This window comes from Symsagittifera roscoffensis, chromosome 7, assembly GCF_963678635.1.
Source record: "Symsagittifera roscoffensis chromosome 7, txSymRosc1.1, whole genome shotgun sequence".
NCBI classification, from domain to species: Eukaryota; Metazoa; Xenacoelomorpha; order Acoela; family Convolutidae; genus Symsagittifera; species Symsagittifera roscoffensis.
In genome coordinates this window covers 42,587,484-42,659,572 of record NC_087068.1, presented here as the reverse complement: position 1 = coordinate 42,659,572, position 72,089 = coordinate 42,587,484, and the positions used below count along the sequence as shown (strand labels likewise).

General features: G+C 39.4%; 3 protein-coding genes across 3 annotated transcripts; 1 reads left to right on the top strand and 2 right to left on the bottom strand.

The window, feature by feature from the left end:
• The first annotated feature begins 22,028 nt into the window (after nucleotides 1–22,028).
• LOC134851194 (uncharacterized) lies at nucleotides 22,029–26,264 on the top strand. Its single transcript, XM_063867164.1, has 4 exons — nucleotides 22,029–22,539; nucleotides 23,398–23,549; nucleotides 24,131–24,265; nucleotides 25,472–26,264. The coding sequence occupies exons 1-4, from the start codon at nucleotides 22,497–22,499 to the stop codon at nucleotides 26,216–26,218; spliced, it is 1,077 nt and encodes a 358-aa protein (XP_063723234.1). The 5' UTR covers nucleotides 22,029–22,496; the 3' UTR covers nucleotides 26,219–26,264.
• Nucleotides 26,265–34,426: 8,162 nt separating this feature from the next.
• On the bottom strand, nucleotides 34,427–35,749 carry LOC134851465 (dihydroorotate dehydrogenase (quinone), mitochondrial-like). Its single transcript, XM_063867566.1, has one exon. It carries the CDS (start codon nucleotides 35,712–35,714, stop codon nucleotides 34,560–34,562), a length of 1,155 nt encoding a protein of 384 aa, XP_063723636.1. The 5' UTR covers nucleotides 35,715–35,749; the 3' UTR covers nucleotides 34,427–34,559.
• A 2,968-nt stretch (nucleotides 35,750–38,717) lies between these two features.
• On the bottom strand, nucleotides 38,718–51,355 carry LOC134851469 (enhancer of mRNA-decapping protein 4-like). Its single transcript, XM_063867575.1, has 9 exons — nucleotides 51,095–51,355; nucleotides 50,752–50,998; nucleotides 50,501–50,677; nucleotides 49,355–50,361; nucleotides 48,033–48,724; nucleotides 43,404–43,583; nucleotides 42,284–42,452; nucleotides 41,665–41,829; nucleotides 38,718–39,363 (listed from the first exon to the last, which is right to left on the bottom strand). The coding sequence occupies exons 1-9, from the start codon at nucleotides 51,342–51,344 to the stop codon at nucleotides 38,912–38,914; spliced, it is 3,339 nt and encodes a 1,112-aa protein (XP_063723645.1). The 5' UTR covers nucleotides 51,345–51,355; the 3' UTR covers nucleotides 38,718–38,911.
• Nucleotides 51,356–72,089: the final 20,734 nt, after the last annotated feature.

Below are 72,089 nucleotides of genomic sequence, written 5' to 3'. Positions count from 1 at the left end.
AAGTTAATTCATGTGGAATTAAGGTAAAACTTAGCGATAGAAAAAAGCCCGTGATGCATTTCACGCCGGCTCATTTCGAATTTAAACTAGCAAGGTTTCAAAACATGGTACCAGAATTTTTGACCATTCTATATAATAACTAGCAAGAGTGGTCTCGGCGTAACATAGAAATCTAATTGTGAGCATTTGTTCATGAAAGTGAGAAATTAAATCAAGTTGTTGAAGGAAAAAATGGTTTAGCTCGTATTTTTCGGTTTGCGTGGAAAAAGGAACAGATCTGACATCACTAGTTGAATGGGAGCAAAAGCAAAGAAAACGTAACCCATCTCTCATCGCTTTAAGTTATATTAACAATTACCTATAGTTAAAGGCCTATGATACATTTCACGCTGGCACATTCTGTTTTTTTTTTTGTTCCCAAGTTTTTTTCCCTGAAACTTTTCGAGTCACTTAGTGTCCGGGTTTTTATTCAGGGTAGAATTTGTGATTGGTAATTTACCCTTCAAGAAATTTGTGTTTTTTTAAATTTTTTTTCAATTGTTTTCAAAAAAATTAGTTTGAAAAAACTTGCCAATTTCCCAATCCTATAAGCGTGCTGTCAGGGTACACTCATAGTTAAAAATCTGGTTTCCAAGTTTTATTGACCAATTGTTTTCAATCGGCGTCATGTTTTGCCTTCACTTCAGCCCGTGATAGATATCACGCTGGCACACTTTGAGTTGTATATGCAATGGTATGCGAGATTTGTTGATCAGTGTTAACGCTAAATAGCATGCGTTGTCTAAGCATGAAACAAATATTTTTATATTGTGGTCAATTGTGCAAAGAACTACTAGCAAAACCAGTTATTCACACAAAAAATATGAAATGACGTGTTTTTCTGTTTTGGCTGAAAAAGGTAGGAAAGATTTATCTAATGCCTAAAAAGATGTAAATTAAGCAATCAATGTGTTGAATGACGTAACCACTTAGCGACAGCTATAAGTCCCCGCTTGCTATGCAATTGACGCCGGCCTACTTTGATATAAAATCAAGGTTAATGCCTCGAGGTACGAGATTTTTTTTATTGTATAATTTAACAAGCAAGATGTCGGAGCGTAACAGATTTTGTTAACTGTGAACACTAGTTCAAATTGCGGAGAATTAGCATCAGGTTATAAACATCCTAATTTTGTTTGTCTTATGTGTGTTATTCTATTTTGCCATCCTTCGTTCAATGGTAGCAATAACTAAAAATCGAAGTAAATGTGTGTGGAATTAAGTTAAAACTTAGCGATAGAAAAAAGCCTGTGATGCATTTCACGCCGGCTCATTTCGAGTTTTAACTAGCAAGGTTTCTAAACATGGAACCAGAATTTTTGACCATTCTATATAATATTTAGCAAGAGTGGTAACATAGAAATCTAATTGTGAGCATTGGTTCATGAAAGTGAGAAATTAGAGAAGTTGTTTAAGGAAAAAAATGGTTTAGCTCGTGTTTTTCGGTTTGCGTTGAAAAATGAACAGATCTGACATCACTAGTTGAATGGGAGCAAAAGCAAAGAAAACGTAACCCATCTCTCGTCGCTTTAAGTTATATTAACAATTAACTATAGTTAAAGGCCTATGATACATTTCACGCTGGCGCATTCTGTTGTCTTTTTCCCATGTTTTTTTCCCTGAAACTTTTCGAGTCTCTTATTGTCCGGGTTTTTATTCAGCTTAGAATTTGTGGTTGGTAATCTACCCTTCAAGAAATGTTGTGTTTTTCAATTTATTTTCAATTGTTTTCAAAAAAATAGTTTAAGAAAACTTGCCAATTTCCCAATCCTACAAGAGTGCTGTCAGGGTACACTCATGGTTAAAAATCTGGTTTCCAAGTTTTATTGACCAATTATTTTTGGTTTCCGAGATAACGCGTCTGTGAATGATTTTTTACAGCTTATAGTAAATCTCTCGAATTTTGGAAGACACATTTTAGTCTACGTCGTAAAAATTAATTTTTGTTAAGTCGTGAAGCGTATCACGCTGGTTACATTGAGTTTGAAGCTTGCTAATTGATTCAATTTAGAATGTCTCAAACGCGATCAGGCCGAGAGGTGCGAGACCCTCGCAGCCAGCAAGAAATTGCCTTGTTCCATGAAAACATCAAGAAAGCTCTGCAAACGAAATGGGTCTTGCTGTTCTTTTACGAGGACAGAAGACCTGGGACGATGCAACTTCTTTCAGATCAAATTTTGATGTCGCTGGATCAACGTCCAGGAATTGTTGTTAGTTGAACGTTTCAAGGTTTTGCTTTTTTGTTGGTTTTTGCTTTCAATTGGTCCTTTTAAGGATGGAACGGTGCTGACTGTCAAACAAGGCCAGCAGTATTATCAGGCTAAAGTGGAGGCAATCGGCGCAAAAAACTATATCCACCGCTGTTTGTTAGATCTGTCGATTGCTTGCCATGATCTGCAACAAAATGAAGAACCGGGCATCAAGTATCCTCCATGTAATGTGAAAAGTGTTTCCATTAATCCCCCCACTCAATGCAGTTCGCCTTCAATGACAACTCTTATGCAGCCAAATGTCGTCAGCGTAGATTCACATAGTGATGAGCCCCAGATGGTATGTTCTAAGAATATCTAATTAACAGTCAAATAAGATATTTATGCTTGTATTTTTTTGTGTTGTTTTTCGTAGTATGAGCAACAAGCCCTGGATGAAATTATTCATTCAATTGTGAGCGAAGCAGAAACTGTAAACAGAGATACAGAGGATTTGCCTCTGGGTGATTTAGAGATTTTGCCTCAAGTTCAAAAGCGCGGACTTTTTCACCGCAACGATGTGAAATCCACGCCACCTACAAAAATAATGAGATGCGCTACCACACCCAATGTGTACGATTCGCCAGCAGCCTCTTCTAGTGAAGGAACTATGATTGTTGTAAGTTGCAAGGCTAAGACTGAATAATTTTGAGTGTTCGTTATTCTATGGAGCAGCCGGTTATAAACATAGGATTTTTTCAGGATCGTCAATTCATGGTTTCCATGATGAGCATGGTGGAAAAGCAAACCAGCTTGCTTGATAAGCAAAACAATGTTCTAGACAAACTTGCTAGTGTGGCCGAAAGTACCAATCAGACTCTAACTGGGTTAACAGGAATGGTCGAGAACACTAACAAGTCGATCATAGATTTCAAAAATGTCACCGGAGCGATTTTCAAAAGGCACGTTCATGAGACTGTGACGATTGATAAGTCCATGAAATCTATAGTAAGTTGTTTGAATATGAGTCATAGAAGGGATTTAACTTAAACTTATTTTTGTCGGAAAAGTTATACCTGAAACTCAGCTCAAAACCAAGTGTTTCTTTAAGGCCAAAAACCTCGAGCTTCACGCCGTTAAACCGGTCGCAGTTGAAGAAGATGGAGATTCTGTCATGTGGAAGGATGTAAACCTTCTGTCAATTAGTCAATTGACGGTTGGCAAATATGGCCGAAAAGTAGGATCATTATTGTGGTCGGAAGACGAGATTATTGGACACATGATTTCTCCGCAAAAAAACACGGGCGAACATTGCCGTCCTCCTTTCGACGATGAAAGGAAGCTTGTTTGGGAGAGTTAGTGATCCTTTAGATTTTTGCAGTCATATTTGATTTTTGTTCTCCGTGGATTTGATTTTTTTAATGGGCTGAACAAAAACTTTTAAGAGAAATATTCCAAGTGAAGCTTTGTTTAGGGGGCTGTTAAAATGAAGTACAAAAACAATCAATTGGTAGCGTATGCTGAAGCGAAAATCAGCTTCAATAAGCTGGGCCCTCAATTGACAAAAGACAGGAAGAAAGCAGAAGCACAAACAGAAGCAAACAATCATCTGTCCTTTCAGTCTTCAAAAGACGTTTTGGATAAGGAGAATTAAGTGCTTGAAAGTTAGGCCGCTGGCACATGTCAGTGTGGTCCAAAACATAGCTAGAACTTTAAAACAATCGTAGTCATCTTTCATATTCTGACAAATCCAATATATCGGCCGCTGACACATGCCAGCTTGGTCGAAGAGCTCACACGAACTTGTCCATGTTGTTTCAATGTGCCTTCACAATCTCTTCAATCGCAAGTTCAAGACTTAGTTTGTTTTTTTTTCGTATATTTTGTGCATAAAAACAGAATTCTTCGAGTAAAAGCTGAAATGTTTACAGATGTTCATCAACTTTGAGTTGATAGTTTTAAATATATGCTTGTTGTCTTTGTATGTTAAACTTTTCATAGCACGTTTTCTTTTCCCCTGCCAGTTTGTCGCCTTATGTTTATCTCTGTAGCTAAACTGCTTCAATTATCCAAAAGCTTATAAATTATAGCCTTTTGGATGATTGAAGCAAGTTAGTAACATAGATTAAACTAAATTATACAGTATTAACTAACTTATAATTATTAATGTTTTTAATAATTTGTTTCAGTTTTTAATCTTTTTTCAATTTTATTCTGTGCGTACTTTTTCAAAATATTGATCGAACGGAGTTGGAAAGAATAGCTTTGAAGGACTGCAATCATCATCTCCAAAAAGGCTACCAATAAGGTGAAAGACTTTTCTATTGATAAAAAAATGATATAATGATTCACTAAATTTAAGATATGCTTCCGAGTTGAAGGACTTGAATCGGCGTCATGTTCTGTCTTAATTTCAGCCCGTGATAGATATCACGCTGGTACACTTTGAGTATATTTTTTTTGTATTTTTTGTGCATAAAAACACAATTTTTTGAGTTAAAGCTGCGAGTTCATCAGTTTTCATTTGGTAGTTTAAATATATGCTTGTTGTCTCTATATGTTTTTTTTCACAGTAAGTTTTTTTTCTTGCGTTTGGTGTTTCGTGTGGTTGCTATAATTTGTTTCAAGTGAAAAAACGCCTGTTGATTCGAATCTCCATTTTCTAAAATCTTTGTTTTTCAAATTACTTTCGAAATAATTTATATCAATTTATAAGGCAGTTTTTTTTTCTACTAAATAATGACTTTGCTTCCATTCATTGACACAAACATAACAGCTTTTTATAATTTTTTTTCATCGCACTATATTGAAAAAAGATTGAAGCATCGGGTAGAAGTAATCCAGTGATTTAGAGAAGCAGATCAACTGAGATTCACGCTTACCTTTAGTCATCATTTGTAAGTCAAAACGAAAGTATTCTTTGCAAATCAAGGCTCTTCTTGTTTTTTTTTCTCGGAATTTTTTTGTTATGACTGCATACATCTCAAAAACATGTTTTGTTTCGATACAAATGAAACATACCAGGCTGTTCCAAAGTATAATAAAAATTCACGGTCAAATTGGCATGTGTTGTACGTTTCGCAAGTTGTGTTCCTAATTTTTCTTTAGATGGATGCCAATGTTGATTGGATGATTCTATCTCAATGCGATTGCCAAATAGTGCGAGACCTTGTTGAGTACGATAACAGAGAAGCCAAAAATGTCGGACTTAGAACCACACGAAATTTTTATAAGTGGATCCAAACAAAAAAACCATGGAAATCATGTTATGAGACTCTTTTAGCAGCCTATGATACCATTTCCAGTGATTTCAAAATTGTCCATGATGAGTATGGAGGATATAAGATGATGTACATAGGAAAAAAATGTTTAAGAGCTAAAACGGTTCTCGTTGATGGGCCAAAGGGGTTTATTAAACCTATAGTTGAAGGTACGACAGACCTCTCTGTGATTACAAAAACATCTGACTCGTCGCAAAGCTATTTAATGCTCGGACCTGTGCGGTTCGTTAATTCTGACTGTGAGCCAAATTGTGAATACGATTTTTCATGTCAGGACACAACAATTGTTAGACTGCGAACGCTGAAAACAATCCACGAAAACATGGAAATTAATGTGATGTATGGACCCGAATTTTTTGATGAAGAAGAGTGTTGCTGTCTGACCTGTCAATTTAAAAGGCCTCAAAATGACCGGTCCTTTCCTGACAACTTGACTGATAATGAAGCTGAGCTGAACTCCGAGGAAAAACACGAAAACTGTCTAGAAACTTCTTCGGCTGATGGAACAGAAGCTGGCGTCAATTCTTGTAATACCGCCAATATACAATGTAAAAATTTAAGCATGGACAATGAAATCAGCTCAGTAAACAAGAAGCGGAAGCGTCTCAGTGGTTTGCAGAAATTTAGGGAGTACAACAATGCTATGAATGCAATTCAGCTTGAAGTTGATGCACCTGAGAGTTTCCCTGCTGCAAACGTCGATCAATCATTTGAGAATTCCGGTTTACTAGATTTGTCAGTAGAATTGTGCGCTCACATTGAAAGTTATGAAAACTATCAGCTGGACAATTTTCAAATCTCTGATCCTATTGCAGAGTCATTAAATGTAAAGAGATCGTGGATCTCATCTCCACTTCCGGTTTTTGAGTTACCCTGCTTAGATATATCTTGCCTTGAAAACTCCTTTGTTACCCCGAACATAGAGTCATCTGTTAAGTTTTTTCAGCAACCTTTGTACCAAAACGCTCGCTTAAGCAAAAATAACGCATGTATTCTCATACGTGCTTATTCTTCAAAAAATCACCTTTCGGATGCAGCTCAAGCAAATTTGATTAAAATGCTGTCTGCTTTCATCCCTTCTCCAAATGTTTTGCCCTCTATGTATAGCTTAGTACGGGCCGCGAAAAAAAGTTTGGATGAGATGACCTTAGCGCCTATAAAGACATCAAATGGGCGATTATGCCTGATCAAAGTATCGGAGCTACTGAAAGAAATTGTGCAACGAAATCTATCGAGCATAATTAATTATAATATCCACAGGTCACAGTCTAATCACGAAGACTGCCCCATCGACCAGTTATCCATAGCAGAAGCTGCGAACGAGCTTCCCATAGATCTAGCCCTGTCCACCGATGGTGCTAATTTTATTAGCACCAGCATGAAACACAACATGTATCCTGTCTGGCTTAGTATCTTACAACTTCCGCCTATTCTTCGTGTTTCGAAAAAAAACATCGCTCTTGGTGCCTTGTGGGTTGGTGAAGGAAAACCAGATTGGAAACTTGTAACAACGCATCTGGAACAAGAACTGAAACGAATCGTAGCTGTGAATTTTCCATCCAAAAAAACAGTTTTCTTAAAGTTCACTGTTTCGTTCATTGTTTGCGACTTGATTGCTAAACCGAGTGTCTTAAACATGTTCCAACATAACGGTTTCTATGGTTGTAATTTCTGCGATCATCCAGGAGTAACTATTGATGGTTCCCATGCCTACTATCCTCAGAAAATTACACACAAAAATAAGAGGTATCAAGTTCCATGGGAAATTCGTGATTCGAATTTACACGAATCTTATGTGGAAAAGGCGGAAAACTTGAAACGGGAAGGACGAACCGGCATAAATGTGGTAGGAGTGAAAGGACGAAGTGAATTTTCTCGCTTAGTAAAAGGTACGTATCAAACCTAAAAAAATGTATGTAAGAGTTTTATTCATCAAAATCTTTAGAGAAGTTCTAAAAAATTTTCTGTTTAGGCATTCCACTTTCGGCTCCTATCGACTATATGCATTGCGTTTTACTTGGAGTCTATGCATCTTTGTTTAATCGTCACTTACAATTACTGACTTCCTCGGATAAACAGGAGCTTGAGAATCTAGTCCAAGAAATTTCAGCTCCAATTGAATTGGTCTCTCATGGGCGTCAGCCTCGCAGACCGTCTGAAAAAGCTCAGTTTAGGGCTAATGAATACTTGAATTAATTAATGTTTTTTTCGCCGATTCTTTTCAAGAAATTTTTACAGAATAATCAGGTTCATTATTCAAACCTTCTCCGTCTTTCCTTTTCAACCAGACTTCTGCTGACAACGTCAAATCCGACCTCCGTTGATTATGCGGAACAATTTTTGAACGATTTCTGTGAGAATGCCACTGCAGTTTTTGGCAACGAGAAATGTCATACTATTAATTTGCATTCTTTACGCCACTTGACTCATCAAGTTAGGATTTTTGGACCGCTTTTTGTTACATCAGCGATGTCTTTTGAAAGTGCTCATTGTTTTTTGGGAAAATTTGCCACTGGGTCACATGACTTTTGTGAGATCATTTGTCGCAGATATCTAGAGAGCCAGTCCCTGATTAATGAAGACGTAGAAGACGATGATTTTGTTGAATTGGTGGAAGATTGGGCCGGAAAAAATCTCACTGCTGAAGCTAGAACAAGGCAGTTTTTTTTTTGACTCGGTGTGCTATGAGAGAAACGAAAAAGCGCCGAATGGATTTGTTTGGTTTCAAAAGAATTCTGAGGTTTTCTACGGGCATGTTCAGTATTTCATAACTTTTCCAGGAAGCACTGAAGTCTTCGCTTATTTGAAATTGTTGAAACTATTAAGCTCATTTTTATCTGAAATTCCCACCCTCAAGTTACCTTTCTTCCTTCAAGTCGAATCAACCCAACAAAAGGAGTTCGTGTTGGCCAACTCTTTGAAAAAAATGGCTTGTATTGAGACTAAAAATGAAATTTGGCTGACCTCAGTGCCAAAATTTTTAGATCATAAATAGTTAATGACTGCATGATGAACCCATAAATCGTACCCTAAATGAAGAAGTGATTTTGTTCAAGTAGTTCCTTCCAGACTTAGGTAAAGTTTAAAGTTGACAATACTCAAGTTTTTAATTCAAGTTTTACAGAAACCTTTCTAATGTCGACAAAAATAGTTGCGACAAGTGTTCTAGTGGTGCTTTTTTCACGAAACTGTTTTAAAGTGCTCAATCAAGGCAAACCTTACATAGCACAAAGAAATTTTAATGATCTTTTTTATTTCAATAAGCTTTATTCGCTAAAACTAAACGCTTCAAATAAAATGCCGCGAAATTACATAATGAATGATATTCTAATGCGAGGGTGAATTACTGTTTTAGAATTTTTCAGTTGGTCCTGAAGCTCTAGAGACTCCTATACCTTTTTTCTCTTGATTTTGTCTTTTTCATTCAGTGCTTATTATTTCTCTTCCTACTTCTAGTGTTTATTTTTCTGAGTTAAGTGACATATTCGAGTTACAATTTTTCTGACTTGTTATTGGATGATTTTTATTAGAGTTCGTTTTTTATCGAGCACTCCCGACCTCCATTTTTTGATAGGTATATGTGTTTTTCCTATTTTTCTGCGATTCGATCAGTTCAAAATTTCTTGACAGTTTATTCATTGTCAACAACTGTGCTAGTGTTTTAAGTAAAAAAGCTTATCATCCAGCAAATAACTTTCATTAAAAGCAAGAAAAGACGAAATAAAACAAGAATGAAGTAGTCCTAGAACGTAAAACTCATTTTTCTTTTGAAATTTTAAATATTTATTTTTAAAATAATTGGATCTGTCGTTAGATGTCGAATCTCCTTGTAATCGGTGATTCGAACCTTCGGCGCTCACTGCCCACAATCTACAAAAATGCTTTGCTCAAGCAATACCGGTATGTTAGTTCTGACTGCAATGTATCTGGACCAATCAGTAGTTCTGCTTTTTTTTTGTTTGACTGAAAAACTATTTAGAGTTGCATATGATGCTGTTGGCGGAAGGCGAACGGGGCATTTAGCAGGTTTGAGCCAAAAAGCGAACAACTACAACGAAGTGTTAATTATAGTAGGAAATAATGATCTCAACAGTCTTGGAGTGGAAGCAATTATAGATAACCTTAGGAGTTTCTTGAATTCTCTGAGATCAAACATTAAAGTGCGCATCTGCGCATTTCTCCCTCGGAGGGATCACCACATCCTATATGATCGCCGAACTCAGATGTGGTGCAATCCTGTAACGGAAATAAATAAGCGGCTCCAAAGGGAGTTCGGTTATGCCATCGCGTCTGCCCGGTTCTTCAAATTAGATGATTTCGGAACTAGAAACAAGAGGGGGCAGCTGCGCGACCTGGCTCATTTAAATGAAAGAGGCTATCTACACATGTCAATATTTATTGCCTCGGAGTGCCGAAAATTTCTTTAATATTATGAACCGTCTTAGTTAATATTTTTTTCTAATTGATGGCTAGCAAATCGAATTATTTTCAATTAAGTTTAATACATCTGAGCAGCAAACGTAATGAAAAAAACAGATAGGTTTTTGCAGTCAGTTATTCAACATCATGAGCAAAAACTCTTTTCATATTGGAACATTACCAAATATAACATAAATCTAATACCCCGAAATCAATCAATAAGAAAATAACAAGGACGGCGGTCAGCAATTGCAATAAGCAAATGCTAGATTGCAAGTGCTCTCCGTGCGCACTACTGCGCCCTGATCTTTCATTCTGTTCCACTTACTCAAACTCTGATGTTGATTGAGCGTGAGTTTTCGGCAATATGAATAGCTTTCAGCTTCCGAGATAACCATGTTGAGCTACAGTGTCAATGAGGGTGACAGATTTGGCTCTCATTTTTTAAACGAGATCTCAAGACTTTAATCGGAAAATAGCCGACCTCGTGTTCCAGTGGCACTTTCTTTCAGCTACTTTACAATTTTCAAAATTTGATAGAGCAAAGTGTGCTAAGATTTTAGAGGCTGTTAGCTCAACACGGAAATTTCAAAAGATGGAAGCTACTCAACGCTCCCTCTATCAACATCAGCACTGAGTTAAGATGGAAATAAATGAATTTTTGCATGCATCAGTAGGCTGGGAAAATAAGTGTCCACTAGTCTTGGTTCTGTGCAATTAATAATTGCCGTCATTGTTACTTTTCTCAAGATTATAATTTGAAAATCTTCGCGTCTTCAAAATTAAGTTGTTGCGAAATTGATTCAACTGGTGTTGAAGCTTTGCAAAATTGAAGAAATTGATTTATATGGTTTTGCTAATTTCGTAATGTTCGAAATCGAATGCTCTCTGCTTTACTTCTGTCGTGTAAAATTTACGTCTCTTGTTAGCTTCCAGGCTAAAACATTTTTGACTTTTAATTTTGTGGGTGAGTTTTTAAGAATAATGGTCATTGGTCGCTGGTGTTTGACTGGTTCTCTGCCTGTGTTGCCTGGTGCAGCAGTTGTCTTCCTGGACCGTCTCTTCAACCTCAGGTATGTGTGTTCTCCCCTCCCCTAGTGCTAGCTTAGGTTCTTTTTTTTGCGTTGCCTGCTCAGCCCAAGTGGCTTTTTGCTTAGTCTAGTGTCTAAGTTTAAGGTTGCTTGTTCGCGGCGCTCTTGAGGCTTTCAGTTTAGCTGAGGGGGTAGGCAAACTGTGCATTTGCTCGCGCACTGTTTGCCTTGTGTTGTGTTGTGTGATGTATTTTGATATATATCAAATTTTACTATGCTGTTTAGGCCTCAGGCGCAGTTGGCTTCGTCGCTTGTGCTTGGCTGGTTCTCTGCCTTTGTTGCCTGGTGCAGCAGTTGTCTTCCTGGACCGTCTCTTCAACCTCAGGTATGTGTGTTCTCCTCTCCCCTAGTGCTAGCTTAGGTTCTTTTTTTGCGTTGCCTGCTCAGCCCAAGTGGCTTTTTGCTTAGTCTAGTGTCTAAGTTTAAGGTTGCTTGTTCGCGGCGCTCTTGAGGCTTTCAGTTTAGCTGAGGGGGTAGGCAAACTGTGCATTTGCTCGCGCACTGTTTGCCTTGTGTTGTGTTGTGTGATGTATTTTGATATATATCAATATTTACTATGCTGTTTAGGCCTCAGGCGCAGTTGGCTTCGTCGCTTGAGCTTGGCTGGTTCTCTGCCTGTGTTGCCTGGTGCAGCAGTTGTCTTCCTGGACCGTCTCTTCAACCTCAGGTATGTGTGTTCTCCTCTCCCCTAGTGCTAGCTTAGGTTCTTTTTTTTGCGTTGCCTGCTCAACCCAAGTGGCTTCTTGCTTAGTCTAGTGTCTAGGTTTAAGGTTGCTTGTTCGCGGCGCTCTTGAGGCTTTCAGTTTAGCTGAGGGGGTAGGCAAACTGTGCATTTGCTCGCGCACTGTTTGCCTTGTGTTGTGTTGTGTGATGTATTTTGATATATATCAAATTTTACTATGCTGTTTAGGCCTCAGGCGCAGTTGGCTTCGTCGCTTGAGCTTGGCTGGTTCTCTGCCTGTGTTGCCTGGTGCAGCAGTTGTCTTCCTGGACCGTCTCTTCAACCTCAGGTATGTGTGTTCTCCTCTCCCCTAGTGCTAGCTTAGGTTTTTGTTTTGCGTTGCCTGCTCAGCCCAAGTGGCTTTTTGCTTAGTCTAGTGTCTAAGTTTAAGGTTGCTTGTTCGCGGCGCTCTTGAGGCTTTCAGTTTAGCTGAGGGGGTAGGCAAACTGCATTTGCTCGCGCACTGTTTGCCTTGTGTTGTGTTGTGTGATGTATTTTGATATATATCAATATTTACTATGCTGTTTAGGCCTCAGGCGCAGTTGGCTTCGTCGCTTGAGCTTGGCTGGTTCTCTGCCTGTGTTGCCTGGTGCAGCAGTTGTCTTCCTGGACCGTCTCTTCAACCTCAGGTCTGTGTGTTCTCCTCTCCCCTAGTGCTAGCTTAGGTTCTTTTTTTGCGTTGCCTGCTCAGCCCAAGTGGCTTTTTGCTTAGTCTAGTGTCTAAGTTTAAGGTTGCTTGTTCGCGGCGCTCTTGAGGCTTTCAGTTTAGCTGAGGGGGTAGGCAAATTGTGCATTTGCTCGCGCACTGTTTGCCTTGTGTTGTGTGATGTATTTTGATATATATCAAATTTTACTATGCTGTTTAGGCCTCAGGCGCAGTTGGCTTCGTCGCTTGTGCTTGGCTGGTTCTCTGCCTGTGTTGCCTGGTGCAGCAGTTGTCTTCCTGGTTCGTCTCTTCAACCTCAGGTATGTGTGTTCTCCCCTCCCCTAGTGCTAGCTTAGGTTCTTTTTTTGCGTTGCCTGCTCAGCCCAAGTGGCTTTTTGCTTAGTCTAGTGTCTAAGTTTAAGGTTGCTTGTTCGCGGCGTTCTTGAGGCTTTCAGTTTAGCTGAGGGGGTAGGCAAACTGTGCATTTGCTCGCGCACTGTTTGCCTTGTGTTGTGTTGTGTGATGTATTTTGATATATATCAAATTTTACTATGCTGTTTAGGCCTCAGGCGCAGTTGGCTTCGTCGCTTGTGCTTGGCTGGTTCTCTGCCTGTGTTGCCTGGTGCAGCAGTTGTCTTCCTGGACCGTCTCTTCAACCTCAGGTATGTGTGTTCTCCCCTCCCCTAGTGCTAGCTTAGGTTCTTTTTTTGCGTTGCCTGCTCAGCCCAAGTGGCTTTTTGCTTAGTCTAGTGTCTAAGTTTAAGGTTGCTTGTTCGCGGCGCTCTTGAGGCTTTCAGTTTAGCTGAGGGGGTAGGCAAACTGTGCATTTGCTCGCGCACTGTTTGCCTTGTGTTGTGTTGTGTGATGTTTTTTGATATATATCAAATTTTACTATGCTGTTTAGGCCTCAGGCGCAGTTGGCTTCGTCGCTTGTGCTTGGCTGGTTCTCTGCCTGTGTTGCCTGGTACAGCAGTTGTCTTCCTGGACCGTCTCTTCAACCTCAGGTATGTGTGTTCTCCCCTCCCCTATTGCTAGCTTAGGTTCTTTTTTTGCGTTGCCTGCTCAGCCCAAGTGGCTTTTTGCTTAGTCTAGTGTCTAAGTTTAAGGTTGCTTGTTCGCGGCGCTCTTGAGGCTTTCAGTTTAGCTGAGGGGGTAGGCAAACTGTGCATTTGCTCGCGCACTGTTTGCCTTGTGTTGTGTTGTGTGATGTATTTTGATATATATCGAATTTTACTATGCTGTTTAGGCCACAGGCGCAGTTGGCTTCGTCGCTTGTGCTTGGCTGGTTCTCTGCCTTTGTTGCCTGGTGCAGCAGTTGTCTTCCTGGACCGTCTCTTCAACCTCAGGTATGTGTGTTCTCCTCTCCCCTAGTGCTAGCTTAGGTTCTTTTTTTGCGTTGCCTGCTCAGCCCAAGTGGCTTTTTGCTTAGTCTAGTGTCTAAGTTTAAGGTTGCTTGTTCGCGGCGCTCTTGAGGCTTTCAGTTTAGCTGAGGGGGTAGGCAAACTGTGCATTTGCTCGCGCACTGTTTGCCTTGTGTTGTGTTGTGTGATGTATTTTGATATATATCAAATTTTACTATGCTGTTTAGGCCTCAGGCGCAGTTGGCTTCGTCGCTTGAGCTTGGCTGGTTCTCTGCCTGTGTTGCCTGGTGCAGCAGTTGTCTTCCTGGACCGTCTCTTCAACCTCAGGTATGTGTGTTCTTCCCTCCCCTAGTGCTAGCTTAGGTTCTTTTTTTTGCGTTGCCTGCTCAGCCCAAGTAGCTTTTTGCTTAGTCTAGTGTCTAAGTTTAAGGTTGCTTGTTCGCGGCGCTCTTGAGGCTTTCAGTTTAGCTGAGGGGGTAGGCAAACTGTGCATTTGCTCGCGCACTGTTTGCCTTGTGTTGTGTTGTGTGATGTATTTTGATATATATCAAATTTTACTATGTTGCTTAGGCCTCAGGCGCAGTTGGCTTCGTCGCTTGAGCTTGGCTGGTTCTCTGCCTGTGTTGCCTGGTGCAGCAGTTGTTTTCCTGGACCGTCTCTTCAACCTCAGGTATGTGTGTTCTCCCCTCCCCTAGTGCTAGCTTAGGTTCTTTTTTTGCGTTGCCTGCTCAGCCCAAGTGGCTTTTTGCTTAGTCTAGTGTCCATGTTTAAGGTTGCTCGTTCGCGGCGCTCTTGAGGCTTTCAGTTTAGCTGAGGGGGTAGGCAAACTGTGCTTTTGCTCGCGCACTGTTTGCCTTGTGTTGTGTTGTGTGATGTATTTTGATATATATCAAATTTTACTATGCTGTTTAGGCCTCAGGCGCAGTTGGCTTCGTCGCTTGTTGTTGGCTGGTTCTCTGCCTGTGTTGCCTGGTGCAGCAGTTGTCTTCCTGGACCGTCTCTTCAACCTCAGGTATGTGTGTTCTCCCCTCCCCTAGTGCTAGCTTAGGTTCTTTTTTGCGTTGCCTGCTCAGCCCAAGTGGCTTTTTGCTTAGTCTAGTGTCTAAGTTTAAGGTTGATTGTTCGCGGCGCTCTTGAGGCTTTCAGTTTAGCTGAGGGGGTAGGCAAACTGTGCATTTGCTCGCGCACTGTTTGCCTTGTGTTGTGTTGTGTGATGTATTTTGATATATATCAAATTTTACTATGCTGTTTAGGCCTCAAGCGCAGTTGGCTTCGTCGCTTGTGCTTGGCTGGTTCTCTGCCTGTGTTGCCTGGTGCAGCAGTTGTCTTCCTGGACCGTCTCTTCAACCTCAGGTATGTGTGTTCTCCCCTCCCCTAGTGCTAGCTTAGGTTCTTTTTTTGCGTTGCCTGCTCAGCCCAAGTGGCTTTTTGCTTAGTCTAGTGTCTAAGTTTAAGGTTGCTTGTTCGCGGCCCTCTTGAGGCTTTTAGTTTAGCTGAGGGGGTAGGCAAACTGTGCATTTGCTCGCGCACTGTTTGCCTTGTGTTGTGTGATGTATTTTGATATATATCAAATTTTACTATGCTGCTTAGGCCTCAGGCGCAGTTGGCTTCGTCGCTTGAGCTTGGCTGGTTCTCTGCCTGTGTTGCCTGGTGCAGCAGTTGTCTTCCTGGACCGTCTCTTCAACCTCAGGTATGTGTGTTCTCCCCTCCCCTAGTGCTAGCTTAGGTTCTTTTTTTGCGTTGCCTGCTCAGCCCAAGTGGCTTTTTGCTTAGTCTAGTGTCTAAGTTTAAGGTTGCTTGTTCGCGGCGCTCTTGAGGCTTTCAGTTTAGCTGAGGGGGTAGGCAAACTGTGCATTTGCTCGCGCACTGTTTGCCTTGTGTTGTGTTGTGTGATGTATTTTGATATATATCAAATTTTACTATGTTGCTTAGGCCTCAGGCGCAGTTGGCTTCGTCGCTTGAGCTTGGCTGGTTCTCTGCCTGTGTTGCCTGGTGCAGCAGTTGTTTTCCTGGACCGTCTCTTCAACCTCAGGTATGTGTGTTCTCCCCTCCCCTAGTGCTAGCTTAGGTTCTTTTTTTGCGTTGCCTGCTCAGCCCAAGTGGCTTTTTGCTTAGTCTAGTGTCCAAGTTTAAGGTTGCTCGTTCGCGGCGCTCTTGAGGCTTTCAGTTTAGCTGAGGGGGTAGGCAAACTGTGCATTTGCTCGCGCACTGTTTGCCTTGTGTTGTGTTGTGTGATGTATTTTGATATATATCAAATTTTACTATGCTGTTTAGGCCTCTGGCGCAGTTGGCTTCGTCGATTGTGCTTGGCTGGTTCTCTGCCTGTGCTGTCTTAGGCAACAAATGAATGTCAATGCAACAAATGAACTCACATTCAAAAGAAAAAAAGCAAAACAATCTTAAGAATGGATTATTTTTTGAACTCAAAACCTGATTTACAATGATGATTTTCAATGATTTCATTGCATAATTTTGAGCTCAAAATCTGGTTTATTTTGACAATTTTCTTGATTTGTTACATATGTTAATGCACAACATCTGATTTACAATGATGATTTTCTATGATTTCATTGCAAAATTTTGAGCTCAAAATCTGGTTTATTTTGACAATTTTCTTGATTTGTTACATATGTTAATGAACAAAACCTGATTTACAATGATGATTTTCTATGATTTAATTGCATAATTTTGAGCTCAAAATCTGGTTTATTGTGACAATTTTCTTGATTTGTTACATTTGTTAATGAACAAAACCTGATTTACAATGATGATTTTCTATGATTTAATTGCATAATTTTGAGCTCAAAATCTGGTTTATTTTGACAATTTTCTTGATTTGTTACATATGTTAATGCACAACATCTGATTTACAATGATGATTTTCTATGATTTCATTGCAAAATTTTGAGCTCAAAATCTGGTTTATTTTGACAATTTTCTTGATTTGTTACATATGTTAATGAACAAAACCTGATTTACAATGATGATTTTCTATGATTTAATTGCATAATTTTGAGCTCAAAATCTGGTTTATTGTGACAATTTTCTTGATTTGTTACATTTGTTAATGAACAAAACCTGATTTACAATGATGATTTTCTATGATTTAATTGCATAATTTTAAGCTCAAAATCTGGTTTATTTTGACAATTTTCTTGATTTGTTACATATGTTAATGCACAACATCTGATTTACAATGATGATTTTCTATGATTTCATTGCATAATTTTGAGCTCAAAATCTGGTTTATTTTGACAATTTTTTGATTTGTTACATATGTTAATGCACAACATCTGATTTACAATGATGATTTTCTATGATTTCATTGCATAATTTTGAAATATCTGGTACGTGTGTTTTTATTTAAAAAATCAAGAATTTTAATTAGTTTTCTAAGTTGCATGTTTTTTTTGCCTTGTTAGCAAAAAAAAATCGATTTTAGTGTGTCGTGAAATCCATCGAAATCGATTTGAATCGATTTTTTAGACACTTAAATCGATTTAAAATTTTCAAAAAGATCGATTTAAATCGATTTAAAATGGATTTAAGTGAGATTCTGATGGATTTAAGTGAGATTCCGATGGATTTTAGTGAGTCGGAAAATCCATCGAAATCGATTTAAATCGATTTTTTAGACACTTAAATCGATTTAAAATTTTCAAAAAAATCGATTTAAATCGATTTAAAATCCATTTGAGTTCGTAAAATGGTCATGGTTAATCGATTTAAATCGATTTAAAATTGATTTAAAATCGATTTAAATCGACCGGAAACCATTTCTGTCAGTGCGGGTCGTAATGTTCTTGTGCGTTAACTACTGAAAAATTGCATGGCAAAAATATCCGTCGACTGTCGAAGTTTCACGTTTGATTAAATTTTAATTCATCAATTGATTTTCAGTACGCATTGTTTTCCTTAGTTAAGCAAGTATACCATGCTGATTAACGTTTGTCAACAAAAAACTCTGCCACATTTCATCATCTGCTTAAGAAAGCAAAGACAGAGATCACTTTTTCACAATTTTTTTCTCATCAATTAGTTTTTGGCATGTTTGATCAGCTTAACTTTCCGATTTTTAACTCATAAATCAATCTCAGGTCTATGCCGAAGACAGCATATTTTTTTGATAATTACGCATCAATAGCAAATATGTGCTCTACTATTGAACTTTAGAGGTAGAGCAAATTGAGCAGAGTGAGAAGATGCAGTGCGATGAGGCGAGGAGCTGACTGAAGACGAAGACGGCGAGCAAGCATTTTCTAAGTTAAGGGGGTGGTCTGAAAGATCAAACCTCCATGATTAGACCATAAACCATTTTTTGAACAGCACATTCTCGGTTTGACGTCGCAAGAGATATTTATTGCTCTTTCATGTCCTGATCAGTGGCCATTTATACATGATCAGGAGTGAAGCATTGATATATTTTGGAATTAGCGCTGAAATATCTCGTAATCAGCTCTACAAATCACAGCTCCGAATCAGCGCTAAGGCACCTCTGAAACAGCAAGGAATTTCAGAACATTAGGGAAATTCAGCGCAAAATTATTTCTGAATCGACGCTGATTTTTGGAATTATCATTATCAAACTGAATTTCAACCTATAAGGATAGTTGTGTTCTAATATTGCGCTGTCGAGGAGGCCGAAAAAAGTGAGCAGAGTGAGAAGATACAGTGGGAACAGCTGGATGACGACGAAGACAAAGAGCAAGAATTTTTTTTAAATTTAAAAGGGATGGTGTGAAAGATTAAACCTCTATAATCAGACTTAACAAGAATTTCAAAGAACTTTATAAGAACCCTTAGGTTCAAACATTCCATATTGACAGTTTTTATTCGTACTTCATACAGTTTTATCATTTAAAAAACATTTTTTCAACATCAACATTTCCAACGATCAACTAGAGAAAAATCAATTATTCAAAAACCACAATAAAAAAGCGAATGTTTGTGGTCATCAAAAACAGCCTCATTGTTATATTTGAAATACAATTATAATTTAATTGTTTTTTTTTCAATAAAATTTTTTTTGAGTCTCTTGAATTGTTTAGGTACTGTATATATTTGCTCAATATCTCTCCTCGTTTAAACAAATTAGATGCTTTGCCATTCGATGACTTCGACGAGAACCTTGATGAATATATTAAGCTTCCCAAGCTGTGGGTGTCGGCACAAGCAAATGATGGTACGTGGAGCTACACTGTGTTAGATGGAGTAAACCAGCTTCATCAATTTCTACTGCAGGGAAGGAAACAGACTTCACACAGTTTTATCATTTAAAAAGCATTTTTTCAACATCAGATGGAGTAAACCATCTTCGTCGATTTCTACTGCAGGGAAGGAAACAGACACTAGACCTGGTGGATGCCAATGAAGTTTTCAGGGGCTCACTGTACAATCCAGAAGATGAAGAGGCTACATAATAGGAAACACGAAAATAGTTTGAAGTAACGAAACTTGTTTGAAACTTTCAAAAGTTGTCATTAATTGTTTTTGGGTCGCACCGTCTCCGCTGCGGATGGCAAAAGTCGTACTATCTCCATTTTAGTAGCAAAAGTTGCGCCGTCTCCACAACAATCGCAAAAACCTCCACCTCGGTCGCTTAAGTCTTGAAATGTCTGAGTTCGGTCGCGCCGTTTCCTGATTCGCACTGTCTTCAACTTAGTCGCGCAAATCGCGGCCGAATTTTGCGGTCGCGAAAATCTGGAAATGGCAAATTAAGATCGTAAACTTTTGTTTGCACCATCTTCTTCTGGGCTGCGCCGGACCATACTGGTCGCGACAGTTTGGACATGCCTCAATTCGGTCGAGAAAGTCCGCACGTTTCAAAAATTTTTGCGAAAGTCTGGACAGAGTCGCAGATTTTTCTTCTCTTTCTTCTATTTTCAGCACTTCAGCAACCCAGACAATTTCTTTCACTACATGACAGAGGCAACTTTTGATCAAATCATTTCGTCCCATATCAAATCATTCGCCTATCACAAGAAGGTAAATAGGTCGAGAAAAAAATGTTTCATCAAAAACGTTTCGTTAGAATTGATGAGGCAAAGCATGCATGATCCGCACTATTATAGCCAGGTCGCTTTAACAGCCGCTTTTTTCACTGCCAGAAACAAAAGTAGATTTTATGCGCTAGCCATTGTTCAGAAAAATTGTTTATAAGACCAAATTAGTTCTTAGTGTAGTTATAACTCGGTAATGCTTCCAAAAGGCAATTGACTATGTCTTAATGCATATGCGGCCACCACAGGTAGTTCGAAACGTTGATCGTAGCTTTATGTCCTGGGCGCAACTTGTGGGTGCGTTTCATTACCGCGGGTCTCAATGCGACTGGCAAGCAAGTCTGTTATCGACTAGGATACAATCGTCAACAACGGACATTTGATTCCATAGCGGGTTGGAGTATGGCCCCATCAACTCGAAGCCTTGTCTGTCTCCTATTTCGATAACCCGTCTCATGCTGTCCATTCTTTTTTTAGCTCAACCAATATGATTTTGCGAACACTATTAAACCCCTATTTTGACCGCAGGCAAATTTTTGAAAACAAAACAGGCCAATAAAGCTGTTTTTGGGAATTTTTTGAAAAATTTTGACCAGAAAAATGTTTTTTTTTTCGGCGCGCACTTCCCCCTAAAATTAGTGTATATTGGCGCCGAAGGATGCTTAAAGAAAAATTAGGATTGATCAGTACCCAGTTTCGGCGGAATCCCTCATAAGCAAAAAAAAACAGAGAAAAAATCAGCCAATCAGACTTCAGTATTTCAAAATTTGAAAAGAAAGCGAGATAATCTCAAAGATTTTATAAATTTCTCGCGGATTAATATTAATATTGGACGAGATAAAAACGGCAGAAATATGCAAAACTTTCAAATTGTCACTGACCGCCGGCGAATTGTAACAAAATTTATATATCAAGGGTTTTGTTATAAAAGAAGCAGAAAAAAAAATTATTTGACACTTGTCTTAATCGCAGTTGTTGAAATTTTCAAAACTTTGATTTTGGATACTTCTCAGTTTCTTTTTTTCCACCGCTTTTTAGATAAGCGGCAACGTTTTTTCAGATATAATTCAAATGTTTTACACACAGCCGAAGAATTCGGATTCAAATCTGCGACCTAGCAAATTTCAGTCTCACGCACTAACCACGGATGCTTAAAACCCCCAAAAACTAGCCGCCAATAACGCTAGCCACCAATAACGCAGCTGCTAATAAACTGCCAATTCGATGCAGCAAAAGTAGCACCAAAATTAAAAAAACTGATTTTGCATGTAATAAATTGGATAGCATACAGCCAAATTATGTATAAATTATGCATTGCGAGATACATTGAGTTGCGAAATTCTTGAAATCGAGCTTTTTTTTTATTAAACTGCTGTTCGAAACAAATATGGTTTTCGGTTTATTCGATGAATCAAAAATGCATCATTGTGTTATTTTTTTTACTAATTAAATGTCAGATCACATTTAATACTATACCGCTACCGCAGCTTACCGATTCAAAAGTGCAACCAAAAATAGCATTTTATGTGTCACTTCGGTTGGAAAAAAAACTTTTTTACTAATACACTTTGCGTCGTTAGAGTAAATATGAAATATCATTCTAGCCAATTCAATAATTGTTTGCGGTACCTGATTTTAAGTGGAAAAAAAAAACATTTCAAATTCGTGAAAAAAGTTTAAAAAATAAACTAAAACACACAATTAAAGCTTCTTCCCATTTTTGGTGGTCGGAACAACAACGCAATGACCCAAAAGACGCTGCCAAAATAAAGGAAGATTCATTTTCGCTATCTTAGATAGAATGTCCTTCACCAGAACTAGCTTGGGCAACTAGATAAAAAGCGGCTAAATCTACAGGGCAATTAGTAGTTTTTTACATTTTAATTTAGAAAACTGCAGCCTAATTTATTGATTTAAGCAGCCAGAAATCTATGTCTACGCGACTCAATGGATCGAAGTTATGTATTTCACAATTGGCAATCATACCTTAGTGCTTATTATAAGTCAAGAATTGATTTCTTTTACAACTTCATATTCGGAAACAGTTCATGAGCGAAAGAGCACATTCATGTATTACTGGTAGGGCTGAGGGGATCTCAATTAAATCTATTTTTTTTTTAACCAAGAAACGGCATAGTTTATCTCTTAGCAAGAAAATCAACATTAGATTCCATTTCGGAAAAAAAGGATTTATTTGTTTGCATTTTGTTGATTATTTTGTATCTCAAAAATTGTTGCAAAAATATTTATTCCTTCAAAGTGCAAGAAAAAGTCCCATGTGATCATCATTAATCATTTTACAGGTATAACGCACAGATTTGGCGAAAAGCAATTAGAGTTCTCTGTCTACAGTACAAAATATACCAACAATACAGCCTTCAAGCTCTAATTCTACCAGATGAGCTCCAATTTTATGCTTCAGAGCGAACAATTCTGAGCTAGCAGCAAACAAACAAAAATAAACAACTGAAGAGTTTTCATCTACATTTTCATCAAATTGTGTACATTTTTTCTTTTCAAGTTGTATGTGCACACGTACGTGTGATTTGGCTGGTTGGTTGGTGATGTTAATAAAAGTGAGCAGCAATTTAATCAGTCTTTTGCATTTTTATGAACAAGTATTGATCAGCTTAATCTCTTTATCTCTCTCTGCACGCACCTTCTTCCACTAGATAGAAACACTTCATAAGCACCGTTACGACACAAGTAGAGAACAGAATAAGAGATAGGACCAAAAAAGACTATCTACGATGTTGTCAGCTGTACAGGTTGAGACGTTTGCGTTTGACACAGGTAAGAATACATTTGACAGCTTAATTTTTGATGTTCTGGCCGACCACTCACGAGTTTGGAAGAACTGCATGGTGTAGAAGGATTGATTTGCTTTGCGTCACTTAAGATACCTCAACTAAAACAGAAAGAGGGTCAAGTGTGATACAATATTAAAGCTGTCATGATTTGGGTGGGTTTCAAAAAGATATTTCGAAAAAATTTTCAATGGTCTGAGTTTTTGGCAATTCAGACTCAAATATAGCGAAGATCTTTGTTTCAAACTGTAAAATATATATGTTTAATTAATATTATGTAATATTACTTTAGTCTGAGTCTTTTCCCCATAATTTTGATTTTACCTCCAATTCTTATGCTTGGAGTGTCAATCACACAATAGTTATAATTTTTGTGACTAAAGAAAACAAAATAAAACTCGTTATTTTGATCGAGCGCCAACAATTGTAAATTAAATTATGCCTGATGTTTCTGGATGAAGTTTGAATGAAATTTTATTGCTGGTTTTTTCTTCTCGACCCATGATTTATGAATCTAAGTATGAATTAGAGAACCGCCTCATTCAGAATTGAATGATGTTTGAATAAAACAAACCCATCAATCATACACCTGTACAAGAGAAACTTCCCATCGTGTTGTTCTTGGCGTGTTTCAGTCCTGTAAACTTTCTAGAACAGAGCAGAAATGATTCAATTGACTGTTGCACGTCTTACCTTCCCCTCACAATTCACCCCTCTTAATTTAAGCTTTAAGCGTTACATTTTGCCCCCCCCCCCACACACACATTTCGACCCAAATTCACAACAAGAGTTTGTGTATGAGATATTAGGGGCGAATTGTGTGTGGACCATTTCTTCTTTTCAGGTCTGCTGCAGTCGTCTGTTGAGGAGTTGCCTGCAGTCGGGTGGGATGGGGGTGCGACCAACTGTTTATCTAACAACTCATCCCCCTCAGCAATCAACAGACCCTCATTCTCGTCTTCATTCCTGTGCTACAATGAAAATGCCAATTGCACGGTGACAATCTCTCTCCTACTGTTTTTTTTTTCAGAAATAGGATTTTTCATCTGAATAAGAAAAAAGTGAAATATATATTTTTTCAGTCTTATACTTAATGACACGGTTGTAATATTGTGCAGGTGGGGGGGGGGGCTGATTTCTATTTTTAACTGCACTCGTAAAATGATTTATTCGATTCCAATTAAATTAATGAAACAATCGTCTCTTAACTTTGAATTCCCGGGATGACCAAAACAAGTTCTTGAGATAAGCTATCTGCTCACATAATACAATGGTTACCTAACTATTAGCTCTATTACTATTAGAAAAAGCTTTATCCATCCATCACTGCAAAGTTGTTGAAATTTTTAATGAAATTGGCAAATGAAAACTTTCAATTAAAATAGTCGCGCTGTCGCCAGGACTCGCTTCAATTCAACAATTTTTCACATTTCTGCGAACTTCGCAACATTCGACACAGAGACAAAACGGAGCTTCGCACACCACAAAAATAGAACGGAAGCTAGCAGACAGAAAAACTCGAATATAGTCTTTAATCGATATATTTCTTCATGAACTTCTTTTTTTGTGCCCTGTAGGATTTCTCACCTGACCAGTTTGAGATGGTGGAGAAGTCTCTAGGTGATGGGTGGACTGTGTTCTGCTTCATCTACCACTGTGTGCTAAATGACACTGCCCAAATAGACTGCACTGGAGAGAAGACCTACTTCACGGTATGGATCAACAAAATAGTTCTTGTTAACTACAAGACCCCCAAGCGATTGCTAAATGGATGAGTTTGCTACAAGATACGATAATCACACATGTATAATCATTCAGCTAGTCCTTTATAAGGGAAATTCTTTACCGGGGACCTTAGTAGACGAATAGGTTATAAGATCTAGCAAAAGAAAAATCAACCATTTCCAGAGATAGACTGTTCACACTGAAATTTTGAAATTTGGCAACATAAAAACACGAAGATATGAGCCGACTGGTAATCATTTTTACAAACTTTAGTGTCACAGGTATCAAACATTTTGTTCTTTTTTTGAATAATTTTGGTCAGAAGCCGCATTCCTTACCCGCATTCTTTTTCCCAAACTGAGTAAATAGGCAATTTATGAGTCAAGTCTATAAAATTATTACTTAAGAAAATTGTACACCACACTATGACTCTTAGAGACCAGTTTGATCCGAGCCTTGATGGCTAGGAAAAATGAGCTAGTTACCACAGAGCTCATTAATCAGATACAAATTTTGATTCGAAAAAGTTAACAGTCTAAAGACCCAAAAAAGAACAAGAAAACAAGTTCGTGCCCTCTTAGCTGATACATAGCCAACAGACAGATGCAAAAGAGCCAATGAACGCAAGTAACTTTATACTGACTTTTTTTATTCTAAAAAATCTAAACTTCAAAGAAAGAAAAAATCGATTTTCAAAGAAAAAAAATATAGTTAAAGCACTTTGCACTTCTAGAACAATTAAGGATTGGCTATTTTTTTGCGAAATCTGAAAATTAAATTACACTTTCGAAACTAGAAGTCGATCTCGTTTTGCGTGACCCGTACACTTTTTCTGTTCGATAGTGGAGCTTGCCTTCTTTAAACAAAGGAAATGAACTGAGCTTAAAAAGAAATCAAAAATCAAACCGCGCGTAAAAGTAAATTTGAACCCCGAACAAAATTTTAAAATTTCCTGAAAAAATCATCGCGACCTATATAAGAATCTGAACTACGTCAAATCGTAATTACGCACGTAAATGGCCTCATAATTGCTTTCCGGAAAGTTCCCTTCAAAGTTTACAAGAAAAGCTTCAAACTTGAAAAAAGGCACCACCTTTCAAAACAACCAAAAAAAAGGAATTTAAAAAAATTACGATTACTTCCTTTTAAGGAATAATTTAAATATTAAACTGAACTGAATAGACTTTTTTAAGCTAGCGCCAAGTACAACATGTGACATATTCCTGGACAGGGACATCGCTCTCATCGCTACTTCGGCCGCAGCTGTAGCTGCAATCATAATCGCACTCTGCACGTTCTTCGCTGGCTTCAAACTCGGATTCGCCAATCATGCGAAACGACTTCGAAAAGAGTTCGCAAAACTCCGGTCAATGTCAAAACATTTAGAGCTAGGAGCGCACGTGAATCAAGCGTACAACGGACTGCCTTCTCAATTTGAGCCGGAGACTGCTGTCACTACTCTTCGTTCCAGGGTTCACCGGAGAAAATCGCTTCCAGAATCGAGTTCCAGAACTGGTTCTGTGCCCCAGATGAACAACCAAGTCTCTAAGAGCCCTGGCTACTTTTCAAACGATGTGAGCGCCGGTCGCAACAGCGAGGTCGGTTCCTACTACCAACAGAATTTTCCGACTCTCTATGATTTGGCGGGAGGATTTTCGACCATGACGACTTTTCTGGACTCAACATTTGATTTCACGACAACTCAGACACTGACAATCAACGAGAGAAGCAAAGAAAACATATACACAGACACCGCATCTGCACCGACAATGGACGATCTGAGAGGCACTGGATACATACCAGAAGATGAAAACTCTGGAATATCCGGTGGCCAAGAAACGTATCCACAGAACGCACCTCAAAACTCGACATTTTCAAATAGCCTCCAAGTTAATACAATGACGCCGGAGCTGAGCAAAGAGGACATCTTTTTTATATGATTGAATTCTACGTTCTGTTTAAATTAATGAAAAAATACGAATTTAATTTTTTTTCATGACAGAAGCAGTATTTCATCGATTTAGGCAAAATCATTTTTTTTCAAATGAGAGACCTGAGCTTACAAAATAGCTTAAAATGCGCACAAAATTAGATTTTCTAGGATAATCTAGATTGTGCTAGATTTAGTAGACTAGGATTTTTAGATAGCGAAAAAAATTCTGGATCAGCCAAAAAGAACATTACAACATTTGGGCTGAATTGTAATCTCGTATGAAGACTCGAAGTGCAAAAAAAGCCAGAAAGGTGAAAATTTAAGTTTACTTACTACACCACATTCAAAACTTCGCTTTGACGAAAAAGATACCAAAAAATTGAGCATGATATCAAAGCTCTTAAAATTTCATGAGCATCGCATTTTTCATACCATTTGGATATGCACAACCCAAACTAAGGAAACAACCTTCAGATTTAAAAAAAAATGCTGTGTTTGTTTTTCGTTGTCTTAAATCTACGCTATAAGTGTTTTGCTGAACGGTTGCTGTACAAGTAGCAGAGAAAATTCCGACCACGTTAATAAAAACAATGCCGTTTTCTGTGCATGGCTTGATGAAAGGAACTAGACGAAAGCTTAGAACATTTGTTAATCGATCACACTCTACTTCAGTTACATTCCTAAATTGAAGAAAAAAACGAAAAAATAAAAAAATTCCAGCCGGTTTTACTCGACCAAATTAAACCTCGTCCGAATACGTGAGGGTTTTTCTATTATACATCACTCGACCTCGACATAATGTGAAGATTAATTGTCGCAGGGACGTATCTAGGATTTTCCAGAAACGAGCAGATTTACAAAAAAAAATATTGAAAGTTTTGTCGACTTTTTAGTTCGACCAAATCGATTTTCCGAACTGTCCCATCCCAAAACACTACGAGAACACTACTTACACAAATTTCCAAAAACAAACATAGCTAACAGGCATTTGGAAAAGAGTCAATAAACGAAAGTTAACAGAAAAAAAAGACCTAGTTATAGACATAACAAAAAGACAACAAAAAGACATAACAAAAAGACATAACAAATTGTACGAACAGTTTTAAAAATATTAAGTATTTTGCGTTTGTATGAATTGCATTTTATACACAATCAGTAGCGGATTTAGAGTGGGGCCGACACCCCCCTCTCAGTGATTCGACTTCCTGCCGACCCAAAGGGTCCCCCTTTGTACTATTTTGAGATATACATTTTGGCTGACGAACTATAAAATTTTTCAAAGACGCCTTCGGAGCCAAAATATACTAATTTTGAGGGGGGAGCGCGCGCCGAAAAAGCGCAATTTTTTGGTCAACTTTTTCCATAAGGTGCCTAAAAATGTTTTTTTTTTGGCCTGTTTTTTTTAAATGTTGCCTGGGGCGCAGAAAATTTGACCAAAACGGTTTTTTTAAGGCTCTGGGAGAGCTCGAAAGATCAATTTAATCGACATAAAAAAAGGTCGACAATATTTTTGAAAAATTTTTGAGAATCGCCCCCTGGAGAAAATCCTAGATCCGCCCGTTATATACTGCATTGAAATATGTCAGCGTGAACAATTTTTTACATTGTTTTAATGCAAAACGCGAGTGAACAATTTTTGAACAGCTTACTTTTGTTATTTTTTGAGGGGGTGGGAAACTGGAAAAAGAACCAAAATTAGTATATATTGTCTCCGAAGTGTGTACAGGTAATGTAGGTTTAAAGAATACTAGCGTGTAACGCACCTCCGGTGCTTCAAACTTTCAGCAACTGAAAAACTATTTTTCAGGTGTAATTTGACAGCACCCATTTACAGGGTTCGTAATTACAAATTTGGCAAAGTTTTTTTATTCAGGTTATTTATACAAATTTTGAAGAACCAGAAAATTTTGTGAAATTTTACATAAGTTCCTCGAAAAATTTTAAATGAAATAAGAAACGTCACATCTGGGAAACTGGAAGCAATTGAGCAGCCGCATTTGGACACAAGATTTGCAACTTCTGAGAGTACTCTTACAGTACCCAACTACAACGTTGGGAAATTCAAATTTTGAGAAACTTCACCTGAAGTTTTCTTGAAAAAGGTATTCACATCTCAAAAACTACGAAAATTGAATCCGTCTTTTGATGGCAATTTTCGCAATCTTTGAATGTACACAACTACAGGGTTGGGAATTTCACTTTAACGAATCATTTTGTAATTTGATTTTTCTGAAAATTTCCAAAAAGTCACAAAACTCGTCGTATATCTTAAACAAAAATGTTTAGGGCATTCCTAATTGCAGGCCACATATGCAACCCCTGATATTACTCTGACAGCCCCCCATCCCCCAACTACAGATTAGGAAATTCACTTTGAAAAAAAAATTAATTTAATTTTCATGAAAACTTTTTTGAAAAAATCACAAACGTCATATCTCAAAAACTACAAGGATTTGGGAAGTGAGAATCAGAGGCAAGATTCGTAACTCTGGAGAGTACCCTCACAATGTCCAAAGATAGGATTGAGATCTTCAAAGTTTTGGAGATTTTTTAAATCTAAGTTTTTGAAAACTTTTTGAAAAAATTATAAAAAACGTCATATCTCGAAAACTACAAGGATTTGAGAAGTGAGAATTGGAGGCATGATTCGCAACCCCTGAGAGTACCCTGACAACGCCCAACTACAGGGTGAGAACTTCAAAAATTGAGAAATTCTTCAAAATTACATTTTCTAGAAATTTTTGAAAAATCTCGAAAATTGCCTATCTCGTAAACTAAAAGGATTTGGTTATTCATACATGGAGGCCAGAATCGCAAAACCTGGGAAAACTCTGACAATATCCTACTTATGGGTTGCTTATTTTAAACTTGATGAAATAAACACTGAATTTAAACTGGAAAATCGAAAAAAAGCTTAACATTGCAATATACGATATACTTTAAACGTGAAAAAAGTCTTTTGTTAAACATGCAAAAATAATACGTTGAAAAAGCTTGAACATGGCGAGATAGTGCAGCCCGCATTTAAATATTTAATAGAAAGATAATAGATGAAACTTAAAAAATTAGACGACGGGTAGACAAACATAATCAAATTAATTAAAAAACAGCATTCTTAAGCATTGCAATATATGATATAGCTTAAACATAAAAAAAATTCTTTCGTTAAACATGCAAAATTATTATGTTTAAACATGGGAGATAGCTGTCACTCGCATTTAAATATAGTATAGATACAAGTTCAAGAGCCGTGATTCGAAACGAATAAATACTCTGAGGCGCTGTATTGTGGCTTGGCCAATATGGCTCTTTTCCAGTTCCCCCTTTCAAAATACCGAGTTTTATGTTTCTTTTACGTATTATTACGGCTAATATTACGCTGTAAAGTATGAAGAACAAATCGGTCGATTTGTTCACCGCGCCAAATTTCATTGCATTATGATAACGTTAAAAAAGCTTGTCAAAATTGAATTTGAAAGGGGGAACTGGAAAAGAGCCGCCAATATTTACCTCTCATAAATAGCGAATGCTTGAAGGCAAATCGTTCTTTGGATTGCATTTGATTTCCATGTGCACTTGATACACAAACACAGATGTTTATTTGATTTCCAGATACTTGAGAGCACGCACAGAAATTGCACGTGCACATTGGCGCGTGATTTGTAGATACACATTCTGTACTTTTAGAAGCAAGAACTTTGGGCTCTTTTTCCTCCCCCCCCCACCTCACACGAGCTTCAATATAGTAGTGTAACGAGTGGTTTTACGAGGTTGATTATGAAGACCAAATATGTTTGTCGAGGCCTTATAAGTCCGTATGTAAATTTCCGTAACAATCGGACAATGTGGTCAACAAATTTACATGTAAAAATTTGCAGGTGGGGGGAAAAGGAAAAAGAGCCGTCGAATTTCTCATTACACCACGTTCAAAAAATGGCACAAGCTTGAAAAAAAAAATTGGCTCTTTTCCAGTCCCCCCCCCCCCCCCTTTCAAATTTAATTTTAGAAAGCTTATTTAACGTTGTCATAATGCAATGAAATTTGGCGTGGTGAACAAATCGACAACTGTGAACAGATTTGTTCTTCATACTTTACAGCGTAACATCACGCATTTAGCCGTAATAACACGTAAATCAAACATAAACTCGATATTTTGAAAGGGGGGAAAACTGGAAAAGAGCCAAAAAATTGTGAATGTGGTCGGATCTTTCTGTGCAGCTTGCACAGCAACCGGTTACTATTGCATAAATTGTATTCAGTTTGTTTTCCGTTTTGCATTTTTGTCCGAAGCAAAGGACGGCTCTTTTTGCTTTCCCCCCCCGCACCTGCAAATTTTTCACGTAAATTTGTTGACCACATTGTCCGATTGTTACGGAAATTTACATACGGACTAATAAGGCCTCGACAAACATATTTGGTCTTCATAATCAACCTCGTAAAACTACTCGTTACACTACTATATTGAAGCTAGTGTGAGGTGGGGGAAAGGAAAAAGAGCCAATTCGACGAAAGCTTAGAACTTTAGTCAATCAATCATAATGGACTACAGTGCTGATTTAAATTATCCGGACTAAACGAACAAAACTTGAATTTTCAAACGCGTTTTTCTCAATTTGGGTTAAGATTATACAAAAAGTGATGAGAACAAAAGTTGCTTAGAATTTCACCAGAATTAATATGATGCCATTTTTTCTCCGAAATTCTCAACCAAAATTTTACCCCAACAATGGGTCATTTTGGCTTTTTTCAATTAATCAAGAATTACGCTGAACTATTTTGTTAATTGATGAGGAAAAGGTACCACAAGAAGCCTCTTACACAGCCCAACAAAGTTTTAGCAGGGTTGAATCTGCAAAACCTTGTTTAAGAGAAAATATTTTTGCTTGATAGTCAAGAAACGTGATTTTTACTATATAAAACCCAAAATTTTTGATTAAAAACAAATTTCAAACAGTTACTCAACTTTTTGGAGAGTTAACCCTTCTAGAATTTTGTTGGGCTGTGTAAGAGGCTTCTTGTGATACATATTCCTCATCAATTAGCAAAATAGATTCAGCGTAATTCTTGATTAATTGAAAAAAGCCAAAAAGAACCATTTTTGGGGAAAACTTTGGTTGAGAATTTCGGAGAAAAAATTGCATCATAATAATCCTGATGAAATTCTGAGCAACATTTGTTCTCTTTCTTTTTTTTGTCTAAGCTTAACCCAATTTGAGAAAAACGTGTTTGAAATTCAAGTTTTGATTGTTTCGATCATTTAAATCAGCGCTGTATTTTTTGAGTTTTTATGCAATAAATTGAGGTAAAACAGAGTTTAAAAAGTCAAAGCTACCATTAATTTCACGCTCCTAGGCAGTCTGTAAGAATATTATATCCCAGGAAGCCTCTTACGCAGCTCAACAAAGTTTCAGAAGGGTTAAATCTCCAAAAACCAGTATAAGAGAAAAAGTTTTCACTTGATAGTCAATAAATGTGATTTTTACTGTATAAAACCCAGAATCTCTGTCTAAAAATAAATTTTAAACAATTTGCGCAAATTTTTGGAGATTTAACCCTTCTGAAACTTTGTTGAGCTGCGTAAGAGGCTTCCTGTGATATAATATTCTTATCAATTAACAAAGTAGTTTCAGCGTAATTCTTGATTAATTGAAAAAAGCCAAAATGACCCATTGTTGGGGTAAAATTTTGGTTGAGAATTTCGGAGAAAAAATGGCATCATATTAATTCTGGTGAAATTCTAAGCAACTTTTGTTCTCTTCACTTTTTGTCTAATCTTAACCCAATTTGAGAAAAACGCGTTTGAAAATTCAAGTTTTGTTCGTTTTGTCCGGATAATTTAAATCAGCACTGTAGTTATCTTCAAAAATGAATGGCAAAATAACAAAAAACGAAAGAAAAAATCAGTTACTTTTCACTTGCTCGCTTTACCCGCTCGGAATTCAGCAAAAAAACTTCAAACCTGTTTTTTTCTCAATATTGAGCCAACTGTTTGAACCATTTCACCATTCTTTTGATTATTTTTGATACCTGATTTTGCTTGTAAAAAGGAAAAAAAAACAAACAACCGAAGACGAAGTTCATACCCACTTTAAGCGATTGCAACAATAATAAATTTACAGGTGGGTGAAATAAATTTTGAAGCGTTGCATTTAATTGGTCTTGAAAAAAAGCTTATAAAAAGACATGGCATGCAGGGGTTGTAGAAAATGAATTGGTTACAATGAAAGTTCAATCAATGGCAACTAAAATGATGGATTGCAAAAGTTTCGTCGTAGCAACTATTTATTGCTAATTTTTGTTAATTGAATTTTAAATGGAAAGAGAAGGCAGTCTGTAAAATCTTCTTCAGAAAAAGAGGATTGCTTTAAAATTGGATATTGTCTAAAGCAGCTCATCTGGAACATATATACGGAAATATTCGAAAGCCATAAGAAATTGAACAGGATGTTTTTTATGAGAAAAAAAAATCGGATAAATAGATTCCGTGAACTCTTTCAAATGATTAGTAACACATTTTGCTCGTCAATCAAACTAAACTTCAGCTAAATTTTATATATTCAAATTTCTGCTAAATTTTCTTTGTCTTTTTTGAGAGGTGAAGAGGGAGTGGCGCTAAAGAAGGAAAAGGATAAACTGAAAGTTGCTGAACGAACTTAGCTACCAAAAGCTTAATCAACGTACAGACATAATAATTCCGTCGCAATACTTAGTGTCTAATGACCTTGACCTCTTAATGCCCGAAATTATGTTAAGCTTCAAAAGCAAAAATGTTAAGTTTTTTTTCTCAAATCCAAGAAAAATCTGGCAGTATTTTTCACTTCAGCCCAAATCAGGATTGAAAATGATTCAATATTACATCAATCGAGCTCCTAAATTTGGCTTTGTAGCGCCCATTCCGAAAACGCTCCCGAATGCGTAGTTTTTCACACTTTCATTTAAGTGAACGAACAAGAATACTGCTCGCTTTGAACAATTATCTATGTACCTATTCAACATATTTATCTCCATTAATTGCACAGCTTGCAAAACAAATCGGAGTTGATAAATCTAAAATTACAGATAAAAATCAAATCAAACATGCTCAAATTCTGTATATTGTTGAGCATGTCTCTTTAGCTGGGAATAAGCTACTGGGTTCAGCTGCGAGGAGACAAAACCTAACAAGACTGCTCGTATCAGGGCGAAGCCCTGAATATTCCGACCGCCTTTTAAGGTGTATGGAGCAGTAATAACATGAAACAATTAAATGTAACAAAATGAAAAAAAAAGAGAGATTTTTTGTGAAAATTATCCCTCCACACGCCATACAAAGTACAAAATGATAAATTTCGCTCCTATAACAAATCAATTATGACAAATAAGCTTCCTTCAACCAATTTGGAACGATTTCTAAGACGGATTAAATCTCAGCTTGCACGTTAATAGCGCGAAAAATATCGCGCGTTAATTGTCCCATATTGGCAATCTTTAAACCCCCATAACTCTACGAAAAATGATCACAGGTGAAACATTTTTCAAATTTAGGCTCGAGACAACAATACCTTTTGAATGATAATTTAAAAATTCCAACAAAAATGGCTAGTTAAAAAGACGAAATTTGTCTGAAGAAAAAAACACCCCGACATTCAAATTTGGCAATAAAATTGATTGCAAGTGTGAGTATTTTTAATTCACGATTTTTAAACGATTCAATACTCCAAATATAGCCAACAGTCAATTGGTAAAAAGTTATGAACGCAGAGAAACTGAAAAAGATACTTAAATTTTTCAAAGAACTTTTCATGGTTGACACTTTTTGATAAAAGAACCCAATTTGAGAAAACTTAATCATTTCGTAGTTTTTAAACTCCGCTGGGAAACTGTAAATTTAAAATCCATTGTCGAAATTAGGAGTTGATCACGCTTTTCGTAACCTTTACAATTTTGCTGTTCGCAAGTTGAAATTGCCTTCCTTTTAACTAAAGAATTGAACTGAACTTACAAAAATCAAAACTAAAACTCAAACTATGAAACTCGATCGTGAACAAATTACAATATTTTTTTACAGAAAAAAAACGAAAATCATCACTACCTGTATAAGTGTCTTCTATACAATCAGTAACCTTTTAAAAAACAATGCGAGGTGACAGATGAAAAACAGCCAGAAATAAGTTTGTCATGAGGATTGATTTCTCGGCCAATATTTGGTTTGTTTTTACTCATGAAAACGTCAAAATAACAGCACAATAATAAATTCACAAGATATCAAATCAATTTTTATCAATATTTCATCATTCATGAACCATTAGATGATCTGTTTTTATTTATTGAAAACATTAATTATTACAGATAGAAGTTTTTTTTAGTTCTCATTTCAATTTGGCGTATTGTCCCACAACTTCATTAATATTCGTTACATTTTCAGCTTCCAGCTCCTGGCTAATTTCTTTGTTTATTTCATTGACGCAAGTTGATCCCTGGTAAACGAACCCAGTGTACATCTGCACCAGACTTGCACCGTGTTTCATTTTCTCCACGACATCTTGACCAGAAAATATACCACCAACTCCTATTATTGGAACAGTTCCTCTTGTAAAATTATAAGCTGATTTAATCATCTCGTTCGAAGTTTCAAATAACGGAGCACCACTTAAGCCTCCAACCTCTTCGCGCAAATTTTCAGGTGAATTCAAATTTTTTCTCGACACTGTTGTGTTACAAACTATCAAGCCGTCTATTTTGTTCAAAATCACAGATTGGCAAATTTCTTTCAGCTCGTCAATAGTCAAATCAGGCGCAATTTTGACTAATAAAGGCGGTTTGCTTTTTAACTTGTTGCGTTCTGACATAACAGATTTCAATAGTGTGTCAAAATGCTTCTTAGTTTGAAGGGATCTCAAACCAGGTGTATTTGGACTGGACACATTAACGACAAGGTAATCGGCATAGGGTCCCAGCTCAGATATCCCAATTTGGTAATCTTCCAACGCATTTGAACTATTTTTGTTCACGCCTAAATTCACGCCGACAATATTTTCAGCCCATTTCCTTTTTGCTAGTTTAGCCTTCACATAATCAACTCCAGAGCTATTGAACCCGAAACGATTGATGATGGCTTTGTCTTCAATTAAACGAAAAAGCCGAGGTTTCGGGTTTCCAAACTGTGGTTTAGGTGTAACTGTTCCAATTTCCACAAACCCGAACCCTAGGGTTTTCAGCGAATCAAAACACTCAGCATCTTTGTCAAAACCAGCGGCTAAGCCAAGCGGGGAATCAAACTTCAGACCTAAAAGGTCACACTTCAAAGCTTCGTCTTTGTGTAATTTCACACGCGGTAAGATCCCATAGGAGGCAAGTTTGATAGCCAAATTGTGACTCATCTCTGCGTCGAGAAGGCGCGCGGTTGGCATAACAACTTCTGAGTAAAATCTATGGTTGCCATTGAACAGGCAGATACCGGAGAACACAGCAGTACCTCCCAGTAACAGCTTGAGCATTACCACTCCCCGTTTCTCTTTCATCATAACCTCGAAAGGAAAAATGTGAAAATTTCAAGATCGCCGGCATGTTGATGCTTCCAAACGGGGAAAATAATTACAGAGAAAACTAATTTTATAGAGGACAATACATTTCTTCAAATAAATTTCTCCAAAAAAAATACTTTTTAAATTTTAAACGTTGTTCAAATGAGTTCACCCGTTTTACGTAAACAATTTTAGCATTGTTAAAAAACGTATGTTTCTTTTTGTTCTGATATTTCAAATAAGAATTCTAATTGAGTTGCCAAGCAAGATACTTTGCTCCCTCATTTTTAAATCTTAAGCAAATAAATATTTGCATCTTAAAAAGCTTCACATCTGTATAAGCAACAGATTTGATGAAAGCATTGTTCCTTAGGATGAAATACAGGCACGTTTTTAACAAAACGAAAAAATAACTTACACAGAGGCAAATATAGTTTCGCACCCCTTGCGATACCACAAAAATAGCTTTGCAAGCTAACAGACAGGAAACAAAAGCCACTAAGTCTAAAAATATGAAAAAAAAACGAACAAGAAAACTTCAGTTGTTAACTGTCATGATGTTATTAGAGGAACACACAACCAGACACACAATCGACAGCGTTGAGAGAAAACTCAAAAACAATTACTAATCGGCCACCGAGCCGACAAAATTTGCGTAAATTCTAGTAGAGCCATAAACAAGTGTTGTAATAAACAAACTTTGAACTATAAATTCTATTCCGATAATTTTAGCATCCGAAGGGGAGCATACAAACTGTCTTTCTCTTGAAACGACCCGAAATTAGGTCACTAAGCTGATGAAATACAGACCGAAATAAATTAGGCCGAAAAAATTTTTTTAACACAACAAAAAAAAAGCAAACACGAAGTCAAGGTGAAAAAATACCAAAACGAACGAGTGAATCATAACATTAACTGCAACTTAAGAAAATTGCGTAGACAAAAAACGGTTCTAAGATGTGGCAACTAAGTCGACAAAAAAAGCGGACAAATAAAAGGCTGACAATTTTATTTAAACAGAAAATGTTCCGTTTGATTAAAAAAAACAGGTCCTGGTCAGATTCGAACCCAGGGCCTTCATCATCCCAGGCGTAATAAAATTACCTCCAGGCTATGCGTGCCAAAGAAGCTAAGTGTGCCAAAGACGCTATTTGATTTCATTATGTACCAAAGTCCTGTGAACAAAATTTTTCATGAATAAAAAGTCTAGTGTCCGATTGCAATACCATTGTTAATCGCAAGAGTAAATAATAACACAACCTAAATAAGTGTTCTTATTTCATTTATTGTCACCTTAATTTTGCTTTCTTTGAAAGCGTGATTTGTCTTCATTACATAAATGAATTTTAAGCGAGTGCTTAAATAATTCAAAAGTTGAAACATTAAGTGAGAGTTACTTCATTACTTCGTTAATTAACGATTAATAATTGGACTGAAATTCCAAACTAGCTTTTTTCCAATTTTGGTCAACGAATTGTCAAATATCTTTCCAAGGTCATGAAAATCATTGACAACCACATTTTAGCAATGTGCGTGATAAGAAATTTTTTCTCTGTTCCACTTGAGTGCTAAAAAAAAGAGTTCGGAGGGAGAAGAATCGTACTATTCTGATGACCAAGTCTCGCCAAAAATTTCCCCGTTGGTATCGTTTCTGATTTGATCACCAAAGGCGTAAAGTAACCTTGTCACATGATATTTTTTTCCTTCGAAAATCTGGTGTCAAAAATCAACAGCATATATTGTGCAGTGATATTTCATAACGAAGACCAACTATTCCTCATTCGTACACGCAACAAAAATCCATTTTAATTTCAACTCTTATTCAGAGCAACGAGTCTCTCTTTCATTGCTGTATAATAATAAAATCACCAAATGTCTTCTTAGAGGGAATTATCATGAAGCTTAAATAAACGCTTAACAAAAATCTTCACGAAAAAAATTTTGTTTTTTAAGACGATTTATCCACAAGGGAAAGGACAGCTGTCGCGCCCCTGCTTAAGAATTGCGTGCAACATATTTTTTTGTAGGGCTGGGTAATGTCGCCTCACCCTCAAACAACGAGCACGGATCATGGTGGGCCTCGAACATCCGACCTATCGATTGAGAGGCGGAGACAATTTTGAGAAAAAACTGGCTCTGATACTTACTATCCATTTTCGAAACAAAAGGACATTCACGTTTTTTTTCGCGCCATTCAATCATCTCTTAAACGAGAGCGTAATCTGAGTTCCTTTTAGCAACTGAAATTGAATTGAACACGTCTAGCCGCGAAATCCGAATTACAGTATTAACAACTTCCGACTTTTCCCGAAAAAAACACGACCTAGATAAGTGTCTTCAATTCGTTCATTGACACTTGATCACTTTTTTCAACCAAACTATTGATTAAAGTTACCATTAATTTCAATGGAATAATTCTTGAATGTTTTATGATTGACTTCTTATACAACTATCCCAATTTGAGAAAGTCGGTTCTGATAATTATTTTTGATTTTCGGAAATGGAAGTCATTTACGTTTTTCGCGTCATTTGATCATCTGTTATCAATGAGCTTTCAATTTCATTTTATCGAATGAGTTTGAATTGCTATGAAACAAATAAAACCGCCGCAAAAAATCAACTCAACCCCCCCCCTCTCATGAAACAAATAAAACCTCCCCCCCCCCATAATTGTTTCATAATAAAAAAGTTTTTATTATGAAACAAATAAAACCGCCCCCCCCCCCCCTCAGGGACTCGACCCTCTGCCGACCCAAATGGTCCCACCTTTGTACTATTTTGACTGACCCTAAAATTTTTCTAAAGGCGCCGAAATAGCTGTTGGAATATCGTTAATTGCATCCCTGAAGCAGCAACATATAATAGGTTTCAAGAATATTCTATTTCAGATAAGCATCCGAATCAGCACACTTAGCGGGGTATACATTAATTTCTTAGCAAAACCTCTTAATCATATAGATTTATGGAATCTTTTCGCTGTCAAAATTCTATTATGAACAAAACTAAAATTGATCATTATATTCCTTCCATAAAACGCTCACAACAAAAACATCAATGAAAAAAGTCATTACATTAAAATCATCAGTTCAAACTACACAAAATGCTGTTCACATTGTCAAAAGAGATCCTAACTCACTCTACTCTTTCCGTTTCTAGCTAGTAATCAACTTGAATCTTCTTCCTTTTCCAATAACTTGTTATGCGACCAAGCCTTTCGTTTCCGCCGTCATATCACGGACAGCCGATGCCAGCATCTTAACTTTTCCAAAGAACGGATCAGTTCGTCCCTTCGTTTGATGATACTTCGTCAGCTCTCGTTCCAAAGCCGAGAGAGACCTGTCAAACTTCGGGTACTTGCAAAGCTCCATTGGGTCCAATTTCATCAAAGACGCTTCCAAAACATGAAGTCTCAGTTCGACACGATTGCACGATTGTAGGTTGCAACTTAATTGTTGCAGGAGTGCAAGCACGTTTGGAATGCTCAATTTGAAGTTGGGTTTCTCGATGTTTGAGCCCAGTGTTTCGCATACGTGCAACACTAGTGTAACATCTGCAGCCGTCAGTGCGATTTCAAACGCCTTGTCGTAATTTTGCTTCTTGATCTCCTCCTCGACCAGAGGACGCACATCGATGTGATTTTGCTGCGATCCTAACAATCCAAAATTTAAAATTGAGGCTAGGGTCCACGTCGCAAACACAAACAAAGAAAAAAGGCAAAGGGGACCCCAAAATTTTCAACCTAGCCAAAACACAGTTGGAAAAAGTCAATGAGCTCACGGAATGATGAATATGAAAACGTTTTAATTTTTGATTTGCAAATTTTGATCGATTTTCAAACAATTCATTTTTTTGACTTGTAAAGAAAAAATCAACTTGAAGCAGTTGGAGATTCACTACGGTCACTGCCACTTAATTGCAAATTCATCAAAGAATAGATGCTAATATTATTTTTAACAGAGAGGCGAAGCAAAAACAAGCGCTTCGCAAACACAAGCGAGGAAAATGCAGAAAAGAGCTCCTAACAGGCAAAAACAAGTGAAAGAAGGAAAGATTAAAAACACACCTTGAAAAAACTTGTTGATATTAGAAGTATCATGTTCTCACATCTGCTTTACGACCGCTTTTAATTTTCCTATCACTATCCACCAATAAAGCAGCACAGTTTCTATCGAATTGCCAATGTTATGCAACAAAAGTTCGACCAAAAAAAAACTAATTAAGTGTTCCGGATTTGAATATCCGACCTATTGATTAGGAGTCTCACGTACTTGCATCTGCACCACGATCGCTTGGAAGAAACTAGTGGCCAGCTAATGTTGGATCTACCTGTTCTAATATTTTGAATCTTATATTGTACTGATAGGGAAATGCATAATTTTCAAATTTTCGAAAAATGGACTTTACGCTAAACCCTAGGGTTCCTTTGCTTAAGTAGGGACTACCCGCTTATTTAAAGGAAAAAAACTACCTTCCATTGTCAATTGAAGTCTTCATCTCATGTTTGACTGGGTAGTTTTCGAAAAAAAGTGAAAAAGATCACAAAAACCGATCGAAAATTTCACTTTTCACATCCATAAATTTTTTCTTTTAGAGCATGAAAATAGCCTCTGCTTTCCACGCCCTGATTTTTAGATGAAATCATTCCGCACCCTGATTTTTTTAGATTGAACCCTTAATATCAGATTTCGTAGTTTTGAAGAGTAGTGAGGAAGTTTCTTCAAAAAAACGGTAAAAATTTTAAAAGGAATTTTTCCGAAGCCCATATCAGCTTTTCTACAAACAAGGGTAGAAGATTACGCAGGGAAAATCTAAGCACCATTTAATGAACCATCAACCTCAGAATCAGCAGATAAATTTTTGAAACAAAAAAGAACTTTCGCAAAAAAAGGGGCAACATTTCGAAAATTGGACTTATTTCTAAAGCCATATTGGCAGCGTAGTTTTTGAGAATTAACCAAAATGTCAAAATGCCTTTTTTTGAAGCCATATCTGTTTTCTACCGATTTTAGGCACTAGCCACTTGAGAAGGGGAGATCCCCATAGTTTGTTCTTTCGATTGAAGCCTTCAACTCAGATTTGGGCATTTAATATTTGAGAAAATGAAAAAATTCAAACCAAATAGGCCAAAAATCTCCTTACTGAAACTTTCGTAAATGAAAAGCGACTATCAAAATATGCAGGCACATTGAAGAGCACCCGGTTTTTCCATTGGTACCATTTATTTTTGAAAATCGGCACAGTAGTTTTTTGAGAAAAATTGATATTTCTGCGAAAAGTACAAAAGTTTTCAAAAACGTCGCAAAAAAACGGAAAACAACAAATCCCATACATTTCATAATACACGTTTTTTTTTTTCGAAATGAGCAATTTTATTTGCGAATTAGGTTGGAAAAGAAATTCTTCGTAAAATACACTACGCTTCGCTTGTGTAAACAAAATTGCAAAGAAAACAAATTAACGCCAGCGTAAGTTCGGATTCAAACCCACGATGTACTGTGCACCAGTCCATTTTTACCACTTGCTCCTGAAAGGCCTATGATTCGCTGTAATATAATACATTGGGCAGATCAAAATCATAACTTCCACCTCTGCAATTCAATGAAGCAATGCAACTCGCACGTACGTAAATCACGATACTCAAATCTACTTATCTAAATCTTTCGACACCGTATCTCGCCCGTGAAGATGCTTAGTTATATAACACAAAGCTAGACAAACACATTCTTTGAGTAAAAACAGCAGCTAGTAAAGCTGCCTTAGTGAGCAGTTCTCTTCGCTTATGTTTGCAATTAAATCTACTATACTATACCCTCACTGGCATATTTCCTGTCATAAGATGTTTTCTGGAGTTATTAGTTTGACCGGAGTTATTGGTTATTACAAGGCTAATCTTTCTCAGATGGATGCTTGAATCAGATGTGTTTGAGAATTACTAAGACATTTCATCTACCTTCAGGGACTGGAGTGGCGGCTGTGACTTGTCTCTGTATGTGTCTCAACTGTGTTTGGAGAGTGGTCTGCAGCTGTCTGTTCTGCTCCCCCATCGCACTCTGCCACTCCCCACTCAGACTCTTCTGCAGTCCCAACAGACTCTGCTGCATCTCACCACGCATACCTAATTCGACACAATAACATACACAAAGTAGTCAAAAACCATCACTAAACTATTTTTCTCAAATTAAAAAAAAATATATATTTTTTGGTTTATAAGTTAACCTCATCCCACTTGAAATCAAATGCACAAATGTCATCAATTAAAACCAAACTCAGCAGAAACATACAAAAATTAGTCAAAAAATATCGCAAAATATTCGTTTAAATTCCGGGCGTGTGAAAGTGAGAGTAGCGGTGATCGTGTAAAAACGCTTTTCCTATTCAAAACATAGCTTTTTATGTTTTCATACTACAGTTTTTGTCAGTCTTATTGAGCATGTTTTTTTTTTCAAAGCACAAAAAATATGTTCAGTTCAAAAACATTCTAAAACATCTCCTCTTTTAGAGAGTAGAGGTGCTATTTAAGAAGCCAAAATTCAATTATGTGAATCACTAATCACTGCCCAGATACTAACTGTGCAACTCGGCCTTGACAGTCTCTCTGACCACTTTCTGGATGTCCGCCTGACTGGTTCCCAGTTGTTTCTGCACTGCACCCACATGTGCCTCCAGGTACTTCTGGCTCTGATCACTCTGTAGCTTCCCGTGTGCTTCCAGTGCCCTCATGTACTCACTAGTGCCACTCTAAAAACACCACAAGTTCATTCACACTTTTTTACGCATTCTTCAATGCTCACTTTCTTAACCATTCACACTTGTTCATGTATGTTTAAATGCTTAATTCTTTACACTTTCATACTTTTTCATATTACCTTAAAAGCTTATATTCTTAAACACTCAAACTTGTTCACGTATTTTTGAATGCTCACTTCCAAAAAATGTCTGATGAAGACAACCATATAAATTTGCATCAATATTAATAAACTTGCTGATATTTAATTATAAGTATGAGTCGAGAAGACTTGCCGCAAGGCTGTAAAACTTGATAGAGCAGTCTTTCGTTTTTTTTTCAGTAGAAAGTCATTTTCCTGATGTAATAAAATATTTGTCTGGAATTTGAACAGTGGAAAAGATGAACGCAAGGAAGCTGAAAACAAACTGACTTGTTTTTTCAAGAGCCTTCAACTTTTCAATTTCAAAGACAAAAAATAGATGGTCTTAAAGCTCTTTGAATTTGTAGAACAATTTGTGATGGACACTTTATTGTTAAAATTAACCCAATTTGAGAAAACTGTAAAACTTCTCAAATCAATACCTAAAACTTTTATTTCGCTGGGAAATCTGATAATTAATTTCCATTTTCAAAATCAGAAGTCGATCACGATTTTTGATGTTCGATAGTGGAGTTTGCCTTCCTTTTAACAATGGAAATGCACTGACCTTACAAAGAAATCATAAGTCAAATTGCGAAAAATCAGCGAAAAACTAAGCGTGATTAAATTTTGACTTTTTCCTGAGAAGAAAAATAAGCAAGACCTATATAAGAGTACTCACTACGTTCATTACTCTTAAAAAGAAATTCTGTGGTTATATACACAGACTAGTTTTTTAAAAAATATTGGCTCAACGAGAACAGCCACGCTGTTAAAACTTGTCACTGCTCTGATTTTTCTCATTATTGCTTAAGCACTTTACCTGGAATACATGTGCTACTTGTTTCGTAGACTCTTCCATTGCTCTCGCAAACTGGGGTGCCAACTTCTGTTCGAATAGCTCACGGCATTTCTGGTTGATAACTGTTTCCACAGAGGCTGCAGCTTGTTTCCCAATAGTTTCTGAGAGCTGTTTGCTCGACAGTATTTTCTTAACTTGCTCCTGAAACACAAAAATTTTGGTAGCTTTCGATCACATCAGAATTTGCAGTTCAAGCTTGCAAACATACTTGCTCAAGCTATTTCGTCAACTACTTCCCCTGACGAATTCTGGAAAAATAGCTCTGGGTCCCTTCAATTCTAGTTCACATATATTAAACCTTTATAAGCTCAAATATCATTTTTTTACCATTTTAATTTTCACTTTCGAATTTATATAGCGTAATTTGCCTTCCTTTTAGCAAGTGAATTTGATTTGAACTTATGAATCAAACAACAAAAAAAAAGAAATTTGAGCGCGAACCTTTAAAATTTTCCCTAAGAAACAATGGAAACTACAGAACATACAAAAAACCTTCACTTCGCTCTTTAACCAATTAGACAGAATTATTTAATATTGAGCGCGAACAATTGTTCATTTTAACCTTGTTCAAAAAGTTAAACTTCTTCAAAAAAGTTAAACCACACGATCTAAATATTCTGAAACTCATTAAGTTCACGTTCACTAACACTTGAAAAAATGAACAAGTTAAATTTTTTTTAGGTACTTAGGCTTTAGAACAAATTACATCGAATGAAAGCACAATAAATGTATTGAAACATTTTGATATTTTTTAATGATTTGCACAATTATAAGCGAAAGCAAAAATAATAAGTAAACTCGCCTTCGGCCTAAGTACTTCCACACAAATTATAATCGCAAATGTCGAGCGAAGAATAGAATCCTTATTCGGCCAGAATGTTCAAAAGTATTATTTCTACACTGATCTCAGCAACGCTAAAACCAATTCGCATCAGGAAGTGTTTTGCTTTAGTAACTCAAATTCAAACAGGAAAAAAAATCCCAGGCAAAGCTCACTTTAACTTGTTTTTGAAAACAATTTGACACACAAAAAGCAAAGTTTCAGCAAAAAAAAAACGCAGAATTATTTCGAGTGACACAAAGGCAAAGCTGCTCTTCGCAAACACTAGCGAGAACACGACAAAAAAGCAACTTTATAGAGTGAAAAAAAAAAGAAAAAATAGAAATAAGCCTCTACATATCGAACCTCGAGATTTGGAGTCTCACAACCTGTCCAAAGTATTTAGCTAAATTATCTATAAATTAAGCATTTCAAAAATATTGCGAGATATATTGAGCTTGAAATTTTCTGAAATCGAGTTTTTATTATTGTACTGATATTTGAAGCAAATAGCTTTTTTCGGTTCATTTGAGCAATAAGAAATGCATCAACTGCGTTAAATTATTACTAACCAAATATCAAGCACTAATATCTGCGACTGAGGTTAGAATAGTCGTACCATTACACTATGCTCACTGAAGTTCGCAATAGTAAATAAGGGTTATGAGTTATCAGCAAATAAATATCGCCCAGTGCCTTAAAAAATTTCAATTAAAAAGGTATATTAAAAAATTTCAATTAAACTCGATATTTTTGCGCCCTCTTTCATTTCTCCCTCAAACAAAATAGTCATCGAACAAAATAGTCATATTACTTTCTAGCGAAGCCAGAATAAGAGAGTAATAAAATCTATTGCGAGAAAAAACAGCAACATACTTCAAATATATTTTTTGAAAACTTCAAAACATTAAAAGAGTAAGTGCAATCTAGCCATTATCTTACTCTTTTGACTCATAAAAGCTAACTTCAAAATCAAACTACGTGAGCTGGAGGAAAAAATATTGGCGTTCATACATTTTTCACCTGGAGGAAAAAATATTGACGTTCATAAAATTTTCAACTGATAGTAATCAAAAATCATGATTTCAAAAATTCAAGACAAGCCGACAATCATTACATGCTTCGGAACAGAGAAGAATGGAATGCACAGAAAATATCAAGAAAAAGTTTTTAAAAACTTTAAAAATCGTAATCAAAAAAATCAGCAAATTTTGTTGGAACTTAATTACATGCACTATAACCCAAATAGATTGAAAGAGTTTTGAGTTATCATGTAAGCCCCTTAAACTATAAGCAAAATTTGATCTGTGGCAAATAGGTAGAAAAATAAGCCATAGTCATACAAATAGTCGGCAAAAAACGGTCCTGACCAGATTCGAACGCAGACCTTTCTCGTCTTAAGCATGAACTTCACCTCCATGCTGAACGTTCCCAATTGATAAAATGAATTTGATTTAACAACTTGAAAAAATCGTGTAATCCAGAAGAAAATCCCATAACTCGGAAAAAATGCTAAAATAAATAATCAGAGGAACGATAATGAGAGAACTAAATTATCAAAAAAAAACAGTACGAATCGCAATCAAGACCTTTCTCGTCCTTAGTATGGACGTACTTTTACGCTAAATGGGCAACTTGTTGGACTAAAATGAGACTTGATAGATATACTATTTAATAAGCCGAGTCCAACGGTAGAGTTCAGTAAAAAACGTTTTCAATTTGATAGGATAGTTTCTAAGAAAAACAAAAAGTTCCTAAAAACGGTCAAAAGTTCAAAAACTTGAATTTCCGAAACCTATCACTTTTTTTTCTGCAATGAGAAGGTCGTTACCGCTTAAGTATAAACTATTACCATAACCGGACTTCTCGATTGAACTTGAAAACTTAACCTAAAAATTTACAGGGTAGTTATCGAAAAAAAATCAAAAGTTTCAAAAAAAATGGTCAAAAACTCAAAAATTTGACTGTTTAGCGAATCCTAATTATACATTTTTGTGTAAAAATATTCGGGGGTAGCCGCTTGAGCAGAAAAAAATCACACAATATGATGTTTCGATTGAACGAAAAAAAATTAGGCCTAGCCGCAACTTCGAAAGCGTCGCAAAAAAATAGAAATTAAAAAAATTATAAAATTAAAAAACCCAACCGCATACATTTTATGATTTTACTCCATGTAATACCTGATTTTGTCGAATAAGAAATTTGCCGTCGGAATTACAAAATATCAAATGACTTAACCAATGCAACATCAGCCGAAACCATTTAAACGAAAAAAAAAACTTAAAAAAACTAAGTTATTCAAAATCAGACACTTCGCATGCACAAGCAAAAATATGACCGATAACGCTTTTGTGAAAAACTGAATGAGTAAAATTTTTAGTCTAAAAAATTCTTAAGTGACGCACACCAATTATGACGCATTAGCAGTACCATTCAATTTGAAAAAGAAAGAAAGTTACCAATTAACATGCCTCAATTTATAGAGCAGTCTGTGGAGCATTAATAACATGAAGAAATTAAATGTAACAAAATAAAATTCAGTTTTTTTAATTGGAGATTTTTGTGAAAATCATCACCCCACGCGCCGTATTAAAAACAAAGTGATAAAGTTCGCTCCTAGTAACAAATCAATTATGGAAAATAATATTCCTTCAACCAATTTGGAACGATTTCTATGACGGATTAAATCTCCGCGTTAATAGTCCCAAATTGGCCAAAATCGCAATTTTATACCACCATAACTTTCCAAAAAATGATCACAGGTGAAATATCTTTCTAAATTTAAGCTCAGGATAACAATATTCTTTGAATGATATAAAAAACAATCCCGTCAAAAATGGCTAGTTAAAAAGTCGAAATTTGTCTGAAGAAAAAAAACACCCCGAGCACAAATATTCCGTTACTTTCGTTACCATAGTCGGAACAATAATAGTCTGTGTTAAAATCCTTAGCATTGGCTGTATTTAATAGCTGGCTATTGATCAAAAAGAACACTTTCAAAATGAACACATTTCATCGCAACAATATTTGCGCCGCAACAATATTTGCTACTTAGGTTGGAAAAAAATATAGTTCATACTATAACACAAGCCTTGCTTGTGTAATAAAATGACAAATTATGGAACTTTCAATTATAGTAAAAAAAAATTACCACCAAAACAAAATCCATGCTTTACAAATTAGGCTGATAAAAATTAGTACCAGATAATAAATCATATTTAAGAAATAGAAAATGAACCGATGGAAACTAGGTCGAAAACCGCGAAGCCGAAAAAATCAACATTTTTCAATAAAGTTATTTGAAAACATAATTACTGCCCCAAACGTACCCCTTATTAACTCAACTACCTAGATGAGGTACTTTACTTGAAATTTCAAAAAAATTTAGCATGTCTTGAAATGAACCATTCCTAATTTGACCATTCTGTGACCTAAGTTATTTACTGGAAAAAAACTCTAGGACCCGGTTGTAATACCCTTTCTTGTCGCAAGGGCAAACATGAAAAACGAACCGGAAAGTTTTCCGTTTGCGAAAAAGCTCCTGGCCGAATTCGAACTTTGGCCCTCTGTTAACATACGCACGGACGTTACCTCTAGGTCATATGCGCAACATCAAACGCTGAATTTCGTTAAATATACATCAAGCTATCAAATGATTCTGTTTGACAAGTTGATTCCTCAAAAACGACCATGGTCCCATTAGATGACGCTTACTAATCGCAAGCAGAAAATTAGACGTTATCGCTGAAAATTTAAAAAAGATTACTCACTTTCATAACAGCATCAGTAGATGTCAATTTCTGAGACACCAACGTGCTTACATTGTCTCCAATAGGCTGCATATATTTGTTTACAGTAGGGACAACTTGCAGCTTCATCTCATTCTTGACTTGACTTCCAATTGTATCCTTTAGAACAGTTTTGGATTCTTTCTGATTCGCTACTATCGACGCTGACAACTTGTCCAATCTCTTTTCAAGCATTGTTTGATTATCCTGAATGGTCTTCAAAGCAGATAGAATTTCACTCATGTCAACCTGAGTTGTAACTGCAGGTGATGCACTAGGCGCTAAGCTAATCAATGGTTGCGCGGAATCCCCAGCAGGGTGTGCCTGTATGTGATTTTGGTTATTAGATTTATGTTTGTTCTTTTTCTCTTCAGATGTTGTTCCTCCGATTCCAATAAGTGCCTTCAATGCATCCGCGTCAGATTCATTTTTCTTCTGTCGATCGGGTCCTTGGGGCGTCTGGAAAAACTTCATTACATTGTCATTTATTTCTGAGTTCTCCCGACTAAGTTTTGGCGTGTTGGGTTTCTTCGTGGGTCCACTGAATCCTGGCATCAGTGTCGGACTTTGCGTGACATTCGTGAGTTGTGAATTATTCGGGTCATCGTCCCAGGAGTCGAAGCCTCCGAAATTGCTACTGTTCTTTGCGTCTTGCCCGTTCGTAGCTTGTACTTCTGAAAAACGATAGCAGCACTCATGATTTTTACACAGAGGCTCAGCTGTGCTTCGCAAACACGACCAAAATGCAGCTCTATCAAGTGAAATAAGAAAAAGTAGAAACATGCCTAGAATTAGCAAAAACTCGGCTACGTTTGCATGTAATAAATCGCAAAAAATAAAGCCACATTTGGTATAAATTATGCAGTTCAAAAAATTGCGAGATATCTTGAGTTAGATCAATAAATTAGGTAAATTTTTGAAATCGAGTTTTTTTATCATTGGTATGTTGTTTGACACAAATAGCTTTTTTCGGTTCATTTGATGAATTTAAAGTACATCAACCGTGTTAATGTATAACTAATCGAATGTCCAAGCACATGCTATCAATAGTACATGTGCCCCAAAAGTGGCCCCAATATTTGCGATTTAGGTTGAAAAAAAAGGTTCGTACTAAAACACTCGCTTCGCAAGTGTAATCAGGAACCAATATCTGCTATAAGGATGAATTAGTGAAAAATCACCACCTGAAAAAAAGCAAAATCAATGCATTTTAGTTTAGACAACTAAGCCGCGAGCCAAACATACGATTAAAAACCATAATAATCGTTCCTATTCAGCTATAATGACTTTATTTGAAACCTTACTGGTTTTTGAAGCAGCAGACTTCTCCCCAAATGAGTTCGGACCCAAAAGCTCGTTAGAGTCATCATTGTCATCATCTAGAGTTTCGATCTCTTCACATTCTATCTCTATGTCCAACGATTCCTCTTCTGTTGCTCTGCTTTTCAAATTGGCCATTTTAACAGGCTCAATTTCTTCGTTGATTGAATCAACGTCCGTGAATTCTTCGTCTTGGCTTCCATCTTGATTATCAAACTCCTCCTGATCATTGTTGTTATTCTCACCACCTGGCTTTGGAACAGGCAACACCTGAGGCTTGATTGGAACAGCAGCAGCTAAACCTTTCGGAATCAAGTGAGTGCCTGGGTTGAACAAGTCAGACGTCACTCTGACTTCGAGTTCCTGCATAGTTTTCGTGTTAATTGAAGTCATTTTTATGACGACCTCGTTTGACCCTCTGTCATGTTCATCGTCATCGTCTTCTTCCGTCTGAATTTGCCAGATTGAGAATGAAAGTACAGGAGAGGATAATTTATACTCAGTGCATACAAAGAAAGCAGCGTATCCAGATTTATCTTTGTTCTGGTGTTTTTTCAGAGTTAAAATGTACATGATTTCTCTCATTACATCAGTAAGAACTACATAGCGACCCGTAGGATCCATCGCTGCTTTCATCATGGGCTGCGGATCTCGCTCGAATGTTATAGTCTGAAGCAGCTTCCACGTCGAAGCGCACCACAGTTTGATTTCTCGGTTGAAATCAGCTCCTGTAACAAAGAACCGCCAAAAAGATTCTGTAACATGTGGATCCCTGTGGTTATCACAGAAAAGCAGAGATGACAATTTGCTGCTTTTGCTATGCGGCTGAAAGTTTTGCAGACATCTTGAGGACGGCGGGGTTTTGTCGAATAAGAGTTGGAAACATTTCATGCATCCATCTTGTGAGACTGTTGCAAGGATTTGAGCATCGGGCGAAACATCACAGTCCGTAACAACTCCTCCGTTGTCTTTGATGCAAATGTACGAGTCACTAAAAAATTGCGATCACAGTTGCAAAATTTTCTATCGATTCAGTCGCAAACTCACATATTCTGTGGTCAATCAGTATACAAAAACGAAAGCATTTCGACGAAATAGAATAATTCAAGGATAAGTGAACAAATTCTCACCTTATGTCTTTTAAGTTGAGATCACGCTGATCTTCATATTTCATTGCCAACGTATCGAGATCAAACACATTCACCGTTTTGTCAGTTGTGACCACAAAAAGGGGCGGCGGCTCCACTAGTTGGCTATCTGAGTCACCTTCGCAAACTGGCGGGCCCATCATTGGTTGCCATTTCAACCTGGATCATTTAGATTTGCCGCCAAAATAATTTTCTTAAACTACATGAAGCCACACTTTGATTTCAAAAATTACCTGTGGTTATCAGACGAAACTGCATCTGAGGTTTTGACAGACCAAAGAACAGTGAAATCAAGAGTCGAACCCCCTTTATTTTTCAGTTCCCAAATACTGAAGTTTCCCATAACATCCACAGCTCCAAGAATAACATTTGAATGCGAGGCAAAAGCAAGATCGCAGATATTGTGTACAAAGTTCTTGATGAGCGTCTTGCTACCGGTTTGTCGATGCATAATTCGAATGCAAAAGTTTGTCTGCAAACCTAAAACAAAATCATTTTGTCTTCACTGACGCAAAAAAATCAGATGAACCTTGAACTCTTTATTAGATTAATTACAACTAATATCGATAATCTTACCTCGTAAAGCATAGGCAAAATATTCAGAATTTGAAGTAACCAAATTTCCTGTGTGATATTTTTGTTCCCAGTCATATCTAGTTAGGTCTCTTGCAAATATTTTTCTTGAAGCCTGAGAACTCGACTCTGTGCTAGAATACACTGTGACATTTTCGGCTAACACGCTTTCATTTACTGCATCATGTGATGCTGAAAAACTGACCTTCAGGTCTTTCGCAGGAATGCAGTGGGTCAAAAGTTTTACATCCATTCTGAAAAAATGCAACTTTACTAGAATCATTAGGAGGAAAACTATCAAGCTAACACAGGTTGTCGTCATCAATCGTCATTCATATTGTCCAGAAAAAAAATATTTTTGTTAATTACCAAGAACTTGTTATCTAGGGCCAACTTAATGTGGGAAGTGTTCATTAATATATAAGCAAACAGAGCAAAATGATGCAAAATTCATAGCTGTTGTCTCAAAACAGATTTCATACAAAACAGTTAGGCGTTCTTGAAGATAATCAGAACGTCAAAAGTATCATAAAAAAGAGTCCCTTCATCACATATTCCAGTCAAAACCCTAGGAATTTTCTAGATATGGATAAGAAAAGTATAACGTGAGAAAGAAATAAAGAGAACCAGCTGGTTTGGAGTCACGCCAACCAGATTGAGAAAACTAACACCTGCACAGAATAAACCGGATTTGAAAGAAACTCAAAAAGTTTGAACTGATATGAGGCTACAGTTCTATCATATACTAATAGAAAGCTGCGCTTTTTTGTTTCATTGGCTCTGTAAATGAAAAATTTCTCCTAAAATAGTTTAATTGTTAACGGTGCCGTGCCGAGTACACAATCATCGTTCGCAACCAGTACTGCGAGGGAGATTCTCCGCTTAAAGAAACTCTACTAGAGGACAAAATTTTACGCAAACTAGATTTTCTTCAGCTGTTTATGATCATCGACGGAAATATTAATTTCGTTGCATGTTTTTTGAACTGTGACATTCGACCAGAATTGACGAAAATGCAGATTCGGCAATTTCGAGTTATTAGCAGCTAACCTTCCGAATTAGCAGTTTTGAAGGATTAGCAGTGTTATTGGAACGATTAGTCAAACTGTGAAGGCTGGAATATTCTGGTATTTCAAATTTTTAAAATTTCGAAGTATGACGTCATATTTCTGAGAAACGTCAGAATCGGCCATTTTGGAAGAAAACCAGAGAAAATCAGAACAATAGTTGCGATAGCGATAACTACGAGAATTGTGATAGAAAAACCTCAACGAATTGCAGAGTCAGCAGAGACCGTTCCGAGTTGCAACGATTGTGCCGCTACAATCGTTGCAAGGCCGTTCACAACAACGGTGAAGGGTGGAAAAGCAGCCTTCCGGAAAGAAGACAAGGTTGTTATTTACCCGGATTCAAAAATCCGGAGGGGTCTCGGGACTTGGACTCATATCATTTTATACAAACTCTTAGCTTCCTGGTTATGTCTTGAATTGAATTTATTTAACATCTGAATTCATTTTACGACGATGAGAAGCTAGGAGTTGGAGAAAAGGGTTGATCCATCTTCGATGGAGATGATGATTGTTATCTACTGAACAAAAACTATAGTAACACAGTAAGTAGTTGTAGTCCTGTTTTTAGGAGTGACCTCGTGGTCTGGTGATACTGAGACGCAGCCATGAGCTCACCATTTTGCATGTAATTAGGTTAATTTGAGCGTTCTGGTCGAAGCCGGAGAACAGTAACGTTTTTGTCGACCCGATGTTGAAAAGACCACCAAAAGAACTGGCTTTGGTAGAGACGGTGAAAAGCATGTAGAGCCCTTTTTAGACGTTGGCCAGTCGTCTTAGAACCTAGCTTTATTTTTCGTCGATATGTACTTCCGGGCGAATGTTACACTGATGTTTTTATGGCGCTCCTGGTTGTTATTCTTTTAAACATCATGACCGCCAGAACTGTTAACGAGCACTCCGCGCCGAGCGGATGCTCATAATAACGCCCTTAAAAGGCCCTAACCGCCGGGGCGGAGGGGTAGTTCGGAACGCGGAAGCCTTCCGTATTCCCGTGAATAGCTTTTTAACCTAGTTAAGACCGAAAATTCACGAACGAGGAAGGGTGGGGGGATTAGCGGTCCCGTCATCTCTTGAGTGATCCGTGACCAAAAACACTTAAAGATATATATAAACCAAACAAAAAGTAGTATAGTACCCAAGAAAAACTAAAAACATAAAAAATAACCGAAATAAACCAAAAACAGTTTAAGAAAAAAGTAAAAAATCAAAAGAAATCATCCCTCCAGACAAGATGTGATCCGACCCTCCCGTTTGTTGTTGATAGATATATTGTTGTTACAGGCATTTATATCAATCAGGATTGTTACGATCATTTTTGTAGCCCTTTTGTACTTTTTGTACTGTAGGGTTGTTTGAGTATTTAAGCACGTTAATGCTAATTTGCGCTCAATCCGGAAGGGTCTGCTGATTTGCGCTCAATCCGGAGGGGTCTTGGGAGAAGACTGATCCGGCAAGCAGTACAAGGAGCAACAAGGAGGGGCTCAACGACAACGACAGTCGACTGTTGGGTATCGTTAACAAGTTTTGTATCCCTTTTGGTACAAAAAATAAGGTAGTAATCTGTGGGGGGCTCGACAGTGCTGCACTGTAGTGACCCTTCACCGAACTGCGAAAATCCGAGTTAAGCACCTTAATTCGGATATTGAACAAACCCGCAGGGGTATAGTGTTACTAATATCATTACTTATAAAGACTATATTAATACTCCTATATCGTTTTTCAGTAAAAAACACAGTAGGCGGACCGATTTTTAGGGTCAAAATAGCGATAATTTGATCCCCCCACAAACCGCGATTTTTGAAATATCGATCTTTTTGAATTGGAAAAAAAGCTAAATTAGTGAGTTATCTTGTAACTGTGCTAGTATAATAGGTAGAACCGGTTGAGTTTAGTTCAGAAGTGGTTGGAACTATTTTGGTACCAAAAACCAAATTTTCGCGATTTTTGAGAAAACGGAACACTATAAAATCAAAAAAAATTTTGAGATTTTTGAGTTAGGACAGAAAAATAGTTGCTCGGACAACGTAGACTAGTGAATATACAGGTTTTAAGACCCGTTTACCGAAAGCCTTCCGGATTACAGAGAAATCGAACTTAACGTGTTTGGTTCAGTGGATTCATCAATCCGGAGGGGTCCAGGTAGCATAATTTTTCGAAAATTTTTTCAACTAAAGCGTTTTAGATCGGTTATTCTTGCATTGAACTAGACAAGTATAGGCCTTGTGAGCTCGGATCAATAAATTTTAGGTCGAACAGAACAGAATTGCGGAAAAAGTTAGGCGGAACCTATAGGAGAGAAATTTCTTGACTTTAGAAAAAAGATGTTTTGGTTATTAACTTTGGAACTACTGGACAAATCTAGTTAATCTTGGTACCATTAGATCAGAAATTAGCTGAGCTTACTAATAAGAATCAAAGTTGTTCGAAAAAGTAAGCGTGAAAATTTTTTGAGATTGTTTTTAGCAAATTCACCAATTCGGGAGGGTAGACCCTCACGTTTTAAAAAATTTTTTTTTGGAAAGCCCTTACATCCCGTACCAAAGGGTAGAAACGGTTGAATAAGGCAATTTTACGCTGTTCTAGAAGATTAGGGAAGGCTAAAGGCACCAGAAAACCTTGATAGAGCCGAAATTAGGCTAGCGATAAGACCCTTCACCGTTAGCGTGAATTGTCAAATAAGAGGCTTAACTTCAATCCGGAAGGGTCTAGGGAAGGACCACATACCCTTCCTAGTTGATACAAACAGCATAATAGCGTCGGAGAGCTTATCCGGAGGGGTATATGTTGAAAATCAAGGAAATCTCAGAAAAGCTAATTTTACAAAACCGGAGGGGTCCCAATCAGGAGGGGTCCAAATTTTTCCTGATTCGGAGGGGTCCCAATCCGGAGGGGTCTTGTTTTCACAAAACTGGAGGGGTCTCAATCCGGAGGGGTCTCAATTTTGCCAATCCGAAGGGGCCTTTTTTTTGCCAATCCTGAGGGGTACTGTTTTTTGTCAACCCGGAGGGGTATTATTTTTGTTTAAGGACTTAAGTAAACAGAAGAAAAGATAATAGTGAGGGGTGTTAGGTTATTAAGAGACAGGCTAGGAACCAGTGACTGCACTGGTAACTTGCCTTTCAAAAAAGACCAGACCAAAACAAAACAGGTCCAAACTCGGATATTCGCGACAATAAGTCTATAAAAAAAAGGAGTTTGTAACTCATTGGTGTGGATTGAAATCCAAAACTTTTTTGAGAAAAGTGACTGCCCTGAGGATTTCAGTAGGTCTAGCTCGGGCAGTCCGAAGGCAGATAGGTAACACAGGACTCAGTGGGTGCAATAGACGCCCACTTGAGAAAATTACTGCCTTTAAGTTTTGTCTGTTTGGTGCAGCACCAAGCAGGGAAAGCTCTTTCTTTATAAAACAAGTTCGACTGCTGTACTGCGACCGACTAAAAGTACAATACACATACGTTTTTCATAGAAATATTTTTATTTTGTTATATCTGGTTTTAAATCAACAGTTTGTGCTTGATTGGGTAGGGAATACACTATCTTTTTAATTGACTGATATCATCATACTGTGCTAGTTCTCAAATCTTCGGCCTAATAATCGATTATTAAGAATAAGTTGTAAATACGCTGTGCTGTGGTAACATACAAGGATTCTTGGTCACTATTTAGTAGAAACTTTTGGAATTTATTGTGTTGTGTTATTATTATCAGTAGTCAGATCAAAAGGACACTAACAATCGAACTGAGTGGATAGATATAAGAAGTGATATAGTGAAAATGAGTCTAGACAAGTCAAGAATACCTAAACGAGGTGATAGCTCTAGGAAATTTATACCTGAAAAGCAAAGAAAAGCAATGACCGACCCTTTTGTGGAACGGATCACACGAACCCGGACCGACAAAGGGGAGACGGTTTCAGGCAGAATGGTTGAAAACAGGAGTCAGAAGTCCTCAGAAGAGCGAAAAGCTATGCTAGAAGTGGAGGTCCATTCGGACCAGGCCATGAATGAGAACCAGGAAATACATGGACCGGAGGGGAGAGACAGAAGGCTGGCGAGTGAATCTACTCCGGTAGAACAAGGCCAGGATTTTGCCACTTTCACCGGGAACTAGAAGATCTCCCACAGACAACACCATGATGGCAGGCGTGACGGAGAAACAGACAACGTCCTCATCGTTCTCAGAAAGAATGAAGAACATTTTCGGAAACATCTTTCCATTCACCATGGGAGTGGGTACAGGAAATGAAGGTGAATCCCAGGAGGAAGAAGAGGAAGATGAGGAGCAAGTGGACTTTGGATCTCAAGTCAGCCTCAATAGTTCGACCCAGGAGAATGAGGCATACACCGACAGAGAGACTGGAACCATGGACAAATTTGGTGTGGTGAGAACGATAAGCAAAGACATAAACACATCAGGCCAGTCAAGATACTTTGTGAGTATGACAAATTCGGAGACGCGAACTGGGGAGAATAGAAAACTAGGGCTAGGCAACGCATCGGTGGATCCGGAGGTGGATAATGAAAAGACGTCGAGGCAGAGAATCAAAGCCCGAATCTCGACCAGCACAAAGCTACCTGGGATCGACAGGGTGACACCGCCACTAGTGACGCCACTAGTAGAAAATTAGAAGAAGCCTTGAACAACATAGTATAGGAGAACAGTATAGCAGTATAGGAGAACAAAATGAAGAGATGTCCATAAGAATGAGTGAACTAGAAAGAGCAGTCCACGTTGAAAGAGAAAGTCTGCGGGAAGAAATAAACCGCAATAGACAAGAAGATGGTAGGAGCGAGAAACGCTTGAAGGAAAGAACGGACAAACACATAGCGAAAAACTTGTCGCGAATGACAAGAAAAGCGGAACAGAGAGAGTTACGCTTAAAAGACGATATGGAGAAGTTAAGAATTCAGCAAGAGCAGTCTCTTGGGACTCTTGACACAAAGATAGAAGCGATGATGGAGAGGCGAACTCAGGCTATCATGGATAGGTTGGACGGGCTACTAGGCAGCAAGAGTGGAACAAAAGAAGGGGAACCGAACTCGAGAGGTCCCAGCAGGGAGCCGAAGGTGAACTTCAATAACCATCAAAGGAGGAGGACATATGGATTCACTAGAGGTAGGGGCAGTTCATCAGGCTATGTCACAAGGGATAATAGAACATGGGGCCCAAACAGTAGAGCAAGTTCAACTGGGAACAGACAGACCTCAAACGATCGAGCGACGCAAGGCACACATGCGACTGGGAGAGGTGATTCCGGTAACAGGAGACATGTGAGCCCAGGGAGGAGTCATGTGGGCCAAGGGGGAAACAGTCACGGCGATTCGGATTGCAGGGATGCAGCGAATACAGAGCCCTTAACAAGGTGCGATGATACTCAGGCGGGGCACTCAAAAGATGCTACGGCAATGGCCACAGCCTTTGAACCCCTGAACAGGTCTTTGGAGACATTCCTGACGAGGTTATCCAGAACTAATGAACGCAGTGAAAAGTCTAGAGGAGTCTTTAAGAAACCAAGATGCTATAAAGACGAATCTGACGGCTACATTGACACCTGGATAGAGGTGATGAAACTGCATTTTGAGGAAGAAGACCTGTCAGAAAGGCAAGAGTGCAGTGCGCTCACCAGTAACTTGGAAGGGACAGCCCTAAACTGTGTGATGGCCAAAAAGCAATATCAGCGGGATACTGCTGAGAAAATCTTCGAAATCTTGTTGAATCGTTTTGGCTCAGAGTTGCAAGGACACCAAGCAATGATGCGCTTCGAGAAAAGGAGGCAACAAGAAGATGAGACGATAGACAAGTTTCTAGACGATTTGGAGATGCTTAGAAGGCGTAGCCAACCAGACGAGTCGAACAGAAGGATGAACCTGGCGGTAGCCTCAAAATTCATCGATGGTGTGAAGAATGATGAACTTCGAACAATGCTAGCAACGCATTACACACCACTATCAACCAATGCGCCAAACCAGAGGAGTTGAGGCTCAAGTCTAAAGAGTATCTTTTGTTGAAACCTCCTTCGAGATCTGGATATTATAAGAACAATTATGGAAATTTTAACAACGAACCATCAAACCAAGGGAACAACTGGTACAAACATAGGGATGATATGGACATAGACTCTCTTGTGCCAATTGCAGTTCAACGGACCATCATGTGTCAGCATGTCCAAGTTATAAACAGGGGGGCATGAAAGCAATAGGCTTTAGCCTCGAGGAAGAAGATGCGTCAGAAGTCAATCATGAAGACTTCATGAGAGGAGTAATTGCAAAATTCGGCCCGAGGTGTTTCTTTTGCAACTTGGAAGATCATTTTAAATCGGATTGTCCGCAATTCTGGGATGCTGTAGCGAGGAAACTTTATCAGGAAGTGAAAGCCAGCAAGGAAGCTTTATCAGGAGTGAAAGCCAGCAAGGCTCGCCCATTGAGTGAAGCGGAGGCGCGCAGAAAAGACAATCCGCAAGAGATGGCGACGAAGAAAATGCAAGCGGTAACTGAAGAGACATGCGAACCGGAACCAGTGATTGCGGCCGATAACTTCAAGGTTGATTATAGGGCAGCCGCGAGGGATGCTCTAAATAGAGTGCAGCAGGAACTGGTGACAAAAGAGATCGAACAAAAAGTGAAACTCGAACTGGAAAATGAGAATCTACAGGAGAACCTGAATACCTTCGAGGCAACAGAAGTCGAAGAGACGAAGGCACCAAGTAGTTTGAGCATGAAACTTAATGTGATCTCCGGGCAGAGGTGCCACAAGGAAGCAAAATACAGTCAATAATCTCGGTAGCGGGACACCAGGTAATCAGAAATCTGAGCGAACCGTCAGAGTTCACTTTGATGCTTTCTGATACATATGCAGATTATCTGAGACAGGTGGAGCCACGCACTGAATCGAGAGCGGTGCAAGCACTACTAACAACGGGTAGCCCTCGCACGAAGCTTCATGGTCTCTACGTGGAAGTCTATGGACCGTATCAGTTGATGCTGAACGTAGATGGAATCAGTATCTACACTAGGACATATGTGACAACAGACTGTGACCAGATAGGGCAGATCTATCTGAGTGAAGAAGAACTCAAAGAACGCATGATGGAGCAAGACGCAGTACACATTGGGTACGAAGCAGATGTGACTGCACATCTGCTCGACACCAATGGCAAGAAAATCGGAGTCATAGGGCTTCTGGACACAGGAGCGGTAGTGAGTGTGATGCCGATAAAAACTTGGGAAAAAATATGCTTCACGAGGGAAGATCTAATTCCAACGAATCTCCGACTGGCCGCCGCTAATCGAGGAGTGATTTACGTAGCCGGAAGAACACCAATAACGGTTCTCCACATGGGAGGACGGGATCTTTGGATAAGCTTCCTGGTGGTAGAGAATTTGGACGACGCCGACCAATTCATCTTGGGCAGAGATTTCGTCAGGAATTTCGACGTGATGATCGACTTGAACAACGGTCTAATAAGGATTAGGAACCCGGATCGGATGTATGTTAAAAAACCAATTAATAGGATAATAACAGACGAAAACAAGGTACCAATTTTTTTAGACAGAAAAGTAAAACTAGAGCCGGGACAAGCAATAGTAGCAATTTTAAGAATGAGAAATTTAAATTCGTTAAGTGATAGTAAACAGGTTTGTTTGGTACCGAATCCAAATGGTCAAAGCTCAGTGATTTTAGACCGGAGCCTCTCGGTAACGCGAAACGGACTGTGTGTCATTGTGTTATTGAACACACTGGACACCATGGTTTCAATCCAGTTTGGAAAGAAGCTTGGTTACGCTTTGCCGATGAGGACCGACTATGAAGAGACACAAAACTTGAAGAAATATAGTGTGAAAGAATGTCCTTATCATGCCAATAAAGATAAAAATTTTAAAAGAATTAATGAATTAAAATCTATTCATAAATTGTTTTCAATGAAGTCCGACGCGGACGACGGCTTATCGAGCTGCTCGAATTTTCCGGAACGCCCCTCGTCATATGAACTAGAGTCTGACAAACCGGTTTCGCCAGAGATAGAACACTTAAAAGGAAAAATAGGCGAGGGAGATTTCGAGCTACTACGGGAGGTTTTAAATCGGAACGCGGATGTCTTCTCAATACATAAGGCGGACATCGGTTGCTGTAATTTCGTCGAACACGAAATCGAACTTGAGGAAGGCGCCGTTCCCCATAGGGAAGGCGCAAGACGAATGACGCCACGAAAATCGGAAGCGTGCCGAGCGGAAATAGAAATGTTGCTCGAATACGACATGATAGAACCCTCGAAATCGCCATGGGCTTGCGGGGTAGTAATGGCGAAAAAGAAAGGGGGTAGCATAGGTTTTGTTGCGACTTTCGCTACTTGAACGCGGTAACGATAAAAGATGCGAACCCAATACCGCGAATAGACGAGAGCCTCTCTAAACTTGGTGATGCCAAGTTCTTCACCACATTGGACTTGGGTTCTGCCTTCTGGCAGGTCCCTCTGCGGAAGAAGGATAGAGAAAAGACCGGATTCGCGTGTGAGTTGGGGTTGTACCAGTAGAAGAGGATGCCCTTCGGCTTGTGCAACGCAACAGCCACTTTTAAAAGACTGATGGCTCAGGCTTTGACCAGAGTGACGAAGAAGTACGGGAACCTTGTGATGTGTTACGTAGATGACGTAGTCATAGCAACACCCACCTTGGAAGACCACATTGATTGGCTCGATGAGGTCTTTGGCTGCTTGAAAAGAGCAGGCTTGAAATGCAAACCATCGAAATGTGAAATCCTTAGGGATTCGATCAAGTACCTAGGAAGAATGGAGGACAGGCATGGTGTGAGGCCGGACCCGGAAGCAGTAGAAGTTGTGTTGACATGGAAGGTTCCCAGAACGGACACGCAGCTCATGAGCTTCCTAGGGTTTGCCAACTATTACCATGAGTTGATGAAAGGATATGCAGACAAGGTGTATCCGATGCAGAAGCTGATGCGCAACCAAGGGGAAAAGTTCGAATGGAGCGATGAAGCTCAAACGGCCTTTGAGAACATAGGCCGCGAGGCGCCAGTGCTAGGCATGCCTGCTGAAAAGGGCATGTATGTTCTTGACACGGACGCATCAATAGTAGCCATCTCGCGAATACTGCATCAGGAGCAGGAATGGAAGGAGAACCGTTCTCCGTCCAATTGAATATGACAGTAAGGTGTTGAGTGACACTGAGATGAAATATGGTGCACCAAAAGCAGAAATGTTTGCAGTAGTCACATTTGTGGAAAAGTATCGCGCAAACTTGGGGAGCGCTACCTTTAAGTTACGCGGGACAACAGGGCGTTATCCTGGTTGAAGACATACTCGATGGATCAGAGTTATATAGGAAAGTGGATAGTGAGATTAGATGGCTACCACATGATAATCGAGCACAGGATGCGTGACAAACACCAGAATGCTGACAACCTCAGCAAGAAAAGCGAGTTCTATGAGAGACTGGAACAGAAGCAGGCCAATCAGGCAGAAATAAAGGAATGATTCTCGTTTCTGGACAAAGAAACTTATGAAGCGCTTCCCTTGACGAGATGGCTGGACAAGTCTGGACATCCAATTCCAGGACATCCTGAGTTACCTGTAGAGAAAGCAGCCGAGATGAAGATCCTATCCAAGGAGGACCCGGTGCCCTTGGATCTGTTGCTGCACTCAAACCTGGTCCAGCAGGAACTCTCTCGCATGAACATTAACAGCCTCTCATTATTGGATAAAACGGTGCAGGTCACACCGCAAGTGATGCGGATGCTGGGTGGTTTGTTAGAAAGAGAAGTGACCAGAGACGACCCCGAGTGGGCAGCAGCAGTGGCATCACTGACAGTCAGGGAGAAGGTGAAGATCAGGCCGTCCAGACGACAACACGAAGAGAACGAGAGGGATTGTAGGACAATAGTTCAGCAACTAGTATCCTCAATACCAAACGAGGTTTTAACCAGTACTTCTTACGGACGGAAAGAACAGGGGAGCAATACGCGAAGGAGAACCGTTACCTTTGTAGACCAGGATAATGAAGATGAAAAGGTTGAACGAAACTTTGTGCAAAATTGTTTGTCCGGGTAGACGAACGATGAGAAGAGCCAGCGAGTTCAAGATCAACACCCGGGACAAGGAAGTTTGTCCGGGGAGTCTGATGTAGATGAGGAAGTTCCTGAAGGGGGGTTCAGATGGATGATAAGAAAGCACAGAACTGACCCAGGAGAAGGTGCAGACTCCGTCGCAGACTCTTCAACAGATGACAACTCCCGAAACTCAGGAATTGACACCTACTCAGACAGGAACTCGAGCTCAGAATTTGAACTGTCAGAAGCTATCCACACACTACTAGTGGAAACTCGAGCAAAGGATCTGGATAGAGAGGTATACCAGGGCCCTGATAGTGATCGCTACCTCGTACCAGGTGAAAGAGTCTTTGATAACGCAGCGGATGATCTGGAGACAAAAGCGGTATCGAAACGTTCGATGAGTCTGTTGCCACAAAAAGAGGTAGTCAGGACTGATCTTCAGCCATTCAAACAGGAAACACAGCCATTGGCAAAGATTTGGTGCAATAAGATGGAAGAGGATACGCATCGGCCCAATGAGCTGAATAGTCAGATGAGGGTCATGAAGACGTACTTGAAGGCGAGATACAGACTCTCGGATCTTATAAGGGCGCAGAGAAATGACCGCATGACAAGCAACCTGAAAAGGTGGATCGAAAATGGTTCTCCGGACAAAGGAGACCTGGAGGAAGACAGTTACCGCATTCTGAGACAGTATTTCATGCAGAAAGAGGAAAGGTTATACTTGAACAAGGACGGGATTGTGGCTTGCAAAAGAAGAGAGGAAGACAGAGTCCTATACAAGTATAATGCGATAGTGTTACCGCAACTCTATCAGACAGAACTATTATTCAGGTCGCATGATCAGATGGGCCATCAGGGGATCGACAAAGTATATCAGAGGATCCTGAAGCGCTTTGAGTGGCCTGGAATGAAGAGGGCATGCGAGAAGTGGGTGACAGCATGTCTGTCATGCCAACAGGTCAAGGATCCAAGGAAATTACGATTTTCCTTACAATCGATCGAGTCGTCTGAATTCAACGAGGTGGTGCAGATAGATCACCAAAAGATATGCATGACAGAAAGTGATTATAATCAAGTCTTGGTCATGATAGATCATTTCACGAAGTATGCAGAGGTCGTGCCCTGCATTACTGCCTCTGCGGAAGAGACGTGCTACCACCTGATCAATACGTGGATAGCGAGACACGGTTGTCCGATGACGTTTCAATCGGATAACGGAACAGCTTTCGTAGGAGAACTCACGAAAGAGCTGATGAGACGCTCACAAGTTGCTCAAGCTCACTCCACGACATACCATCCCCAGACAAATGGCTTAGTGGAAAGGCAGAATTGAACGTTAGTGTCGATGCTGAGGGTATATTGTTCCAGGTACATGACAGATTGGGACAGATATCTGCCACAGGTGATGGGAGCTTACAATAGCACACAACATTCCACCACCGGAGTTAGTCCACATATGATGCTGACCGGGCACGTGAAGTCTTTGCCTTTGACTTACCTCTACCCAGAGTATGAGGGGAAGAGGACTTCACCACAGGTCTATGTAAGGGATGTAATTAGACGTCAGCAAGAGTTGAACGACTTATGTAGACAAAATACTCAGCAGGCACAGGCAAGGCAGAGGAAAAGATTTGACAAGAAAGCAGCTGGTGCAAAAGCTTATTCGGTAGGCGGTAGGGGACTACGTATGGGTATTTCAGAACGTCATACCACCGAAAGAAACGAAAAAGCTTTTAAAAAATTGGAGGGGACCCTTCATGATTACGGAGGTGCACCAGGAGGGACGCTTTTATAGACTGAGTCTTGGCCGAACCGCTCATTACGAAAAAATTAAGCCACACAATCCATCGACAGAAGACTGGTGTATACCTGCAAACATGGAAGAAGGGGACTATCTAATGATGGACCCTGCTTGTGAGGTCAATGAGAAGGGCACCAGGGAAAAGAACGATGGAAATAAAGTCTTAGAGAAAGGAACAAGTACACCACTGGACCTGGACCCAAATGAGGTGATTGAAGCAGACGATGAAACTTTACCCTACGCAGAAGAGGACTGGCAAGACCCTGAACAAAGGGAGGTTCCCAAGAACTTGGAACCGGATCTTCCGTTCACGATACAGACTCGTCAGAATGACAGGACAAGATCCAAGAAGAAATATAACCCTTACGGCGACAATTTTGTAGTGGACAGGATAGACCTAAAGAAGATAAGGGAAGAAGTAGTGGGTCTAGAGGAAATAACTGTGTCACAGGACATTGACATAGTCGATGATCACGACGATGAGTGGGTCGATGACCGGTCAAAACCCGAGGTAGAATTCGACGACGAGCAACTGCAGTCATATGAACAAGACTTGACGAATCTGCGTGTCTTGGAATGGCTGAACGAAATGACGTCGGACCCAAAGAAAACCAGTGTCACGAATCAAGATGTAGATCGTGAAAGCATGAAATACATGAAAACCGAACGATAAGATCCTTCCTGGGCTGCCCAGGAGGGTCGACTGCTCATTCCGGCTTCCAATCTCGCTTTGATACCCGGTATGCAGTCGACGGGGACGTCGATGGATATTTTTGTCCGGGGAGTGCGGGTAGGACTTACCCACACTGAAAATTTATTAATAAAAAAATTAAGAATAGCAAGAGAGACAGGGGATTTAGAAGCAGAAACAGGCGAAGAACCAAAGAAACCTGACATAGGGAGGGTAGTTGAGTCATATTTCAACTTACCAAATGAATATTCAAGTAGTATAATACTAACAGACAGCGATTTCATACTCACAGATAGATCATGTGCGATAGCAATTACAGCAGACATGAGTTTTAAGACAGCGTTAGCAGCAGATTTTAAGAGAGAATATAAAAACATAGAATTCCTTTGGAAGCAAAGACCAGGTATAGGGGGCGTAGCAGCCTTGCCTCCGGCGGCGTCACAGATACCGGGAAAATACCTATGTTTCTTAGTGACACGGACGACGGAGAAGCGGCACGTGGACTCGGAAAACTTAGTCTTGTCCTAGACGAGATTGAGAGACTTCCTCGTGGAAAGGGATGTGATGGAGCTTTCGCTTCCAGTGTACGACCCCAACAGAGGACGAATGCATCCTCGAGAACTGTACGCGCTCATACACGTAATCTTCTCTGATACTAATATACAAGTATACTTACATAAGAAATATTAATTAAGTAAAGGCTGAGTTAAGGTGACATGCAAGAGGGTGTCAGACTAAAGTAGGTAATGTGTGTTATGTTTTGTTATGTGTTATGTTATTAAGGTCCTGGGTAAGAAGAAGTTAGTGACCACGAACAACTGAATAACGATCTAAGGAATAGATCCAAAGTTTGGACTGTCCAAACTTAGGTCGAGTTCCCAAATTTTAGAGACCGATTGATTTTAATAAATTTTAGAATCATAATTTTTTTATCTGACTGTTTTAAATAAATTTTAACGAAAAGTTAAGGTGGAACGGACAAGTGTGATAATCGTGACCTCTTTTCTAGATCCCGATTGATCATTTAATTACTCACTTGAGCCAAATCAATAAATCAAATCGAATCGAACCTGAAAAGAGAATGGATAACTTCAACTTGGATGAATTGATGGACCTGGCAGAGGCATATGTAGGAACGATGGTAGATGCGATCTATCGTCGGCTAATGGATCGAGACTTCGCTATGGAGGACCCAGAGGTTGTCATGTTGCTGACCGCCCTGATAAACATCTTGGGGCATGACAACCGTGGGGACCGCCCCACGGAAGTTCTATTGATGGCAGCATACGGAGAGAGGGGAGTACTAGACCGCCCAAACATGAGAGTGATGAGGTGGAGAAACGGAGCTCTCTCAGGGAGTGACTTGGCGAACGAGCCTGGATTGGGAAGTTCTAGGACTTACCAACCAGGTGAGTGGCCTTTGCCCTCCAAGCCAAGCCTGGGTTGAGGAGAATGCATCAAGAGATGAACAGCGAGGCTGCCTCGTCTAGTTCACCACTGAGAATAGCTGTGCCACTAAAGAGGGCGAGAGCAGAACAAGGGGTTCAAACGAACCAAACCATGCAAGATCTAGATGGGATGCAAGCTGAGCTGAAAAGGACCAGGAAGGAGCTGGATGAAGTGACTAAGACCATGCTCATTACGGAGGACGACAGAGACATGTGGAAGATATTGTTTGAAGATTGCTCCAAAAAGCAGGGTGAAGAAATTGAACGCTTGAGGCGGGACTACAAGGAGCGATCGGAACGGGTGGCATTGACTACAGCCGTGGAAAAAGTGATACCTGCAAGGAGTATTCCTCGTGGGCAGTCGCCGATGGAGCTCTTGACGCCTCGAGAAATGTGTCAAACGACAGAAACGCGACTCCCAGCTACAACAGGTCGAGTGACAATCCCGGACCCGAGTGATACCTTAGGTGACCCAGTCGTGGAGCAGACGAGGATGAAGCTGATAGAGACAGCTGGACGACTAGTGGCCAACAGGAATGCGCCAGGTTCCGGGGTGACTGCACCCTATGGAACGGTTGACGATATAGGCAGAGTACAGCTCTCCCAAGACGTAATGACCAACAGGGGAGTTACCGATGCAACGCTACCAATTGGGAGCTCAAAAGTAACAGACAGGAAGATACGAAAGATGCCGGCAAAGAAAGTGTCACGGGTAATGGGTGTGCAAAAGAACAATCAGTTGAAGTATAACTTCACAGGAGTTCCGGAGGCAGATCCGAGAGCTTGCTTCAATCGAGCGACCTGGAACCCAGCAGTAAACCTGCAGCAACCACCACTGGGGACATCACATCTGATACTGGGAGACAGCTTGGTCAGGGTGCTCTCAAACTTGAGGACCTCCTGGATCACCACGGTGATGGCTTTTGGAGGCGCGACGATAGCCCAGTTATTTCGGATGGTGGAGTTGATGAATCCAGGGAGAATCCCTAATGTAACGATCCTCGTTGGGACAAATAACATTTCGAGAAGCTCGGATGAGGAAGAGGCACTATGGGAATCAATGATGGTGTGCTTGTTTACTACTCTCTGGCAGAAGTTCAACTGCGCGGTACTGACCGTTTGCACTGTGCCAATGAACACGAGGACATTGATTGCAACAGGGAGAAGACACAACGAAGGAGTGATCAGGTGGAACAACATCCTGAGGAATCTTGCAAGTCAGAATGCCGGAAGGATGATCCTTGTGGATATCGAACACGAGCTGAGGGCTATGGATCAGGCCAGGCTGACCACTGAAGGGCATTCACTTTGATAGCATAGAAGGACAGGCTTGGTTGAACAGAGTCTTCCAAGAGCAATTGGATGAGTTGGAAGTAGAACTCTTTGACACGGGAGTGCTGAAGGAATAGGGAGTATCTAACGAACTGACAATTACCACATTTGTGCCTCCTAACCTGGAAACACGCTTGGGAGCGGTCCCAGCCGTGACCATCTATAAGCCGCAAAGCTCCAGCGAACCCGGGCACAGAACAGATGTACAAGATCGATTGAGAGAAGCGCCCATGAGGAGGACCATCAACCCTGGAGGAAGGTTAGGACCTGTCAATTCGACAGCGGAAACGACCAGCACCTCTAGATCGGATACGAGATCTGAAACAACGAGCACCAGTCGAGAGGAGCGACGTCCAAACAGGAGCTCTCTAATGTGGTCGAGGCCAATACCTTCTCCATGGCACATATACAAGGATGACCTGATGAAACTGAACCTTCAGACAGCGAGCTTCGCAGCGGATGCCATGAGGATGCTGAACGGAGCAAGGTTATCGGTCAGCGGGTTGTACTCGATAACAGGAGTGGACTGGTTGATAGCGGCTGGCATAAACTTCAGCTCTACAACTGCCTTGAGGTTTGCCAACCTAGAGGCACTGCCCTCTAATAACACGATGCAAGGCCGTTACAAGACGTAAGACTGAATCACGATGAGGGGAATCGAGAAGAGAGACCGGGAAGATTTCTGATAACGAGGGCGCCAATTGGACAACATGTGAAGATGTTCAGGCAGCTGAAGACACCCCCAGGTCATGTGAAAGAAAGGGTATACGCGAAACAAGTGAATCAAGAAGGTGATGTCCAAAGATACGGCGGGTTGAAAGCGATAAAGAAAGATGAGACCATCTTTGCCGCATACGACAAGGCAGAAATGAGGAAGGCCAAGATTATGATAGTAGCGAATTCAGACTTCGTGCACACTTCCAAGTCTCTGTTTTTGGCCGGACGTGATAATGTTGGCAGAGGTCGATCTGGACCTAATGTAATCCGTGTCAATGGCGGTTGGGGTACAAAGACAAACAGAGATGAACCCAATCAAATTTGTGTTTGCTGGCATCAATGACCATTTACATAGTAGGGGTTTTCTGAGCAGACTCACAGAGCCTACGACAGCTGAAGCCGCTGTATGGCCAGCGATAAAAGATATACTCGAGTCGATGGGTGAAGTGGTGGATACCCTGAAGTGGTGGATACCCTGGATACCCACGTCTCCCGGATGGACTAAAATTTGTGTATGCGATTGTGGTTTTGCTCTCAGAAGGGAAATATGATGTAATCATATCGGCCCCAAATCGCGAGATAGAGATGGAGAATCTGAGACCACTCAGGGCCGAACTACCGGTGGTGTGGTCGGATATCTCGAACGCAATGAGAGGATTCAAGGACCACTCACTACACATGCTAGTGTTGGACGAGGTGCTGGGGTTGGAACTGTCCAATTTCAGTCGACTGCTCAAAATGAAGCCAGGAAGAGATGACGACCATCGAGTAATAGTGGCGATGTCGAAAAACTTATGGTTCCGAGGAATGGACTTAAATAGTAAAGAACAGAGAAGAAATAACTCCAAGGATACCAGAGCTCACTTGGAGGCGATGGTTTTGAGAACCAAACCAGAAGCTAACCAGTGGCTACATCTAACTCTCCGAGTAGCGGCATTGGGCTCGGATGCTTTTGAGCAAGGTCCAGTGATGATCAGGAAGATCCATGCCTACCTGGTAAAGGAGGTGAACCTGGCCGAAAATGCCGAGGAGAAGGCAGCCGAGTTTGTAAACAGAGTGTGCCAAGTTACCCTGGAGACTTTCTGGACTGAGAAGGTGAAGGGAGATGAAGGCTTTGAACGGACTGATAGCATGCTGGAAGGGCTGGGAGCCGGATGGACCGCGTCCTTCTTGGCAAAAGTCTCCCCAAAACTCTCTCGATACTTGATAACAGAATTCCTCCAAGCAGTAGTGTAAGTATCAATTGTTGAACTACTAGCCTTTTTCGTGACGTTTGGAGCAGAAAACTTTGTGAAAGAACCGGTAGTACTGCTCACCGAAGGAGTTCAGAACTTGCGGTTAGATGGACTTCTAACATTGATTGCAATAACCCATGGAAACTTGGGAGGACTGATGAACTTGACACGTTACCCAGAGCAGATGAGAGAGAATGTGAAGAAATTTGACGTGAAGAAAGCCACGGATTCGTGGAATCAGATAAGAGATGTACCTCCTGAAAAGTACCTCCTGCATCAGAATCGCTTTAGAACATGAGAGAATGAGACGATTGAGAGGGAGGAAGACGTGAGACGACATGTCGGGGGCCTGCCTCTGCTAACTGATCTAAGCTTAGCTATGAGGACCGATCCCTTAGCGCTGATCAGAGGGGCCACGGAGTTTGTGACAGTGATCTATGGACCAGCAGTCACGTTTGCGTTCCCTGATGTTAAGGTGGAAGCGTACAGGAGGTCGGTGCTGCACCTGAACCTCATATCAGCAGTGGACGGGAGTGTGCTGAACTGGTGTGAGCAGCATGTTTTGCGAGAACTCATGAGCGAAGATCTGTTGTTTGGAAAGATAGCAGAGCCAGAAATGACGGTCGTCAACTTTGATGATCACTTCCGTATGGTAGAAGTAGAGAGAGGGCACATTGAAGTCTTTCGAAGCTCTGGAATCTAAGGCCCTATGTCAAGACGAATGGTGAGATAACAAGAATTCCTCGTCTCACTGCGGCATACCACAAGGTGAGAGAAGAGACGAAAGACTGGGGTGATTACGAGAAGCTGCCAGAGAAAATCCCTGAATTCCCTCCGATAAGAAGAATGTTGCTCGGGGCAGTCTCCGTAGTACAAACTCCTAGATTGAGAGCATTTGAGACCAATGAAAGGAGGGTAGCGAAATTCTCGGAAACGATGGATCCGTGTTTTGTGGGCAGGAATGCCGCAGTGTTACAGTATACGCAATTTGCTTATACTGATCAAGCCACGAGGAGGCGCATAGGCAATGCCGCGACTCCAAAGCCTGGAGCGTTTGACACGGAATGGATGGAATTAAACCTAGCGCCTACGAGGATGAGAGGAAGAGCCGAATTACCTGAGGCCTCCCTGATTTTGAACAGTGTGAAACAAGGGTTAACAGTGGGAGGAACGCTGCAGACGAGAACCTTCCTGGCACCCTTCGGCTATGAGGAAATCAAAGTGGTCCATGGAGAAGAGGAAGATGAATCTGCAGGCAGACTAATCATACCGAAATTTCCGGAAGGGGCCAAGACTGAGAAGCAAGGACCCTCAAGTTCTAGAGATACATCAGGAGGTGATGATGGGCAGGGAGGAATCCGTCGATCGAAAGAGCCTATGCAAGAGGATCCCGATCAAGCGGAGAAGGAGGACGATAAAGCATCGACAGGAGGAATATCCAGCGTGGATTTCAATTTATTCAGTGACTTTGAAAACAACGCAGACGCGTTGGAAACGACTGAACCAGCATACGAAGGAACTTCGACACTGGAGCTTCCGTCAGCTTTTGCGGAAAGGAAACGGAGTTTGCCGGAGAGCAGCTCTCCGGGCAATTCTAAAGACAATGAACAGAGACTCCTCATGGAATCACCAAGGAGAAGGAGAATAGAAGGCGTTGCCAGAGTACCCTTCTTGGTAATATCACCCGAAGAAGAGTGGGAGGTACATCACCGAGACCACGAGAATAGGACGGGACGCAGATTGGACAGAGTAGCCTTCATGGAGGAAGTCTGGACAGTGGTTCAGAGCTATGGAACCCAGTCCATTTTGAAAATAGGTCTCAACCGACCACTGAGGCGGGAAGTCCTTGACAAACTCGACGAGTGTGAAGGGAGATTGAATGAGTTGTTGATCGACTCAGCCACTGACGAAAGTGAAGCAAACTCTCCCATAAAGATGACACCGCAAGAAGATAAAGGAGAAGTTGTATATCTGTCGAGAACTAGGAAAGGAACGATGCGATCGAAATTGGTGATTGATAAAATCAATGAGATGAAGATGAAAATAGGCAGCAAAGTGATACCGAGGAAAGCGGGAAAGATGAAGGTGGATTCGGAGATATCGATAGAAGCTGTCAACTCAGCGAAAAGGAAACGATTCTGAGAAGTCATGGATTTGGGACAAGGTGATGATCGATTGCCTGGCACGGACAGAATGTTAACGGATGTAGCAATGGTGCCGCACATTCTCATGGCAGGGATAAAGTCGACAGGTTATAAATCCAAACGGAGTGACCGCACTCTGATTGGAGCAACGTTAGAAATGGAAATACTCAGCCAATGTGGGGAAAGTACCACGAAAGACTTTAAACCGTCTCCCATGAACCACGGAAAGGGAAGTGTCGTAGGACAACTGGTCCCAGTGGAATATAACCGACTGACACTGTCGAAGACTGTATCAATAGATGAACCCACCGATGGATACATTGAGATGTTGGAGTACAGAAACTTGGCCAGAGGACACTTAATGGCTCTGGAAGACAAGAGTGCCATGGAAGGTTATCTGGAGACAATGATGCAAGGCACCACCCTTAAGCAGAAAGCATACGGGACTCTAGCGTCGTCTGAGATGCAGGCGGAAACGATCGAGCAGTTGGT

Bases quoted from the DNA above. Each gene is read 5' to 3' on its own strand.
- LOC134851194 (XM_063867164.1), top strand. From the start codon at position 22,497: ATGTTGTCAGCTGTACAGGTTGAGACGTTTGCGTTTGACACAG. The intron at 22,540-23,397 runs GTAAGAATACAT...TCTTCTTTTCAG, and splicing joins GACGTTTGCGTTTGACACAG to GTCTGCTGCAGTCGTCTGTT. The intron at 24,266-25,471 runs GTATGGATCAAC...GACTTTTTTAAG, and splicing joins GAGAGAAGACCTACTTCACG to CTAGCGCCAAGTACAACATG.
- LOC134851465 (XM_063867566.1), bottom strand. From the start codon at position 35,714: ATGATGAAAGAGAAACGGGGAGTGGTAATGCTCAAGCTGTTACTGGGA.
- LOC134851469 (XM_063867575.1), bottom strand. From the start codon at position 51,344: ATGGATGTAAAACTTTTGACCCACTGCATTCCTGCGAAAGACCTGAAG. The intron at 50,362-50,500 runs GTGAGAATTTGT...GCAATTTTTTAG, and splicing joins CTCAACTTAAAAGACATAAG to TGACTCGTACATTTGCATCA. The intron at 39,364-41,664 runs GTAGATGAAATG...TTGGATTGTTAG, and splicing joins CGCCACTCCAGTCCCTGAAG to GATCGCAGCAAAATCACATC.